General features: G+C 40.7%; 4 protein-coding genes across 5 annotated transcripts; 2 read left to right on the plus strand and 2 right to left on the minus strand.

The window, feature by feature from the left end:
* Positions 1 to 4,802: 4,802 nt before the first annotated feature.
* LOC124133473 lies at positions 4,803 to 17,078 on the plus strand. Of its 2 annotated transcripts, none has more exons than XM_046497908.2 (5): positions 4,803 to 4,970; positions 5,827 to 6,003; positions 13,749 to 13,859; positions 15,917 to 16,070; positions 16,341 to 17,078. In XM_046497908.2, exons 1-5 carry the CDS (start codon positions 4,848 to 4,850, stop codon positions 16,436 to 16,438), a joined length of 663 nt encoding a protein of 220 aa, XP_046353864.2. In that variant the 5' UTR covers positions 4,803 to 4,847; the 3' UTR covers positions 16,439 to 17,078. The 2 variants fall into 2 exon arrangements, with proteins under 2 accessions (XP_046353864.2, XP_046353863.2); XM_046497907.2 differs by having other exon boundaries at positions 4,816 to 4,970; positions 15,911 to 16,070.
* Positions 17,079 to 21,330: 4,252 nt separating this feature from the next.
* LOC124133472 (uncharacterized protein 6-like) lies at positions 21,331 to 27,640 on the plus strand. Its single transcript, XM_046497906.2, has 5 exons — positions 21,331 to 21,428; positions 22,460 to 22,624; positions 22,862 to 22,975; positions 23,444 to 23,591; positions 27,472 to 27,640. Exons 1-5 carry the CDS (start codon positions 21,357 to 21,359, stop codon positions 27,546 to 27,548), a joined length of 576 nt encoding a protein of 191 aa, XP_046353862.2. The 5' UTR covers positions 21,331 to 21,356; the 3' UTR covers positions 27,549 to 27,640.
* A 4,917-nt stretch (positions 27,641 to 32,557) lies between these two features.
* On the minus strand, positions 32,558 to 38,432 carry LOC124133471 (uncharacterized protein 6-like). The gene is made up of 5 exons (XM_046497905.2): positions 38,279 to 38,432; positions 35,179 to 35,346; positions 33,888 to 34,001; positions 33,180 to 33,336; positions 32,558 to 32,729 (listed from the first exon to the last, which is right to left on the minus strand). The coding sequence occupies exons 1-5, from the start codon at positions 38,348 to 38,350 to the stop codon at positions 32,611 to 32,613; spliced, it is 630 nt and encodes a 209-aa protein (XP_046353861.2). The 5' UTR covers positions 38,351 to 38,432; the 3' UTR covers positions 32,558 to 32,610.
* A 6,608-nt stretch (positions 38,433 to 45,040) lies between these two features.
* On the minus strand, positions 45,041 to 54,016 carry LOC124133470 (uncharacterized protein 6-like). Its single transcript, XM_046497904.2, has 5 exons — positions 53,899 to 54,016; positions 48,053 to 48,220; positions 46,999 to 47,112; positions 45,397 to 45,553; positions 45,041 to 45,195 (listed from the first exon to the last, which is right to left on the minus strand). The coding sequence occupies exons 1-5, from the start codon at positions 53,968 to 53,970 to the stop codon at positions 45,077 to 45,079; spliced, it is 630 nt and encodes a 209-aa protein (XP_046353860.2). The 5' UTR covers positions 53,971 to 54,016; the 3' UTR covers positions 45,041 to 45,076.
* Positions 54,017 to 71,508: the final 17,492 nt, after the last annotated feature.

Here is a 71,508-nt window from a genome sequence, read left to right on the forward strand (position 1 = left end):
GATGATCTGTTGTAACCAAACCTCTCGTTGATATTAATATAGCATGAAAACAAACAAACCCTCATCCCACGTCTCCAAAACCTCTTCATCCTTTCTGAGCCTTCTGTCCAACCCTTCCCTCCTCACCTGATACCACTGAGACACCAATAAGACACCAATCAGAAATAAATAAGACACCACTTAGACAACACTGAGACACCAATAAGATACCAATCAGAAAAAAATAAGACCCCACTAATACACCACTGAGACACTAATAAGAAAACCAATCAGAAATAAATAAGACACCACTAAGACAACACTGAGACACCAATAAGATACCAATCAGAAATAAATAAGACACCACTAAGACACCACTGAGACACCAATAAGAGACCAATCAGAAATAAATAAGACACCACTAAGACACCACTGAGACACCAATAAGATACCAATCAGAAATAAATAAGACACCACTAATACACCACTGATACACTAATGAGAAACCAATCAGAAATAAATAAGACACCACTAAGACACCACTGAGAAATCAATAAGATACCAATCAGAAATAAATAAGACACCACTAAGACACCACTAAGCCACCAATAAGATACCAATCAGAAATAAATAAGGCACCACTAAGATACCACTGAGACACCAATCAGATATAAATAAGACACCACTAATACACCACTGAGACACTAATAAGAAACCAATCAGAAATAAATAAGACACCACTAAGACAACACTGAGACACTAATAAGAAACCAATCAGAAATAAATAAGACACCACTGAGACACCATTGAGACACCAATAAGATACCAATCAGAAATAAATAAGACACCACTAATACACCACTGAGACACTAATAAAAGCCAATCAGAAATAAATAAGACACCACTAAGACACCACTGAGACACCAATAAGAGACCAATCAGAAATAAATAAGACACCACTAATACACCACTGAGACACTAATAAGAAACCAATCAGAAATAAATAAGACACCACTAAGACACCACCGAGACACCAATAAGAAACCAATCAGAAATAAATAAGACACCACTGAGACACCAATAAGATACCAATCAGAAATAAATAAGACACCACTAAGACACCAATAAGATACCAATCAGATCTAAATAAGACACCACTGAGACACCAATAAGATACCAATCAGAAATAAATAAGACACCACTAAGAAACCACTGAGACACCAATAAGAAACCAATCAGAAATAAATAAGACACCACTGAGACACCAATAAGATACCAATCAGAAATAAATAAGACACCACTGAGAAACCAATAAGAGACCAATAAGATACCAATCAGAAATAAATAAGGCACCACTAAGACACCAATAAGAAACCAATCAGAAATAAATAAGACACCACTGAGACACCAATAAGATACCAATCAGAAATAAATAAGACACCACTGAGACACCAATAAGAGACCAATAAGATACCAATCAGAAATAAATAAGACACCACTGAGACACCAATAAGAGACCAATAAGATACCAATCAGAAATAAATAAGACACCACTAAGACACCAATAAGAAACCAATCAGAAATAAATAAGACACCACTGAGACACCAATAAGAGACCAATAAGATACCAATCAGAAATAAATAAGACACCACTGAGACACCAAAAAGAGACCAATAAGATACCAATCAGAAATAAATAAGACACCACTAAGACACCAATAGAACGCCAATAAGACACCGCAAGGAAATAAATAAGACACCACTAAGACACCAATAAGAAGCATAGGTTTGTCAAAGCCAGCTAAATAGTGAATCCAGCATTGGTATATTTATTAGAATATGTAAATTTTACATATTTATGAATCTGATACATTTGTCGGAAAGATTTACCTTTCGTGTAAAACTGTGGTCGTCTGGTTGAAGGATACAGTTATTCCTGAGCGGTGATGCAGTTTCTTGAATGTGATTACGTTAATACACGACTCAGACGTTTTATCACGGAACTGTAATGCTCGCCAGCAATAAGCCACGCCATTTATGAAGTATGAATACAGGTTATCAATACTATTTCTATACTGCTGTAACTTCCCTGTCACTGGAAATATGGACCGGAATATAAACAATGCCTTTTATTCGTAAATGTCAATTGTTTAAATCCTCTCCTTTATACGCATCATGTAACGTTCACTGTAACACGTTGCTGAATAGCCTTGTTAGTACCGAGATGTTCTTTTCATCATATATTGTGTTTTTATTTCCTTCTTTTAATTTAGTAGCTTATGAGTGTTTCATGGTTTCATGTTTTTTCGTTTTGACAATGTCTGTCAGATTCATCACACATGCATTGAATCCCCATACATCCACGAAGACCCCTTCCAAACAGTGCATGCTCTGAGACGATAATTTGGTTGTACATTTGTTGCATATACCATAATAAAACAGTGAGTACCCGTGAAGATCCGGGTTAGAATTGGTGTTCAACTTGTCGAAAGGAGCGACTACAGGCTCCCTGACTTGGTTGATACAGGTCATTGTATGCCAGTTGCATAGATCGATGCTCATGATGTCAATCACTGGAATTACAGACCGCCATCATATAAATGGAATAATACTGAGTGCGGCGTTAACCAAGCAACCTACAAATGTATATATATAACAATAATCGGGTGACCGGTCTCGGATTATGAAAATGCACACATAGGTCCACACAGTTACAGGAAGTGGGGTGAAATTGCGTTTAACGTTGCATTTATGATTAGTTCACTTATTTAGCGATGTTTTTCTGTGTTTATGTTGTTTAACGCCGCAATCAGCAATCTTAATCTTGCAGCTATATGACGGTCGTCTGAAAATAATCGAGTCTGGACCAGACAATCCAGTTATTGGCACCATGAGCATCGACCCATGCAATTGGATACGATGACATGCATCAACTAAGTCAGCGAGCCCGACCAACCGATCCCGTTAGTCGCCTCTTTCGACAAGCATGGGTTGCTGAAGACCTATGCACATGTGTATATATGTATGTATGTATGTATGTATGTATGTGTGTGTGTGTGTGTGTGTGTGTGTGTGTGTGTGTTTGTGTGTGTCTGTGTGTGTGTGTCTGTGTGCCTGTGTGTCTGTGTCTGTGTCTGTGTCTACTAGTCCGGACTTATAAAGGTTTTATAGTTCTAGCTCATTGTGATACGTTACCGCAGTTTAACATGGATCCCCAACTCAGACACATATTTTGATTCCGAGAAGGCCAGTCCGTGTTGAATGTCATTAATGTCGAGCGCCAGGCTACAACTAGTAGCATTAACGTGTGTTTGGTATGACGCGGACGGGATCGAACCACGGACCTTCCACTCTCCGGGCAGACACTCTATGCATTAGACCACGGAGGCGGCCTCAAGCATGTATAGACGAGTACATACATGTACGTGACATTTCCCTATGATGTGATTAGAATCGATCAATCAACACTGATTTTAGTAGAGATTATTATGGGAGGAGTCTTACCACTTTTAATTATACATATTAATACTTTTAGACCTCCGTGTACCCACACTGTCATGATACACTTATAGTGTTCTCTAAAGTAGGTTTGACGTTTTAATCCCTATTCTGAAACGTGCGGCCCCTATTGCCAGTACATGACATGTCACAGACGAGTGGGTCATGTGCTTTGACGCACTGCACAGTTCAGAGACCCTCGAGCTACATGTTCTGTTTGTGATTGATGTTGAGAATGACGACGTGTTCTAATCAATCACGATCGAAAACAGGTACTACTGATACTACTGAACGAATGGAGCGACGTGTTGTCTATGGGCGACAGAAGTTCTTTTGTAATTCCCATGCATGACATGGTCAGAATAACTGAAGTAGCTTTTAGCAGCTCACCATTAAAAGTACATGCATATTACACGTGTTGGCATATTAACTACTATGAATTATGAACAGTTTTCGCGAACACCGGGCATCATCACTATTTGATAATGATTTATTAACAAATGCTTATGATAAAGTCAAATCGTACAATGGACTTTGCTTTTAGTAGAGATTTCTTATGATGATGGGATTTTGTGTGCCGCTTATTTATACAATATGTATATTGAAGGTTTTTCTGCGAGCGCCTGACAAAGTGTTTTGGTCTGTGTGAGAGAAATGCCTTAGATTCCAACAAAATGTATCTTTTTAACTTGGCTGATCCAAATCTCCACAGTGTATTTACATTCGAACATAAATTGTGAGGTGATTTAGTCATGAGGCTTTCACATATGTTTACAACAAAAGTACAAAATCTTGCTGGTGCATCAGTCAAGCACGTCCATCCACTTTTATGTGGTTATTAGTCACTGTGTAATTATTGAAATGCATTTCACCCCATGATCTAGTTTGTTTTAATTTATATCTGAGATGTTTCAGTACTATTCGTACAGTTGCGAGATTTAATGTTTCACTCACTTACTTCATATTACTATATACAGACAATAAATACATGGTGGACCTATCAATTTGAAAAGATAATGTCCTTTCTTTATTAAACAAATATCCACCATTTCCTTGCTTTGGATAAAACATTTCGACGAAGCACTTGTAAACTTGTAGCATTATGAATTAATTTAACAAGTGAGAAGAAATCATTGCCATTGCTCAAAGCATATGGGACAATTTATGTGAGACATGATGACAGATTTAACTGCGCCTGCGTCACAGCATATCCTCGTAATAATCACTCATGGAGAAAACGAGGTTGACAAACACACATTGTGACGTCAAGAGTGCCTTTGACCAATCTGTGTCAGTTCCGGCCAGACTTAATGACATAACTGCCCTCTGGTCATCGCAACAAACGCCATTGTCCAATCCGGGCGCTATAAATGTTCAAGGCAGGTTCAGTCGTGACTTCATCTCACACAACCATGAGGGTGACGGCAACACTGGCAGTCATGTTGGGGCTTGTGTTATGCAGCTGTATGGTTCAAGGTCAAACTCGGCAACAGGTAAAGATCTTTATGTTTTCAATAATTCGTCTTATGATTTTCCAATCCTTTATCTCGGAAATTACTCTTAGGAGTTCTCATTTTTTGAAACCTTGGAATGGGGATGTTTCAACAAGATAATTTTGCGCCAAATAAAGTAATTGTAAATCTCTACACACAAACATGCAGCCATTAAGGGGAGGAATAATACACCATCAGTACATTGCCGCGATATCGCTTCACTGCTGCTGACTGAGGCGACAAACAACAACACAACATATAAAAGGGTAGCGGAGTTTCCGAAGGACGATTGTGGCCTGATCTTAAAGTATCTCACCTAAAACATGAATGTCGAATTGTGATTGGCTTAGGCCCATTCTGTTGTTTTCAATGTACCCCAATAACACGTAAGGTGCATTTCTTATATTTCCCGCTCGGATTGCCGAACTGTGGTAACATACCAACCGCATTTGTATCTCGAACTGAGGATGTATTTACGAAATTTTAGAAATGAAATTATTAAATAAGTTTCTTTATTGCCATTGCTAATTTTCCAAAATGTTTAATTCTTACCGACTGAGATCATGGCATGCATACATAAGACATATATTAGGTGTGCAGTTAGAAAACTTCTTGGTCCTCTGGTTCCCCCGGTGACACAGGTTAATGTACCCTCAGTGTTAATTTAAGTTACTGGTGGACAACTTATAATATATGCCATTGGAATCATCTAGTCTAATGTAACTGTTGACACGATGCCCGGACATTTCTATTTTCACCACAAAGCATCCGTTGCAATGATGCTAATGTTAACATTGTAGATAAACATTTCACTAAAACATACAGCATTCAAAATTGAGTTGATTGTGTATTTCAGCGTCGCCGAGCAAAAGTTTTAAGAAGTAGATGGTCACGTGACATCGATACAAACGTAACCGTAAAGGAAGCGGCAGCCATTTTGAAGTCCAAAGAGAGAATATTTTTCCGATCCTCTGACAGACGGCTGACAGCTTTGAACATCACACGATCCTACTCCTACATCGACTACAGCAGCGTGAGTATATACACATCCTTATTTGGAAATAACTGATCATACTCTGATTTATCACGAGTTATATCACGGAACGTGAGCTTGATGTGAACATATCACGGCGCGTCAGCTTCATGTGAACAGTATTTCAGTTATACCACGGCACGTCAGCTTGACGTGTGATGTGAACAGTATTTCAGTTAGCTTTCACGTCAGCTTGATGTGTGGTGTAAACAGTATTTCAGTTATACCACGGCACGGCACGTCAGTTTGACGGGTGATGTGAACAGCATTTCAGTTATACCACGGCACGTCAGCTTGACGTGTGATGTGAACAGTATTTCAGTTATATTACGGCACGTCAGCTTGACATGTGATGTGAACAGTATTTCAGTTATATTACGGCACGTCAGCTTGACGTGTGGTGTAAACAGTATTTCAGTTATATTACGGCACGTCAGCTTGACGTGTGATGTGAACAGCATTTCAGTTATATTACGGCACGTCAGCTTGACGTGTGATGTGAACAGCATTTCAGTTATATTACGGCACGTCAGCTTGACGTGTGATGTGAACAGCATTTCAGTTATATTACGGCACGTCAGCTTGATGTATGATGTGAACAGTATTTCAGTTATATTACGGCACGTCAGCTTGATGTGTGGTGTGAACAGTATTTCAGTTATATCACGGCATGTGAGTTTGCTGTGAACAATATTTCAGCTATATTACGGCACGTCAGTTTGACGTGTGATGTGAACAGTATTTCATTTATATCACAGTGCGTCAGCTTGATGTGAAATTTTGACCTCTCTTTAGTCTGTACAAAGTTAGATCCTTACAATAACGGACACTACAGTATCCCAATCGGTACAACGCTTGTTCCGAACGATAAATAGCTCGATTTATCATCCAAAACTGGCTCCTACAGGAGATAACGCTTGGATGAGATCGAATGAAATTACATCACAATGCTTTGCAGACCATTGTGACATCACTGGTTACCATGACGTCACAATCAAATGACATCACTAATGGCTCAGCTACTGAAGCTGTTTGCAGTACTTTTCACACTGAAAACACTGCTAATTACTATCTACAAAATGAAAAAGTTGAAAGAATGATGTTGGATGATACATAAAATCTCACCCGAGTGTCTTTTGATATCAGATATATCAACACTCGTTGATAAAAGTGGCAAATATCCTCGGCAAGCCTCGGCATTTTTCCACTTTTATCAACTCGTGTTGATATATTTGATATCAAAAGACACTCGGGTGAGATTCTCTATATATTTGCGATGTTACCAATGATTTCGGCTTACCGATCTTCAAGTACTTTGCCCTCTACCAACACCCGAATAATTCAAAGGGCTACAATATCCACCACCAGTGAGCCATATTTAAAACAGTAACATTATGCGAAGCTAAAACAAAAATCTCTTTCTGTTCCCAAGTCATGACACTGAGTTTCGTAATATTAACTGCATATAAGTATTCTCTACATGTTTTTACTTCCCTCTATCACGACTGTCTGTTTATGTTTCATTTGCTCGTTACTACACAGGTCCTCGTAATACCCATTAGGACAGAACAAGGGCTGTTACGACGTAAATTGTAATAAAAAGGTAAATTGTAATACTTGCAGCAAATTGTAATAATTTTGACGTAAATTGTAATAACAACGTAAATTGTAATAAAATTTGACGTAAATTGTAATACGCAAATTGTAATAAAAATTGACATAAATTGTAATAATCTCAACTTGCGGTAAAATGTAATAACTTTTTACGTAAATTGTTATAACCTTATAAGTTTAGTGTCAAAGGCATTAAAAGACTAGAACCTATCCTTGTCAGGGTTGGTACAGGGTTTATCGTACAATCGTCATTAAAGTATGGGTTTTGGGGAGGATTGAGGTCGTTATCGTACATTGTTGTATAATTATATGTATATATAAACGCATTGGAATTTCATTTCTATGGTTGCCCAGAAGAGGATTAATTACTAGAATGAACTTAGTTTTCTTATTTATTTGAGAAATACTCCTTGTGTTTTGTACTTAATTGTAATTTATATATCCTATTGACGATTTTCATCATAATTGTTCATATTTAACCTAATGGAATCATATTTCAATTGGTAAAGTAGGTAGTAATATACACAATGGAATAATTATAACGTAACAAACTTACACAACTATATTGATGTATGAATGTGGAAAGTCTGACTTTTACTGACTGAAGCAAATTTATTTATTTTGCAACTGTATGTTTGTACAGATTTTATGCGGAGAGGGGTTTACTAAGTTGCAAGAACTTGTCCCCATTACAATTCTGATTTTGTGAATAAAATATGTTTAAACTAAACTAAACTAGCAAATGGATGGCATGTCATTCTGCAGTAGTCTGTGTGCAAGCTGATTTATACATGTTCATATACATAATATCAATTTATTATTATTCAAGTTTCAATTTTTTTAACGTTGCTCGGAGGATGTAAAGCAAATAATGACAATGTCCTGGGCGATGTACATGTAGATATGTGAACCCGCAAGGACTACCTTTATCAATTATTTTACGTGCAGCTTGTGTCATGTCTGTATTGTTAGAATGATACTCTAGCAACTGTACACATCGAAATTTATGACTGAAAGATCCACCCTCGGGTTAAAAATGATGGATTCGATAGGTAGGTCTATTCGACAAATAGGTTAATTGTTTTATCATCCAATACTAGCTTAGCTAGGAGTCCATTGCAATAACGTTGAGTGACGAGTTACCGAAGAGAGCTCTGTGCAACCGGACCCTGAAATTATGTCGATTTGCATTGGAGGTTTACTTAATTTGATAAGGAGCACATGACCGTTTCCTTGAAACAAACGAGACAATTCAATCGTATTTATACATTATATTTTGACGAAGAATTCAAATTTCAACAAATGAGTGTCAGATCTCCTGTGCAATGTCAAAGGAAAAAACCAGTCGTCAGCAAATGCAGCATAGATTTCCCATGCATGGGAAAGGAGAATACTGAATACATAAAATTATATACAATGTTTTTATTAATATCAAAAGAGGGGCGTGGATATTCTTTACCTACATTGCATATACTATTAGATATTGAGTACTCTCGATCTCTGTGAACTTCTCACAGATAAAGAAATAATAATAAATAAATGCAAACCATGTTAACTTATGCAATATTTGTAGCAATGTATGATTAACATATGGATCATTAATATAACATAAAATATTTCCTTTCATAGGAAGAAGTATATTTAATGAAATAAATGAATAAATGTAACTGTCTGGATTCCTTTCACATGTCATGAAGAACTAACAACAACTTACTGACAACTTTTGCTGGGATAAAAACTCCTTGCCCCAACAAGAAAAACAGAATCCATCATGATAACGGCACGAAATCATAATTCAAAGCATACACAAATAATATCCGGTATCTTCGGGCATGTCTTGTTGAGTTTCAAAGAGCATCAGAATGTATAATTAATTTGTTGCAATCAATTATTGCTGAAATATATCTATTTTGATCAAAATTGAAAGGATGGAAAATCTATAATGCAAAGGGTTTTGTCACTAACGTAAATATTCTCTTTGACCTTATACGAAGAGTATTCTAAGATCATTAAACTCGGCAATCGTTGGTGGATTGCGCAAAGCAACCTTGATACCAAATTTGGTACCTCACGTATAATGCGGTACATAATTTTCATAATTTTTCATAAGTTATCACTAATTTGTGACATATAGACGGACAAAAATTACCTCAGAGGATAATCTTCTCTGGGGGTTTAAGAGGATTAAAATAATTCCAGCTAACATCAAGCACTGTAATAAAATATTGAAATTATGGCATACCTTCTTAACAATGCAATGAAAAGAATAGTGACTAGCTAAGAAACCAAATTATATGTATGTGTGTATGTATGTATGTATGTATGTATGTATGTATGTATGTATGTATGTATGTATGTATGTATGTATGTATGTATGTATGTATGTATGTATGTATGTATGTATTAGTGGTGTAACGATACGGCGATACAGTATTGTATCCCGATGCACAGCCCACGATACGATGCATCGATTTGGAAAGCATGTATCGCGATACATACGATATTTTCATAACAGCAGTTATACCTACCGTATTTTCTTGAGTATAGTGCGCACTTTTTTCCTAAAAACACAGCTGTGTAGAAGGGGTTGCTCATTGTACACGAATTAATGAGTTTTGATGTTTTTCCCCCATGGAAAGACATTACCGTGAGCACGTAACCCCGGAAATACCATGTCAACAAATCCATACTGAAGTTCGCAAATTATTCATGTAATTACACTGTCTGGCTATAAAAAAAGTGTTCTTTGAATATCTGGACTCATGTTTGTAACTTATTTCATTAATTTTATTCAAAATTCCTTTTAATATTGTTATAATTAATTTCGGCGAAATCGTGTGTGAAGCGATCGGAAGATCGCACAACTCACCGTTATTAACAGCAACCCCCGGTCAGATTACCGCTATTGACGCCTTGAAAGGAATTTTAGTTGACAGAGAATGGATACATATATCATAAATGCCATACTTTGATTCGTCAAAAGTCAGATTTGTTTTTGTTGGACGATTATATGTCAACACATAATTCTCGCGATCACGCGATCACGTGCACGGGAGCCTTGACGGTGTCTGGTCAGACTGGTTCCATGTAAAAAATAATACCCGGCAATAGCGATCAGCTGCTTCGCTTAGGGTTATTATTATTTTAAATATGTTTAGTAAAAGCTGCATCTAAATTAACAATATATTGGAATATATTATTCCTGATAAAAAAATAGTTTTAGATACAACTTTTGCCGATCCTTGCATTAAAATACTGAAAAGTTCTATCATTGGGTGTGTCTTGCCCGAATCACCGGTAGATTCCAAGAAAACGTGTGTACATGTACAGCTGATTGCTGTGTCCGGCTTAGTTTACGAGAAAATACACAAGGTAATCTTAATCCCTGGATATAAAACAATGCCTAGCTGAACAAAAAATACAATTTAAACGGTAAATCAACATGTCTGGTGATTTTTTATCTCAAATTTCGAATTTGTACTAACGAAGTTTCTCATCACCCGTTCGTTTGCCGGACTTCGCTGAAGGGGTACGGTGTAATTTTTTTCTGCGCATAATATTCATATTTCTTTTTTTCCAAAATATTGAACCCGCTAGAGGGGCGTGCGCATTATACATCGGTGCGCACTATACTCAAGAAAATAGATGAAATACATGGGCGGATACAGCTTTTTTGAAAAGGGGGGGTGCACAATTAAGATCTATTTATTATTGTCTTTGGTGGTAATTTATACAGAAATAAAGATTTTTTTCTAAATAAAAAGGTGTGTGTGTGTTGGGGTGGGTGGGGGTGGGGTGTGTGTGCGCCCATGAAATACTTTAACAGTTTCAAAGCCAGTTTGTTGTTTCAGTAAAACATACTGTATTGCTGACAATTTACTATAACAGTAAATAAACACCTTATATCTTCTTCAACTGTACTTGTCACATATTTTAGATAGCAGAAAGACAGCAACTTGGCTTAGCTTGTACCAGTAAACACTGTATCGTGATACGTATCGTATCGCGACCCCTGTATCGGGATACGTATCGTATCGCGACCCTCCCGTATCGTTACACCTCTAGTATGTATGTATGTATGTATGTATGTATGTATGTATGTATGTATGTATGTATGTATGTATGTATGTATGTATGTATGTATGTATGTATGTGTGTATGTATGTATGTATGTATGCCAGTAAATACGACCGCTATATGTCATTGGTATCAGATCTATGACTGCACTTCTACATATAGTTCCAAGTGAAAGATGAGTGACACTACTTTGTGAGAGGTCCCACAAAAATGCTGATACGAGCAATTAAAGGTTATTCAAAATGTAGCAAATGAACAAAGTAAGATACGAGATCGTATTTTAAAAGATAAAATAGAAACACAAACCTGTAGATATACTCCGAACAGTTGGAGTACATATATATACAAAGGTACAAAACTGTTTAGAAAAGGTTGGTACAGCATTTATCGTACAATCGTCATTAAATATGACTTAGTGTGGGGTGTGAGAACTTTTTGAAACTTGATATATAGAACATTGTTGTTTATATATATGGAGTGTTATTTCTGTAGGTTAAGTACGTTGTTATCAACACAATGTATTAATATATAAAAATATTTGTTTGGGATGCTTTCCTTGCATTTAAAGTGTGTTAGCAGTAGTTGAAAATAGCGATTCAGCATGAAACCAAATTTGAAATGGGGTGAAACAGTTGTTACATAGTGTATGAAATACCCTCTGAAGACATATATTGCAGTCTCAAATTTAGAAGTTTTAACTCAATATCAGAAAAAAAAGTGATAAGGGTAGGCAATTAGAACAATCGGAGCAAAATATAATTTGACTTTTTGGTAAGTCACCAGTCATTTCATTGGTATTTTAAGAGAGTATGTTATTACAGTGCTTGACGTTAGCCTAAATTACTTTAATCCTCTTAATCTTTCAGAGGAGGTTATGTTTTCAGGGGATTATTGTACGTATATATTTCGTATCAAGGTTTCTTGGCGCAATCCACCAACGATTGTCGAGTTTTATGATCTTCAAGTACGTTTCAAGGTCAAAGAGAAAATTTACTTTAGTGGCAATCATATTTTCATTATTCATTTTCAATTCCTTTCCATTTGGATACAAGCAGATATATTTCAGCAATTGATTGCAAGAAATTTAAGATAATTCGTATACTCTTTGCAACTGTACAAGAGTTATCCGAAGATACCGGATGTTATTTGTGTATGCACGGGATCTGTCAACTCATTTGTTGTGTTTGAATTCTTCGTCAAAATATAAATATGATTAAATTCCCTCGTTTGTTTCAAGAAAAGGATCATGTACTCCTTATCAACTCGTATAGCGTTTCCACTGAAAATCGACACACTGGTTGATCAGCCTGTGTTTGTACACTTCGTCATCACTCGTTCAGTCGTGTCGAACTGGTCAACGTACTGTTGAAGCAAGTCATGCAAAAAACATCTTGAATAGCCTTATAAGAGAATTGAACAATATGTCTCAATTAAGTTATTTGTCGAATATACGGTTGTGTAACCCATCATTTTGAACCCGAGGATGGATCTTTCAGTCATTTAAATTTATCGATGTTGACACCACCCTTTAATGACGATTGTACGATAAAGGCTATACCAACCATCCCTAACTTAACAGTTTTGTACGTTTGTCATCATACACAGTATTACTCGAATTGTACATGTGAAACGCAAGCTCAACTGACAAAGATCATTTCTAGTCAATTGGCGTCTTGGACACTACGGTAGTAAGGTTATTACAATTTACGTAAGAATTTATTACATTTTACCGCAAGTAGAGATTATTACAATTTACGTCAATTTTTATTACAATTTGCGTATTACAATTTACGTCAAATATCATTACAATTTACGTTGTTATTACAATTTACGTCAAAATTATTACAATTTGCTGCAAGTGTTACAATTTACCTTTTTATTACAATTTACGTCGTAACAAGGGCATATCTACCTGTTAAGTCCCACCTCCTTCAGTCTACGGCTACTGGATGACGTGGTACCCCTTTTGGCAGGAACGCTGTTTGTACCCAAATGTTGCTTGTGTTCCACCTAAAACGTTGGTAACATGGAAATGACAATTCTATTTGCTACAGGACATGGTGGTGACTAAAGCCTACGTGTCAGGGAGCCGGAAGTGCATCGTCCTCCCAGGAAATATCACCGAGGACTTCAATACCACCATGACTGACATACTGGCCAGGAAGGTGAGTTGTGTGTTGAGGGGCGGGGTGAGGGATGGGGTTGTGTGTCTGGGGGTGGGGGGTGTGGGGGTGAGGATGCAGATGTAGGGACATCTTGATGCAAGATAGGACTGAGGATGCAGATGTAGGGACATCTTGATGCAAGATAGGACTGAGGATGCAGATGTAGGGACATCTTGATGCAAGATAGGACTGAGGATGCAGATGTAGGGACATCTTGATGCAAGATAGGACTGAGGATGCAGATGTAGGGACATCTTGATGCAAGATATGACTGAGGATGCAGATGTAGGGACATCTTGATGCAAGATAGGACTGAGGATGGAGGTGTAGGGACATCTTGATGCAAGATAGGACTGAGGATGCAGATGTAGGGACATCTTGATGCAAGATAGGACTGAGGATGCAGATGTAGGGACATCTTGATGCAAGATAGGACTGAGGATGCAGATGTAGGGACATCTTGATGCAAGATAGGACTGAGGATGCAGATGTAGGGACATCTTGATGCAAGATAGGACTGAGGATGCAGATGTAGGGACATCTTGATGCAAGATAGGACTGAGGATGCAGATGTAGGGACATCTTGATGCAAGATAGGACAGAGGATGCAGATGTAGGGACATCTTGATGCAAGATATGACTGAGGATGCAGATGTAGGGACATCTTGATGCAAGATAGGACTGAGGATGGAGGTGTAGGGACATCTTGATGCAAGATATGACTGAGGATGCAGATGTAGGGACATCTTGATGCAAGATAGGACTGAGGATGCAGATGTAGGGACATCTTGATGCAAGATAGGACTGAGGATGCAGATGTAGGGACATCTTGATGCAAGATAGGACTGTGGATGCAGATGTAGGGACATCTTGATGCACGATAGGACTGAGGATGGAGGTGTTGAACCATCCATGTCCGTGTGATCTTATTTGTTGTATGAGCTATTAATGTTATCGTCCATACCAACATGGTTTAGAAATGTTGTTTTCTTATTTGAAAGCCGGATTGGTAAACAAGCAAACACTTATTTATATAAATACCGCTCCTGGAAAACAGATCATCATAAGTACCTGTGGGGGTCGTTAAAAGAGCCCACACATTCGTTAAAAGTATGGCTATGTCGCGTCATTCTGTATACAACACAGCCCTGACAAGACAAACCTGTGTCTTAAAAAATAAGAAGACATTAATGCAACGATGAAACACAACACGCAAAATCACAGATTCCGCGAGCAAATCCTCGTTTTAGGCATATCTTATACACTTAGTAATTATATGACCTGCTTTCTCCCGGCAACGGGAAGAAGTCGCTGAAGTTAATTTACATGTAGTATGTGACTGGGTGAATCAACAAGTGGACTTTTAAAAAAAAAAATTAATTTTTTTTTATATTTTTTTTTTTTTTTGGGGGGGTGGGGGGGTGGGGGGGTGGGGGGGATTGGTTGGGGGCCGAATGTCAAGTTAAAGCAGATCTGATGGATTTCAGCAATTACGACAATGGCAAAAGCCAAACAAGGGAAACGACATGAACAACATGGACCAAGGAAATGATTAGTTAGAAATTGTCATAAAAGCGTGATTGATCGTTAATCAAGTGACGCATCAATTAAAATCAACTATGTTAAGTGGTTCACACAGTGAAACCTCTTTAAACACGCAATAAATCATGAGGAGTTACCCGTTCTTTCGAGACAAACGGAGTACTCACAAAAAGCATAGAACTGAGAATGATTCTATCGCAGGAATTTTGCATTAAATATTGTATGGGTTTTGTGGTAATGATGTTTCACATTTTTGCGAACACCTGGTGTCATCACTGATTCTCATATGGATTCAATGGAATCTGTTTCGGGAAACTGATCGAAACTGCTTGTACTCTGAACTGTCTGTCTGTTGAGAAAGTGGACACTTGACGACCGAATCCGATACAATTAGCTTAGACATTGGTGCATTTCATTACAGACATGTTTTACTCTACATATTCCTGCGCCATTGGTGTCTGGAACGCCTACTTAATCTCACAGGCACTTATTTCACCTTTTTTTCTCAGAAACAGAGGTTGAATGAGACAGTTGAAATTGGCCAGTTTGCGATGACGTCAGACATTGCCATGACCCCTCCGGAGAGAGAAGCCTTTCAGACTGCCAGTCCTTATCTTGCTAGGAAATGTCGCAACATGGATATCCTCAACGCAACAGCACCTGCGACGGGTGAGTGTGTGCCCAACGAGTAGTGTTAGGATATCCGATATTTCTAAAAACAATTAGCATCTGCCAAAACTGTACTAAGAATATGTTGTAAACGAAAACTGTTACTTAATGTTTCTATTTTTTCGTATAGTAAATGTTCTCATCATACATTCAATGCTCTAAAATCTAAAATATTGATATTTAAAACATACATCGGATGTATAAACACTATAATGGTGACATCGTCATTTCTCTGCCCAAATACAACACGAGTATGTTTTTGCGTTTCAGATATGACAGACATCCTGGATAAATTTCCATTGACTTTACTAACTGTCGGAGGAAGCGTCACCATCTACGTCAGTTCCACTTTACATGCCTTGTCATGAAGATGACAGAGGGTCACATTCACCTGTGAACTGTGTGTGTATGATATGTGATGCGTTGTGGTAATACTGTTAAAACAGGCCTAGTTTTAGAATTTGACCTCATGGTCGATGTTTCAGTTACAAAGGATGAGCAGCGTATAAAGATTGTGTTCACGTTATACCTGAAATGAACGTGAATATATTTGCATAAAGCTTATGATCACGTTTGCGATGTCGATGAATTTGGTGATCTTTCGGTGGTAATTTATATTCATATAAGCGGCCTTGAGAAGCATTGAGACAATCGAGGTTTCGAGACGTACAGAACAGAAAAGATGTCAGATCTACATCTGTCTACGAGACACAATGTCAGTGGCTAGTGGTGTTACTAGTACACAGGTTGTTTGAAACAGTTTGTACTTTGAAATGTGAAGGGCACTGTATAAAAATCACACTGAAACTGTCCAATTCTTAAGTATAAAAGTAATCGGACTGAAAACTGGTTGTTTTTTCCTTCAATCGAGTGGAGTGTTTTAGGTCATGACCATCAGCAGAAGCCGATTGTAACGCACTTTTAAGCTAAAACCAGCAAGTTTTTGAACCAAGGAGACATACTCTCTTCATGTCTATACTGTCCTCTACTGACCAAATCACCATGGGTCAAAAACTTGCTCGTGTTCAAATAAAAAGATAACACTTACTCAATGACTCTTACAAGAGGTTTGCAGATTCATATGTGCTTTACGTGTGCAATTGGTGTTGTTATAAATCCAAAAGATGCAAATGTTGAAGAGAAAAACCTATTCACATTCGTCTGAACACCTCTGAAACATTTCACATCCACTTCTTGACCGTTTGTTCATTTCGTACACAAGGCATGTCAAACCACGTCCTTTCCATCATTTTAATGTACAGTTTACATGTTGATACTTACACTGTAGATTGTGAGATGCAAATAAAGACTAAAACAAAATTGCTTTCTGTTGCTTACCCTTCTATGCCGACAGATCAATGTCACCCCTTATCAATAGACTTGATGATGGTTCAGACTTTTTTGTATCAAGATAATAAAAAAACATCTCCGCCAGAGAAGTATCAGTCTCGATTATCTACCGAGGCGAAAAGGCAAAATTGTGGAAACAATTACATGAATGGATCACTGAAAATCAGTGATGACACCAGGTGTTCGCGAAAATAGCAATAAGTCAGGTCCTGGAACACAGGGACCTGTGCATAATCCCTGAAATCTGGGTAAGTATTTTCTGACGAATATCGAATGTTGGAAACAGTTGTTGTGGTACTTAAACATACTTGAGTCATGTTGTTATTGTATTCAGGGTCGGTGTGCCTTGTGTAACGGCATGTGAGCATATCGTGTGATAGGAAGCCTAGTTACACAATTGACAACTCCGTGACGCGTCACACGTGAATTATGACCTTGAGGCACAAGCATGTTTGTCACGTGGAGGGTAACGTGTTCCATTGTTCCCAGCGACTACACAAAATTGTAACAATATTATATCATGTCATACTGTCTGAGGAAAGCATAACGTATGCACATCGGAGACGTTTCAGTCACCATAACGTAACGTTACTATGTTGACAGATCATAGATCTTACCAGTGACATTTACATTTAATGTCAGAGTCGAGAAGGGTATTGTGTAATATAAGCTTTCCTAGACTGAATGTTAGTTTGATATATGTGTGACTTGTATCTTTGCATCATCATATTATTTGCTACGGGAGGTACAGCTTGTCTATCTTTATTATTGTATGTACAGTTTACTTTCATTAATTGTCCCTGAAGGTAGAGTTGGTCAAATAGGTTTTGCCTGATCACCGATCCCTTTCCTTTTTGGAAATAAATAATGTTAAAATCAAGTATCAGCTGTGTCATGAAAAAGGGGACCGTATTCGACGTAATAAGCGCCCTGCTCTAATAAGCGCCCACGGCCATATTTGCTAATATATTGGGCAGTGAACAATCCCAATTAGCACCCCTTCCGATTGGTCAATGTACAAAAGACTTATTTATTCGCGTATACTGCGCACTCGTGTGTTATATGCAACGTTAATTATGGGCAATTAAATTCTGGAAAAATATATCTGTCGTATATAAACATTTCAGGCTGTCAGCATAAACCACGAAATTTATCTTTCAACTCTGTTTTTTTCACCAAAATATTATTCTAATAAGAGCCCCCCATTTTTAATTTTGAGAGCCCCCTGGGCGCTTATTACGTCGAATACGGTATTTGTGATATAGCTGTCCAGCCAAGATTACGTCTACCGTGACAAGAGTCACACATTTATACCTATAGTGAGGTCGCTGGACGAGGAATACAGGCTACCTTGTCCAAACAGGGATGTTCTGGACAGACTATTTATATTACTGGACAACATGGAATTTTCCACACGGCAGTCGCATAAGAAAGACATCCGCGTCCGGAGCTGGGAACTGTAAACGTGAAGTTGCTGCATGGTCAGAGAGTTATAAGTGACGGGAGATGGTATTCCTGGGCCGAAGTTCAGTGCACAGTAAGAGTGAAGGCCTTGTTTGTTTCATCCACGAAGTAAACCCTGGGCGCCAGGTCCAAAGGGTAAAACCCTGCTTAAATGCTGAGGTGGTTGTCAGGGAGGGCCAAGAACCTCGGGAGACAGAGAATCAGCAGCACATAGCGAGAATGTCCCGCGTGAGACCGGAGTTGTGAGCCAGAGCCATTTGTACCTGTCAAATAAACCCGCCTCTCCAGGAAACAGGTCATTTCAGCGACAGTGACAATCTCATTAAATTCAAATATTTTACTCTGACACGACACCCCCTGCGTGAAAATCTGAGGACACTTCCACAGAAATATCGTCACGTGATCCCTTAGCGGACTTTGACCGTCAAGTTTAAATGAAACGGGGATGCGTAGGTTTTTAGACTAAGTTTTCATTTCTTAACTACCCCCATTCGGAAATTAACCAGCTTAGGAAAGGAAACCCGCACGCAACACAACATTGACCTTTTGAGTGTAGATGCCATTGTGCTCAGAAACGACAGGGTGTATGTACACATCCACAAGAATACATATGCGCGGCATTTTATTTCGCATTCGGGTTTTCCCTCTATACAGAAATCAGATGTGCTTGTCTAAATGCTCCGCTCACTCGTACAAAGAAGTTTGGGGCCTCGATGCTGATGGGCTGATCAGAAAGTTCACGTGACTAGACCTCCTATTGAGGTGTCCCAAGATCTTCACACAGATAGGTATTGTATGGAAGTTTCAAATCTTTGATAAGATTAGTTACAATATATTGACATTATTACTTAGTATACTTAAGTTACAAGACGAAGAAGTGAGATAAAATATTGAATAGTTCAAGAAAGGAAAGCTCAGAGAATAAAATGAGCTGTTCAATATACAGAGAACATCTTGATGGCATATCTGTATGACGGATCGTTTGGTGGAATCTGCGAGCACGGCTATGGTGCTGACAAACCTACAATCATTATCTTGGTGAATATGGGGCTAGTGCTAAACATTAGCAGATCCTGGAACGACAATGCGATGCAATTCTGCAGGGTGGATTGCAACACCTTAATCCATTGTGCAACCGCTGGCCTCTGAAACGCAATATTTGTCATTTGAAAAATAGATTAAAACGCGGATATTATGTGATTGCTAAAGGAAATCTCAAGTCGTGTCACATTTCACACTCCGCGAACCTTCAGCGATTACTTAAAGAAACATATTATTACAGTAATTTTATTCTTAATACGACCACAAAATCTATAGTTTTGAGAAATAATCGATAATCAATAAACAAGTACAAAGTGAAAAATGTGATGTCATTACCGAGGGTATAGTCTATCATACGTGATTATGTGCCATGTAGTAGGTTATGGTTGTAAGACGCGTACATAAACATATGCTTGATTTTAATGCTAATTTGCATATTCGGAGACATGTGCTCATGGGAGCTGTATAATTATCGCACACATCTTTTTTGACCCCGGTAAAGTAGTTTAGATTAGGAACACTGCTCATTGTATATATATATATATGCGGACGTGTGTGCGGGTGTGTTGGGGAAATGTGCCTATATATTTTCACACATTTCTTACATTATTCGTTGCATCGTGGGCTTCTCGTATGTTTTGTTTGTTTTTTGTTTGTTCAAATTTTAACTCACACGTAGTGTGAAAATCATCTGTGTTAACTCACTCACTCAATCAAAAACTAACGCAAAAAAATCTAGTCCCTTGTCACAACAAGTGCTATGCCCCTTGGTCAATAGTCCGCATCGAAACAGCATCCCTTAATATCATGGCCATTGCTGTAAAACTCCCTTGTCACTACGGTGAGGTGAGGTGAGGTGAAATGGGGTTTAACGTCGCGTCCAAGATTATTGCACTTATATAGCGACGTGCACGTACGTGTGTGTGTTTGTGTGGCTGCTTGTACTAGTCCGGACTGATGCCGATTATAGTGCTAGCTCACTGAGATACCATGCCGCAGTTTAACACGAATACCCCACTCAGACACAGTATACTGACTCCAAGCCGACCAGTCCTTGTTTTAGCCCCTAAATGCCGAGCGCCAGACAGGGTAACAACAAGTACTATCTTTTAACGTCTTTTGGTATGACGCAGCCGGGGATCGAACCCCGGACCTTCCGCTCTGCGGGCGGACGCTCTACCACTAGACCACGGAGGCGGTTGTCACTACAGAATACATGCAAACGCTGATGCCTCTCCCAATGTTCTTTCAACCTGACGCTTATATCACAAGTTGTGAATATCATTATTTGGAACGACTAAAAAGGTATAAGAATATTCATCAGGTCACCGTTAGGTCAAAATTTGAATACATAGCAGTACATATAGGACTGACAGTGGGTGAATGTTTTATACAGAGAACCAGCATCAGGGAGTTCGGACATTTTGAAAAATGAATTCTCTTCTTCTTGCTACAGCTCTTGCTTGCCTGGGTCATGTTGTTTTGGCTCAAACAAGTCCTGCGGTGAGTTAATATATTTGCGTAATTTGATATTATGTAAAACATGTTCCATGGCATGATTGGCAGCAAATATTTAGGTTCAGTCATTAGAATGTTATAAAACTCAAACTATTTATATTTCAGAAAATACTGTAATTATACAAAAACTGGTGTTGTATCTGACCACGGTGGACCTACAAGGACAATTAATGAAAGTTTCATCGTCATGTGCGTTACCGGGTCACTGGATGTTCTAGTCCATCACTTGATTGTCACGATTGTTTACATGCAACCGTCGCATTGCAGTAGCATCACTGCTGTGGGAGTCAGGCAACAAGCACAATTGCTGTTTCATGCACACTGTGTGTGGCGGATGCTTCCAGTATGGAAGGACATCAAGGATTTTCAATCATATAATTTTCACCGCGAAACTGTTTCAGCGTATAATCAAGACTGGTTATTCTCTGCCATTGACGTTTTGTACGTACAGTAAACTACGGTTATAACGAACACGCTTATAAAGAACTAACGGATATAACGAACTAACTTTTTAGTCCCGACTATATGCTGTAGTTATGCTGTATATATGCTTATAACCAATTACGGTCATAACGAACTAAAATTAGTAGTCCCGTTGAGTTCGTTATAACCGTAGTTTACTGTATATCTGTCCCTTGTGGGGACACGGGTGGCCCAGTTGTCAAAGGCAACGCAATTCGCTGTGTTGAGTTGCGTTCCTTGACCACGCCAGAAACCTATGATTCTGGGTTCGGTTCCCGATTCGCCCAGATTATGTATCTAGGTTTGTCAATACCATACCCGTGCTCGTGGGTTTCACCAACGTGGAAACCAGCATCACTTCGGACTTTTCTCCCACATGAAGTTAATGGGCGTGATATAATTGGAATACGGTTCAAGGCGGTGATTAGCCTCACTCACTCACTCACTCACGCAACGAGGTCAGAACATCTAAGCCATCGTTATCTTGGCGTTGAAAGTAACCTGGCGTTTAAAATAATAAATAAACTACATATTTCATTTTTTGCCTATTTCAGGCGAGCATAAAGGCCTCATGGACTCGGGTCGTGACTCCAACCGTAACAGCAAAGGAAAGAGCCGTTATAGACGACGCTGCCCAGACCATCAAATTCGTCGCTCCATCCAGGGCTCTGGCATCTGTCGGTCTGAAAAGCAACGCCGAGTATATTGAATACAACACGGTACGTGATTCGGGTATACTATGAGATGTATACAAAAGCGAATGTGTTTCATCGGAAGAGGATTCCATATTGTTTAATGTCTATTTGATATGGACATATGTAGTAGACTGTGCTATATTATTGTCAGATGTACATATCACGGATGTTGATCTCAGTAAGCGACAACGTATCATAAACACACACTATTTACATCTTACTGGGAAGGTGATCGATAACTGGACTGCTCGTTACTTTCAGGAAATGTTTGCTGTGAAACTTTTCGATCGGCCGGTTAAGACTTGTTTCATTTTCAACGGTACCAACGTGCTTGATACATTCTCCGCCACAAGTGCTGACTTGCAAGCCCGAGTTGTAAGTTTTCAGTCATTACCGGTTCTGTTTGTTTTTTTCTCAAATATTCAATTGGCAAGAATGATACATGTAACAAATGTCATATTTGGGATAACACTTTCTGAGTTAAGTACAGATTCCTTTTGGGTTGAGTCCCGTCCGGGATTCGAACCAACACCGCCAGAGTGAGGCAACTAATCGCCAGCACACAGAGTCAACGATCTAACCCACTCAGCCACCGAGGCCTCTACAAAATTGAAACTGGTAGTCTAGATCACGTACTTTGTGTACCCCTCTGACAAGTGTATGATAAATACAAGAATGGTACATTTTACAAATATAAACATGATATTATGTCGGGATCATTGTGGGATTCTATTGGCACGCCCGCCCGCCCGCACACACTCGCTGTTTGAATCCCAGCTTGTTGTAAATGAAAAACAATGATAATTGTAGATAGAATAACTGTGACATATTTTTTAATTATAGCAAGTGAATCCAGTGATGGAGAAGCAGTTTATGACCCTGACAACGCCAATGGACGCAGCAAGTCAGGCCACCTTGATCACGGCCAATCCATTCATCGCAACAGAATGTGCAGCTGACACCTACATTGACACGACAGAGTTGTCTGCAGGTGAAGCAATGTTGCAACGTGTCTTGTCTGCGTGAACAAGCGCCCTAACTCAATTTACATCCTTATAATTAAGTTGTCGTTGTGTGCATTGAAATCCCTGCATTCTGATTAACTGAATTGGTCACGTGTTATTGCATTCATTTCCCAATGAATGTAAACATTTAAGCCACGCCCACCGAGGCGCACTACTTTTATTACTGCGGAATGTCGGGGAATCCCAATATTACAGTTGAGGGAATTTCCTTTCTGCTTACGTGTATCGCCATGCACAGGACATTTAGCGACTTTCATGCATATTCATTGTCCAAACTACCCTTTGAAACCGAAGGCCGAGAATGAATGAAACAGCAAACGAACAGGCTCGCTCGCCTGTTTTTTTTCCGCTCACCCCGTTCAACTTTCATGTCTTCGGGTTTCATTTCTGACCAGCATTTTTCCTACTGTGTTTTACCGTAATCAGGGAAGTAATGTTTGAATGTGGCGGTAACTGACCATGTTATTTGAAACAGCCGCCTTCTCCCGGACATATTTCTTCTGGTTCTGACAGTCTGACTGTTGCAGTTCTTCTCGCCTCTTGCCATAATTGACAGGGCCAATGAACATTGTTTTGATCCTACTTTCCGTTGATTGGCTACTGACAGTGTAGGCGTGTCAAGTTGTGTGCATAAATTAAACGATCCCCTGATTCATGTCACGCCAAAGTGTATATTCCTACACCTGGAATGTTTATCAATCTCGTCATTTTTGTCTGTTTTGATATATACAACTGTTTATGGTTAAACTATTGTAGATAAAACATGTTATACGTTGTCGAATTTAATTATAAGCATTGACTGTATTTATTTCGGTTCAGTTCATTGAGGTATGAATCGAAAAACCGATGTGCGGATTCTTACAAATGTTTGCACATCGGTTTTTCGATTCATACCTCAATGAACCGAAAATAATACACAGTCAATCCTTAAATGATTATTCTTCGGCTATTAATTTTACAGTTGGTGTCTAAAGTATAACCTTTAAAAACGTAGGGAGTACTCCATCATCCCGAGGCAAGAGAGTTAACTGACTTTAAAGTCCAGGTTCCACACTTGCCGAACTAGACTGGTATTATGGAGTTATATTTTGGCTGGACTATCGAGTCTGTGCATAGTCCAATCAAAATTGCGAAATGAAATCGATATCCGGTTCGTAAACTGACGTGCAGATTTCGATCGATTGCAGGATTTGCAAAGCATGTGTACTGCCAACTCGGCGTCAACAGATATTTCCCGAATCCTTTCAAGCTTTTAATCAAGGTTCTCTCGTGATTTGATGCACTTCGCGAAGTAAGACCCGTTTTATCACTTTTAATCTTGATTTTCGATAGGATCGTCTTGACTGGGCGCCTCCATTTTCTTTGAAGCAAATGCAAGTGATATGCGAGGTGGAATTTGATTGGTCAATAGTGGGGTTATCGGAGGGAAATAACTCGTAATAGCCACTGGTGGCGCTAAGTTCGGCAAGGATGGAAACTGGACTTTAAGAGTCAGTTGACGCAGTTGCCTCGGAAAGATGGGGGTAACTTAATATTTCTAAATTGTGAGACACATTATTTTCTAGTAATAGTTGCATGATAAGAATAAACGAAGTGGGACCAGGTAGTGAAGTATGACAGTAGATGGTATGACTGCCAACGATCTTGAAAGACGATATAGGTAAGATGGGAAATTTCAAAGTTGACGTTTTTGGATCAGTAGTGCGTAATACCGCCAAGATTTGTCAAAGATTCATTCAATCGACGAGGCATACTGCCTCAACGTCTCCCAATGGAAATTTGGAAGTCTGTCTCATTCCTTTGCAACCCTTCGCCAAGTTCAGCTGACATGATCACCAGTTGACGTTGACGCACACGTCTCCTTATCGAGTCCTAGACGTGTTCAGTGGGGGACCATCTGGGCTCATTACTGGACATGGCTTTCTAGGGATGTTGTGCTGCTGGAGGTGAGCCTTGACGATTCGTGCACGGTGGGCATGGACGTTGACGTCCTGAAAGACAAAACGTCGACCCACACGTCTTGCAAACTGGACAACAAATGGTGTCAGTATATTTTCCCGATAGTACTGTCCAGTGACCATTCCTTGCACGATATGAAGTGGAAGTGAATCGGAATTCATTTGAAAAGATGACACATGGCCAGCGACGATTACCCCAGTTTCGACGTGTAAACCATTGCCGTCTGTAGGCAATATGACGATTTGTAAGGGGCGACACAACACGTGGTCATCGAGCATGGAGACGAGCTGCATGTAGACGATTTCTAAGCGTGTGACCCGTAATTCGTACTCGAGTAGCGTGAAGAACGTTTGCAGAAATTTGATTCACCGTTTGAGCTCGATTTCGAAAAGCCTGGACCGCCTCTGTGGCCTGGTGTTAGAACGTCCGCCCGGAGAGCGGAAGGTCTGGTGTTCGATCCTTGGCCGAGTCGTACTAAAAGACGTTAAAAGATGGTACATGTTGTTACCCTGCCTGGCGCTAGGCATACAGCGGGTAAAACAAGGACTGGTTGGCTCGGAGTCAGTATACTGTGTCTGAGTGAGTTATTCATGATAAACTGTGGCATGGTATCTCAGTGGGCAAGCACTATACAATCGGCATTAGTCCGGACTAGTACAAGCAGCCGCACCCCAACACCCACGTACACGCACATCGCTATATAAGTGCAACAATTTTAAACGCGATGTTAAACACCATTTCACGTCACCTCACCTCGCAGAGCCTGGTTTTGGACCAATCGATAACATTGTCGTCAACATGGGACACCCTGAACGTGGTTGATCGTCGACATTTATGGTATGTTGATACCTTTTCCATGGTCCGCTATTCCCAGACTGTGAAACATTGAACGTATTGGCCACAGCACGCTGACGTCTGTCTGTTTCAAGCAAGTTAATTGCACGTAGGCGCTCTGCGCGTTGCAGACACCGCATCGCCAGTTCAAACACAAACAAAGAATGAAAATCAAGTAAATCACAAGTGTATGATAGGCAGAATTAATAACATTCACAGAAATAATAGCCCAAAGAGATAAATCGACCTTCCTTGAAAGTGTCAAAATCACGAATGACACTCTTCTCACGTGTGTGGCGCTAAGTACTGCGTGAGGCATGTGCAAACTATCGGATGTGTTTTGGTGTGATGTTTTAAATTCATAAACGTTCTTGCATTGGATGTTTGTCGTCAACACGTATCCTTGTTCTTATACTTGGTATAAACATTTATATTTCTTTATCCCCTACTTTTTATAAAGATATTTTTTTATAATAACCATTTGATACTATTAAGCTTAAGTATAAGGCACACGGTGTGGTCTTATGTTTAAGTCTTGGTCTTAAAAGATGAGATTCGTGAAGATCCGGGGTAGAATAGTTCTTCAGCAACCCATGCTTGCCATAAAAGGCGACTATGCTTGTCGTAAGAGGCGACTAACGTGATCGGGTATCAGGCTCGCTGACTTGGCTGATGCATGTCATCGTATCCCAATTGCGTGGATCGATGCTCATGATATCAATCACTGAATTGTCTGGTCCAGACTCGATTATTTACAGACCGCCGTCATATAGCTAGAATATTGCTGAGTGCGGCGTTAAACAACAAACAAACAAACATTTCTTAATAGATGCCTTTGTATATTATTTGATGACTTGATGTCATTTTATTACAAACTGTATTGAATACGTGCATACTATTTGATGAAGACAATTTCAATTAGAAGATAGTGTTTAGGACTCAATGTGATCATAATACTAATTGTCTTGAATGCATGTTTCCTACATGCTGATAATGCTCTTGACAGCATGCATACTATTTGTATACGAAAATCTTTTTATAATGGTGTTCCAGGGTCCACTGCTCCCGCTAACAGTGAAGTTGTGACGTTCCCGACGCTGTGGGGCAAACTAACGCTGTACATCCTGTAGGCAGCTGGTTCCGCCCTCATCTGCCTCGTGGTTTTGGAAAATATCCCTTCATGATGTGTACTAATGAACATAATAAAATATCTGAGTACGTTTTCGTGCTCAGCTTCAGCATGAAATACCTACGATGTCAAGTACGCTTTGGACCGTGCTCAACGCTGAGTTCGATATCAACAATGGCAGCTCACCTGCGTCAGACTCGACACACCACTTCCTTTTATTTCTGCAAACAAAAGTTGTTCTCGTTGGACCACCTCCTGGACAAGACACACTTCCTCCGCCTGTGACCAACCCTTACATCGCCTTCTTGACTCGGGCATGCTCTACGTTGCCATTGGAAATAATCAGACGACAACAGTCGGGTTGTTTTCCTACCTTTCTCGACGGAAGAGTTCAAAATTGCCGCTTGTGTCATAAACAAAGAGTACTTTGAGCATGCTCAAGCCGAGCGTGAGTTGTGCTCAGCTGAGTACAGACTCAAGATGTTTTATAACCTCTGCTTGAGTCCAAAACTCAACTGAGTACGAACATGAGCACGAGCATGAATTTGAGCATGAAACTGAGTTGAGCACGAATTGTTTTATAACCTCGGGGCCAGGTCTTCAACGTGACGTGATTTACCTTGGCTAAGCCATCGCGCAATGTCTTTGAATATCTTGAATTTGATTGGTCATGTCACAGTAACACTCTTCTACGTGAATTCTATATAATGTAGATACATATAATGTAGATTAAATAATGTAGATACATATAATGTAGATATAAATAATGTATATATCAATAATTTAGATTCACATAATGTAGATACACATAATGTAGATACATATATCATAGACACACATAATGTAGATACACATAACTCTAGATACACATAATGTAGATACACATAATGTAGATATGAAGAATGTTGATACACATAATGTAGATATAAATAATGTAGATACACATAATTTAGATACACATAATGTAGATACATATATTATAGATACATATATTATAGATACACATAATTTAGATACACATTATGTAGATATAAATAATGTAGATACACATAATGTAGATACATATATTATAGATACATATATTATAGATACACATAATTTAGATACACATTATGTAGATATAAATAATGTAGATACACATAATTTAGATACACATAATGTAGATACACATAATGTAGATACACATAATGTAGATACACATAATGTAGATATGAATAATGTAGATACACATAATGTAGATACACATAATGTAGATATGAATAATGTAGATACACATAATGTAGATATAAATAATGTAGATACACATAATTTAGATACACATAATGTAGATACATATATTATAGATACATATATTATAGATACACATAATTTAGATACACATTATGTAGATATAAATAATGTAGATACACATAATTTAGATACACATAATGTAGATACACTTAATGTAGATATGAATAATGTAGATACACATAATTTAGAGACATATAATGTAGATGCACATAAAGTTGTGAAAAATACTTCTCAGAAAGGAATATCATAAGTGAGCCAGCACAACTTGGGCTATGTTCCCCTGTATGGGTAATTTCTACCGATAAGGATAAGTATGGATAATTTCTACTGCTATGGATAAGTATGGATAGTTTCTACCGATCGATATGGATAAGTATGGATAATTTCTACCGATAAGGATAAGTATGGATAATTTCTACCGCTATGGATAAGTATGGATAATTTCTACCGCTATAGATAAGTATGGATAATTTCTACCGCTATGGATAAGTATGATATTTTCTACCTATAAGGATAAAGTAATGCTAATTTCTACCTATAAGGATAAAGTATGGATAATTTCTACCGATATGGATAAGTATGGATAATTTCTAACTAAAGGATAAAGTATGGAGACGTTCTACCGATATGGAGAAGTATGGATAATTTCTACCGATGAAGGAATCCAGTTTTGTTCAAAGTCACACTCAAATACACTCGGCACAGGGATAAGTTACAACATTTAGGTGGCAGCCTGAAGGTGAAGAGTACACCATTTCCAAGGCATACCGCCAAGGGCGCTCTCAAAAATTGGTTTATGCTGACGGCTTGAATTTTTTTATATACGACAGATATATTTTTCCAGAATTTAATTGCCCATAATTACGGGTGCAAATAACTCACGAGTGCGTATTATACACGAATAAATACGTCTTGTGTACATTGATCAATCGGAAGGGGTGCTAATGGGATTGTTCACTAGCCAATATATCAGCAAATATTGCTGTGGGCTCTTTTTTGAGCGGGGCGCATATTACGTCGAATACGGTAGTAGTGTCAAAGTTATGTTTCCTATTTTAATGATCTTCACAGCAACATAACATCAATGCACTGAAAACTTAAAGGGAAATGAAGGTAGTTCTGAGTTAATGTGCTTCTAAAATCGCATAATAAAACAAATAATACATAATAACGGATATATTTTAGTTTAGTTTTAGAAATCTTTCGATATGACTAGCACTTTAAACCACTGGATTGGTAATTAAATTTATCATGTGTGACGCCAAGACCATTCTTCTGTGACATGTGAAGACGTTTGATGAAAGTTCTACTGATAACTGAAACCAGTTTCAATACACAGCCCAAGCATAATCACCACATGCACCAGCTTTGACCAATCCATCCCCATGTCGCCCAACCTCACTGCATACAACGTGATAACAAAGCTTCATTTAATCCGTACACAGAGAGATATTGCTGGGTCCAGCAAAAGTACCACTAAATGCCTGTCTCAAAAATAAGCCATTATACTGAACTCAATCAAAAAAGGTCTTTTTTATATTCGCAATAAATATTTGAGTCAAGTGGAATCAATACAATGTGGAATCCCATAAACTCACAGGATTTGCTGGACCACTTTTGCAAAATCAGCACAAAACAGGTTCAATTCTGTGAACCCTTTTGATTCTTCAACTGCGCCCACCTATAATTCCACATGACAAACTTAAGAGAAATCTTCCTACCTTAACCCATGGGACATGGGGTAATATTTTTTAATTTGACGTTAACACGATATACGGCTTTTCCATTGGACGAGAGGTCGGTCACATGACCGCGAAATTGACGTTCATAAGTGTATGAACGGCACAATTTGGCGTTCATACGACTTTTTCACAAGACCGTGTTCTTGAAATGACGTAAACACTGACGTACTACCTACACATTCTTTGGGGAACCCCGAGGAAGTCCCTAGCTCAAATACTAACAGAAGCGCTCTTTCTGACCATTTGGACCCTTTAGTCTTGAACTCAGCGTTTTAATATACATTGAGAAACGTCAGAGAGTTTAAATGCATGATCCTTCTATGAATTTACCTTAGTGTCTATTTGACACATTATAATCACTTTTCAATGATCGGCCCATTTGTTTAATGATGACGAAAGCATGTAACCGCCACAGGTTCATAAACCACTCGAAATCTCTTCCGTCACGTTTATCGTGTCGACCACTTTGACATCTTGTACTTGATGTACATGTTTTACGTAATGCATTGTCATTCTGACTGATTTATTGACGTAGCTCTTGACAGACCTTTCTCATCAAATGGTGATACTATTTGAATAATGTGTTGTGTCAAATGTTTCTGAAGAGCAATGTGTGCATACATCCGCTAATGTCACCTCTCTATTTGGGGAACTATATTATTCCTCGATAAAACTGGTTGTTGTATGGCTGTCAGTGTAAACATGAAGTCACACGCACTAAATAAAATTGTGCATGGATCCAGGCCTATATCCTTTGAGGTAACAACATGTGATACAAAATGATAAGAATTGACTTTCACTTTGTGTGAGTCATTTCCTAACTAAGAGTCGTGACCAAAGATACAGTTGCAGATCTATCTTCAGAGTGAGTGAGTGAGTATGGTTTTACGCCGCTTTTAGCAATATTCCAGCAATATCACGGCGGGGGACACCAGAAATGGGCTTCACACATTGTACCCATGTCGGGAATCGAACCCGTGTCTTCGGCGTGACGAGCGAACGCTTTAACCACTAGGCTACCCGACCGCCCCTCTATCTTCAGAGGTTCAGGACAGTTTGTCAAAATTGAAAGCAAATGCCATCTGAAGGTTACTGAGAAAACAATATGTGATATGCTGGATTTCCTCATAAATAAAATCTATCTATGTATCTATGTACCTAGGTAAGACATTTAAGCTAAAGGTAGGCATCCCCATGGACACCAAGGGTACTCCCCTTCTTGCTGATCTGTTTTTTTCTCTATGATATGAATCGGCATTTCTGCTCTGATTGGCAAAGTTAAACCAAGGTGATGAGGCCAAGAAGTTTAACTTAAGCTGCAAGTATAACGATGATCTGATACCGTTCAGTTACTTTCAAGGTGCCAATTCCCTTCCATTGATTTACCAACCAGACCTAGAAATAAAGGAGACCAGTGAGACGGCATCGTGTTTCATATTTAGATCTATGCTGATAGATTGAGGATGATAAAAATCTATCCACAAGGCTGTATGACGAGAGGGATTACCCCAACTTTCCAACGGTCAACTTTCCCTTTATGTCAAACAGTATTCGACCATCTCCGGCCCTTGGTGTCCACATGTCACAACTTTTGGGGTGCAATGGAGCATGCTCTTTCTACTAAGATTTCAAAGAGCGTCATACGACTCTCGATCAAAGGTTGTTTGATCAAGGTTACAAGGTTTGTTCACTAGAGTGAGTAGTAGCGAGAATATTCAATCCTGGACAAGCAGTCAAACACTTTGATTTGTTTTGTTGTCTGGTTTAAAATCAAAGTAATGGAGTTACAAGTTTGTTGTTATGGTTGATGCATTACTCAGTCACTCAGTCACTCATCTCACGGTCACCCAGTCACTCATCTCACGCCTCTCTTATTCCTCTAAGTGCCTTTGTACTGGATATACTTTGTCAAATGTAAAACAAATTGGCTCAGGGACTGCCTCGTATCACATAAAGGTACAAAAGAAATACACAGAGCTGAGCGATCACATTTCTTTATTCTGAAGACATACACGATGATGTGGACAGCTTTTAAGGAGGGGTGGCAGTGGTGGTTGTCACAAGACCAGTTGACCGAAGGATGTAGAGATGCACAGTCCCCCACGAGGTGAAAAAAGTGAACTTATCACTTGCAGCTGGGGGAGGGGCTCCTGAAAAATGGACATCATCATCAACATTCATCATTATCATTAAACAGCTTCATCAACAACAACATCGTCATCGACAATCATCATTAACATTGAACCTCTTCATCAACAACATCCTAATTAACAATCATCATTATCATTAAACATATCCATCAACAACAACAACATCGTCACCAACAATCATTATAGTCAATAAACACCACCATCAGCAACAATCATCATTATCATTAAACACCAACAAAAGTAAATAAAAGTTAGTAAATCGACAATAAGCCCCTACAATTATCCACATCATCATCTTTTCAAGTATTCATCAACATCATAAGGAATCAGTAGCAGCCACAAATTCATCTGCACGAATCTCAACCATCACACGTGAATATCTTGACGCACTTACAAAATCGATGACAGGAAAATAAAGTATACAAAATAAATAAGACAATACACTATTACCTGCGGCCATTTCGGTGGTCGCCACGTAGTTGTTTCTTCTGTCGGAACACTTCTTTTGAATGAAGGGATGTTTCAAATTGAAGGCACTTTGACTGGTTGCGTTCATGACAGATCCAGCTGTATGGTAGCTTTTCTCCACAGTCGTGTTTAACAATGTCTGAAATTATGAAAGTAGTAAAGATTATATACCACAATAATGTTCGTTAAGACAGTTCACTTATCTGTCGTCAGAAGCAAGGCTTAAATGTGTCTGCTGTAGATAACATGCTGTTGTGACGAACACAACATTATAAAAAAAACTTTTTAAGTCAGGAAATACTTGTCAGTGAGTGTTACAGGTAACGTCGCGCTATATTTCAGCCATACAACAGAGGCCTGAAAATAAACTAGACCATACAATACGAAGACCCGCAATGAAACCTTGACATTGAACATCAACACCCGTTCCATCACGAGTGAGTGAGTGACTGAGTGAGTGAGTGAGTGAGTTATGGGTAACATATTTCAGATGGGAGTGGGGGGCTTCTTTCTGTAGCATAAAAAAACATCGAACTAAATCATGTTTGCAAAAACAACTGACTAATGTTTCACCCTCACACCTGTTTTATTTTAAACGCAACCCATTTTCCAAACAGCTGCTACTCTACACAATCTGCCCCACCCAAACACTTTTCCACCAAGCTGTATCCGAGTGTGGCCATTACTTACAAGCGCCTGCAAAGCGGTGCTTGTTGCACTGAAGGTACCGATAAGGGCAGGGACGACGTCGAGAAGGAAGCACGTTCTACCAACATCCCTTTGAAGCTTTGCTGCCACCTTAGCCTGAAAATAAATAACAAAAAGAAGATGGTTTACCTACAGATTAGGTATTGGGAGAGACGTGTCACATTCAATGAGTGAACATATAGTTGTGACCGTGACAGTATATTCCAGCAACATTAATAATCGAGTGAAACGATACACAACGAACTAAATAACAATTTATCTTCACTGGTTGGCTCATACCACAAGAATTGAACTGGGGATACTCTTCACGAAATCAGGACACGCTGCGCCCTCTGATCCAAATTCAGTATAGCAAATAATTTGTTCCTAATCTTTAAGTGATCTACTGACCGTATTGTCAGTTCGTGGTGTTATACTGCAGTGTAATTTATTGTTAATCAGTGTGCAATTTTACTATATTGATTCTGCTGAGATTCAGCAGAAGTTCATAGCATTATGTTTTGACAATAATTGGTTGTCTGGAATGTGGCACTATTTAATGTAAGCAGTGGTGTGGAAGTTACTATATTTAGACGCTTTTTGGAGTTAGATGTAACCTAGAATGTTCTAGAACAGCTGGAGTAATCCAACATTGTACAGAACCTTCCAGGAGGTTTTAGACAATATTATGGGGCACGAGCATGTCTCTATCATCTGACATTACATGTCATATTACATCAAGACCAGCTGTTGTCTGAAGATAGTATTTATACCCTGGATATCTATTTTGTAAGCTTGACCACTGTTGCTACTAGCCGAATATTACTATCACTGAATTTCTTCTTTCACCACTACTATCGTATTTAATGGTGCCATTGTTAATCTACTGCCATTGATTTTTGTACTTCCACTCTATTGTGTACGGCATTTGTAGTAATTTGTATTGATTTGTAAACCTATTTAATTTTAATATACAATTATATGTCATTTCCTTATTGTTTGTTGGTTTTACATTGAATACTTATACGCATAGATTTCTGTGTTAGCGTATTGTTTTAATTTTGAATTCGACACGTAACAGTTGAAGTAAAAAAAAAAAGGAATCAACAAAAATTCTTTTGGAAAAACGTCAAAGGCTTGATTCCCTTTCCTTACTGTTTCACATTGAAGTTTAGAATCAAATAAGATGAGCTAAAAGAATCGTCGGTAAGAATACAAACAACAACAAAAACTGTTATGTATTTAATCTTATTTCACTTCTTTGAATTTTTGGTAATTAAAACCAACGCCTTACACTGCTGTAATCTGTGTAGGTGCGGCTCCTAGCGATGCCAGTTCCGACCAGCTCCCTGCTTCTGGAGCTAAAGCTGATGCCGGAGTCAGCATTCCATATGTACGCACTCTGGGTGACATTAAGCGTGTCGCTCACTACCCGCAACCACTTCGCCCTTATGGCACCTTCCTGAAACAAGGTTATTTTACGTAAGTGTTAGTTTACACCGTTGGCATCAGTTTATTTCTCCGAATAACCACCAACGGTGCTACAAGAGTTTACCACCCAAAACTGACTCCCACAGAAGATGGCGTTTGGGTGAGATCAAGTGATATCTACATTGTAGATATCGCTGCAATGAAATGGCATCACAATGCTTTGGAGACCATTGTGACGTCATGGGTTACCACTAATGGCTCTGGTACTGAAGCTGTTAGCAGTACTTGTTACACTTAAGACACTGCTTATTAATGTCCACAAACTGTAAAAGTTGAAAGAGTGATGTTTGATGATAAATTAAATCTCACCCTCGTGTCTTTTGATATCAAGTATATCAACACTCGTTGATAAAAGTGGAAAATCGCCTTGGCAAGCCTCAGGGCTTTTTCCACTTTTAACACTCTCTCTATACAACATATACTATGTATTCAATGAGGATGAAGATAGTAACATGCTTTAATGAGTGAGTGAGTTACACGTCACATCGGCATTATTTCAGCCATACACCGACCAATAAGTGATGTAGCCACTTCAACATAATTAATGTATATAAATGTACAATTAATCTGGACAGATGTTTCAGAGTGGATATAGATTTAGGTGATAATGTTTCACGTAATTTACACGTTTGGACAGATATAACAATTCTTTGAGATATAAACAGCCATACCCACAGCAGTCTGTATATAGTTGTGTCTGTGACAGGCAAGCTAAACACGCCGTCACGAAGACATGCTCATTATATTAATCACTGGATTGTCTGGTCCAGACTCGATTATTTACAGACCGCCGTCATATAGCTGGAATATTGCTGAGTGCGGCGTTAAACAACAAACCAAAAAAATCCTTCAGTATACGACCGCCTCCGTGGTCTAGTGGTAGAGCATCCGCCCAGAGAGCGGCAGGTCCGGCGTTCAATCCCCGACCGCGACATACCAAACAACGTTAAAAAATGGTACTTGTTGTTACCCTGTCTGGCCCTCGGCATTAAGGGGCTAAAACAACGACTGGTCGGTCAGTAAACTGTGTCTGAGTGGAGTATTCATGTTAAACTGCGGCATGGTATCTAGAGGTGTAACGATACGGGAGGGTCGCGATACGATACGTATCCCGATACAGGGGTCGCGATACGATACGTATCACGATACAGTGTTTACTGGTACAAGCTAAGCCAAGTTGCTGTCTTTCTGCTATCTAAAATATGTGACAAGTACAGTTGAAGAAGATATAAGGTGTTTATTTACTGTTATAGTAAATTGTCAGCAATACAGTATGTTTTACTGAAACAACAAACTGGCTTTGAAACTGTTAAAGTATTTCATGGGCGCACACACACCCCACCCCCACCCACCCCAACACACACACACCTTTCTATTTAGAAAAAAATCTTTATTTCTGTATAAATTACCACCAAAGACAATAATAAATAGATCTTAATTGTGCACCCCCCCTTTTCAAAAAAGCTGTATCCGCCCATGTATTTCATCTATTTTCTTGAGTATAGTGCGCACCGATGTATAATGCGCACGCCCCTCTAGCGGGTTCAATATTTTGGAAAAAAAGAAATATGAATATTATGCGCAGAAAAAAATTACACCGTACCCCTTCAGCGAAGTCCGGCAAACGAACGGGTGATGAGAAACTTCGTTAGTACAAATTCGAAATTTGAGATAAAAAATCACCAGACATGTTGATTTACCGTTTAAATTGTATTTTTTGTTCAGCTAGGCATTGTTTTATATCCAGGGATTAAGATTACCTTGTGTATTTTCTCGTAAACTAAGCCGGACACAGCAATCAGCTGTACATGTACACACGTTTTCTTGGAATCTACCGGTGATTCGGGCAAGACACACCCAATGATATAACTTTACAGTATTTTAATGCAAGGATCGGCAAAAGTTGTATCTAAAACTATTTTTTTATCAGGAATAATATATTCCAATATATTGTTAATTTAGATGCAGCTTTTACTAAACATATTTAAAATAATAATAACCCTAAGCGAAGCAGCTGATCGCTATTGCCGGGTATTATTTTTTACATGGAACCAGTCTGACCAGACACCGTTAAGGCTCCCGTGCACGTGATCGCGTGATCGCGAGAATTATGTGTTGACATATAATCGTCCAACAAAAACAAATCTGACTTTTAACGAATCAAAGTATGGCATTTATGATATATGTATCCATTCTCTGTCAACTAAAATTCCTTTCAAGGCGTCAATAGCGGTAATCTGACCGGGGGTTGCTGTTAATAACGGTGAGTTGTGCGATCTTCCGATCGCTTCACACACGATTTCGCCGAAATTAATTATAACAATATTAAAAGGAATTTTGAATAAAATTAATGAAATAAGTTACAAACATGAGTCCAGATATTCAAAGAACACTTTTTTTATAGCCAGACAGTGTAATTACATGAATAATTTGCGAACTTCAGTATGGATTTGTTGACATGGTATTTCCGGGGTTACGTGCTCACGGTAATGTCTTTCCATGGGGGAAAAACATCAAAACTCATTAATTCGTGTACAATGAGCAACCCCTTCTACACAGCTGTGTTTTTTAGGAAAAAAGTGCGCACTATACTCAAGAAAATACGGTAGGTATAACTGCTGTTATGAAAATACATGCGATATATGCTTTCCAAATCGATGCATCGTATCGTGGGCTGTGCATCGGGATACAATACTGTATCGCCGTATCGTTACACCACTAATGGTATCTCAGTGAGCTAGCACTATAAATCGACATCAGCTCGGACTAGTACAAGCAGCCACACACACGTGCATGCATGTCGCTATATAATTGCAATAATCTTGGACACGTCGTTAAACCCCATTTCACCACACCTCATCTCCTTCAGTATACTCTGCATTATCTTGCACGCTAAGACTTACCAGTCCCGCCCACTGTGTACAGCCATTTGCCACCAGACACACGAATACCGCGAGGCAGGGAACGTAACTCATGATGTCAAAGCGTTTTTCCAACCGGTAGATAAACTCAGAACTTCTCAAGTGGTTGTCGATGACAACTGATGTGACACAACATGGACTGCTCTTTTATAGTGTTTAAATGCGTCACTGATTTAATCCTTGCCATGAATGTCATTGGAAATGTGACAGACAAGAGCAACTAAAACCACAAGAATTTCATTTGAAATAATTCCTATGTTTTATTTTTTAACGACAACTGGTCTATATTTTGACCTACAGGACATAGCACGGCTCATAGATTCAGCGTAGGTTGGTGAACAAACTTATGCTAAACATAACGGAACCCTAAATCTTGCTGACAAATGATGTGTGCCAGATGTTTGCACACGTGACCGGGATGTTGAATACATAAATAAACGTATTTCATAAGATTCACTTGGAAACATCAGTAACATAAAGTAATACATGATTCATCTCATGCAACTTATGAAACGTATATATTTTCAAACTTTTGGCAGCTTGATAACATTAATATAAATTTCAGTAATTGATGACATAATACACCATATGTATAACAATTCAAACAGATCAGTAATTACGAACAACTTTATACGATCTAGCGGCCCAGGCGTTTATAAAAATACACAGTTCGATGCTCAGAGTTGCGTCCCTTGGGCATGCAAGAAACCTATGATCATGAGTTCGATTCCCGGTCGCGCTTGATTATGTTTCCAGGTTTGTCAGCACCGTATCGTGTGTCCGTCAGTCAAGTCCTAAATCACCGACATTAGCAATGCAAATGAATACTGTTCAAAGAGGCGTTAATTCTTATTCACTAATTTACACGGAGACGTACTGATTCCATGGTCCCATATTTGCTGGATCAGACATTGTTACATTATTAATGAATGTACAATATCAATTAATATAAGATCATGTGGGCCAAATGACTGTGCGGGTTGACCAGATTGTAGTCTGACATTAATCACATCAAACCAGGGAAGCTTTCAGTCGTTTTCACGCGAATTGGGATAAACACTCAACATGTCTTGCTGAAGTTAAACATTAAAATGAAAAAAGAAAAGAAAAAAGCTTCATGTATGAAGTGTTCAATTATAAGGAAGCCTAATGGTGCCCCTTTGTTGGCATAATTTTATTTTTCCTAAATCTAAATTTAAACTTAAACTAAACTTCTATTATTTTCCCGAAATTTCGAGTTCTTTCTCGTGTCTTCGAGTTTTTCTCGTCACTTCGATTATTTTCTCGTAATTTCGATTTTCGTCTCTCGTTTAATACAATACTACGAACAAGTAATTGACATGTAAATAGAATAAACACATATGGCTTTACACTTGCAAACTTAAGAAATCTTCATTGAGACTGTACTCTAATGTTCTAAATATTGTCAGTCATGAAAAAATTACATTAAAAATGTCACGAATACAATATATACTAAAAACTCGATATGATCTACTTGTCTCAGAATGGCGAGCGTGACACTGACCAAAGCGGAAGTGAGGAGTGTCACGTGGTCTCAAAGCCGAATATAGGACTATAGGACATCTCTTCTCTCCGCAACTCCCACGTGCAGTCGCTGTTTTCTTATCTGCGGGCCAATGTTACTAATTAAGTTAGTAGAATTTGCTGAACTATTGTCTTAGTGCATGAAATCACAAACATTGCTTTTGTATACATCTTTCACGCTTCCGAACAATACGGAAAGATAGATCTAGACAATTGAAAATGGGTTCGCTCGTATTCCGTCTAAAGTATAAAAAGTCCGTCGAATGATTTTTCTGACGGTGCAATGTTTTTCCTACCACATAGACGTTCACGCTTGGCATTTTATATGCGTTTTTATTAGACCAGACCATGTCAGACAACAAATAAACTAGCATGATCCGCCGAATCCGACAGTTTGGCAAAAAAGGTACACTGCTTCAACTGATGTACTGTAACAGTGACTCTTACTCAGAGAAATGCTAGAATAATATAACAATATTACATCACATAATCCGAAATTAAACGACGACCTTCGAAAGTTACTTACACAAAACATATTTCCGATTACCTATGTGAAATTGAAAAAGAAAAAGATGTTTATAATATATGAATAAGTTCATATTCATGAAATTTCATATTTTTAGCCAGGCTTGATTTGAAATGGCTTTTGAGGTAAACAAAATGTGTTTTTATTTCAGTTATTTTAACCTGATGTTTCCGAAATACATAAACGTCCATCTGATGCAGCAACTGCATTTTATAGGACATTAATGTCCATCAGCCATGGCAACTGCGTTTTGTGTTCGTATATGTCCCTCTGGCACAGCAACTGCGTTTTATCTAGGAACAAACATGTTGGATGTCACAGATCAGCTGTAAGGACGTCCACATCAGGTCACGTTATGTAGCTTTCATGCGAAAACGAAACTATTAATTAAAGACCAAAATCTTACACGAGTGCAGATTATTCGCCGTACTTCGTGGTACTTGACTCAGACTTTAGACGTTAGATTATTCAAATGTAATATAATGCACGTCGTTAGAAACCTGTCCAAAATCCACAACAGTTTTAGTTTCAAGACAGTTTTTGTAATTAATTAGTTCTTACAGATTATCTTAAAGGGTTTGGTTAATGTACGAGCGTATGATCAAGCGGATATATTTAAAGTTCTGTGCTGCGTATTTGTGATTACATTACTTGGAGGCTATTTGTTAATCCGCCTCATACAAAGAACATAAGTAAGAATGTAAGTAGTGCTTAACCCAGTGGATACAATTTGGACATATACAGACTGTAAAAGAAACGTCCCCCCAAGTAGCATTGCATGAACAGTTGTCATTTAAATATCTGGGTAAGTTTTGTCAAAGTTTCTAAAATTTAACATTACCTTGTCCGGAAAAATGAAATTTGACGTAAAAAAAAGCAGATGACAATAAGACCGATCCCCCAAACGCATCACGGCAACGGCCATGGTAACCCGATGCACGTGAGTTCCCTGCAAATTGAAATGCACATGTGTTCCCCCATTTCTTGCCCTATAAAAATCCACCCAGCTCGGAAAACATTTATTCGTTATTGAATTGCTACCACATGCCAAGATTGACAAGAAATCGACACCAAGCCCTTGGACGATTGTAAGCTGGACAAACCGCCCGGCAAGTAGTCAATGCATTTCAAGTCCCTGTAAGGACCATACACAGGCTCCAGCAACGGTACCAGACCACCAACACAACAGATGACCGACCACGAAGTGGAAGACCAAGGGTCACCACCCGACGCCAGGATCGTCAGATTGTGCGACAGCATCTTCAAGATCGCTTTGTTACTGCTGCGGAAACTGCTCGACAGAACAGGGGACACACCAGCGACACATTATTGCGGACTCCGTGCGTCGACGATTGATGAGCAGACACCTTCACTGTCACAGGCCAAATCCGAGGACTCATTCTGACACCACGTCATCGCCGGGACCGTCTTCAGTGTGCATCACAGCACCAGCATTAGTTCCACCAGCAGTGGAGAAGAGTCCTCTTCTCAAACGAGAGCCGTTACTGTATCGCAACAGCAGATGGCAGAGAGAGAGAGAGAGAGAGTCTCGCGACGCCGTGGGGAATGTTATTCGGGTTCTTGTGTTGTTGAGGGAGACTCGTGGGGTGGTCCGAGCATCATGGTGTGGGGTGGAATTGGTCTTGCACAGAGGGTCGGCTCTGAGGTCTTCCAGAACATCGGTCCAGGGAGAGGCAATGGCGTCACAGCAGCTCGGTACATTGATCATACACGCCATACCTCATTTGGCACGTCGCATGATAACGCCCGTGCCCACCCTAAGAGAGCAACAAGAGACTTCATCAAGCAGAATGGCATCAGAACCATGCCCTCAGCGTTTTAAATCCCATTGAGCAACTCTGGGACGAGATTCAAAGACGGCTGAATGACGTCCGACCAAGGCCGACAACTGCAGCTGAACTGCGTCAGGAGTTCCCCAGAGTGTGGGCTCAAGTCCCTATGGCCTTCATCAACCGCCTCATCCATTCCATTTATCGACGTTGCACGGCAGTCATCAATGCACATTGCGGACACACGAGATACTGACTTGTGATGCCATTTTCTCAGAGACCAGTGTTGTGTTTCACTTAAAGACCATTTGACACTTTAATTTCAACCTTGATGATCAGTTTTGCCGAGTTGCATCTTTTTAATATGTCTCAAAGTATGTTTACACTGTTTGGACAAATAAGGTTTCTTATGTATCTATCCATGGTGACGTTTCTTTTGCGGTTCAGTATATATGTCCTTACACAACACGCAATTGCTGTGCCAGAAGGGGGCATATATGTCAGGTTAAAATTATGTTAGTAAAGACCATCCTGATCACCCCAAGCCTTTATTAAATGCTCAGGTACTCGTCTCACGTCACTCAGGTACTCGTCTCACGTCACTCAGGTACTCGTCTCACGTCACTAAGTCACTCGTCTCACGTCACTCAGGTACTCTTCTCACGGCACTCAGGTACTCGTCTCACGCCACTAAGTCACTCGTCTCACGCCACAGCCTCACTCATCTTACACGTTTCGGTCATTCATCTGATATCATTCAGTCACTCGTCTCATGTCACTCAGGTACTCTTCTCACGTCACTCAGGTACTCTTCTCACGGCACTCAGGTACTCGTCTCACGTCGCTCAGGTACTCGTCTCACGTCACTAAGTCACTCGTCTCACGTCACAGCCTCACTCATCTTACACGTTTCGGTCATTCATCTGATATCATTCAGTCACTCGTCTCACTTCACTCAGGTACTCTTCTCACGGCACTCAGGTACTCGTCTGACGTCACTCAGGTACTCGTCTCACGTCACTCAGTCACTCGTCTCACGTCACAGCCTCACTCATCTTACACGTTTCGGTCATTCATCTCATATCATTCAGTCACTCGTCTCACGTCACTCAGTCACTCGTCGCACGTCACTCAGTCACTCGTCTCAATTCACACGTCTCACATCACTCAGTCACTCGTCGCACGTCACACGTCTCACGTCACTCGGTCACCCGTCTCACGTCACTCAGTCACTCGTCGCACGTCACTCAGTCACTCGTCTCACGTCACCCGTCTCACATCACTCAGTCACTCGTCGCACGTCACTCAGTCACTCGTCTCACGTCACACGTCTCACGTCACTCAGTCACTCGTCTCACGTCACTCGGTCACTCGTCTCACGTCACTCGGTCACCCGTCTCACGTCACACGTCTCACATCACTCAGTCACTTGTCTCACCTTATTCAGTCATTTATCTCCCATCACACAGTGCCAGTTCACAGGGTCACTGATCTCACCTAACTAAGTCATTCATCACTCCCTACAAACCTTCATCTTACATCACACACCTATGATTCGGTCGGGTTAAAATCGATTGTTTGTTGTTTAACACCGCATACGAGGGCATACATCAACCAAGTCACCGAGACTTACCACCCGGTCCCCGTCAGTCGCCTATTTACGACAAGCATCGGTTGCTGAAGACTTATTCTAACCAGGGTCTTCAAAGGTTCTTCAACGATCCATGTTTGTCGTAAGAGGCGACTAACGGGATCGGATGGTCAGTTTCGCTGATTTCGTTGGTGCATGTCATCTGATCCCAGTTGTGTGGATCGATACTCACGATATCAATCACTAGATTGTCTGGCCCCGACTCGATTATTTACAGACCGCCGTCATTTCGATGGAATATTGCTGGGTGTGGCGTTAAAAAACAAACAAACAAAAACATCACACACCTCGCATCACACAGTCACTCATCTCATATCACTCAGTCACTCATCTCACGCCACTTACTCGTCCAACAGCATTTGTATTGGACATTGCAAGTTGTGTGAATTGTGGGTGCTACCGGTAGGGCAGGACATACTTCTCCTTTTTCACCTTGATTTTCAATGAACTATTCATATAATGTTCAAATCAGTTTTGCCTTTTACACCCGACAGAATCTGTTTCTTCGAATAATCGCATATTCCCGAGGCAAGTGTGTTAACTGACTCTAAAAGTCCAGTTTCCACCCTTGTCGAACTAGGCTGGAATTCCAGGGTTACAGTGTGACTGGACTAACGAGTCTATGCATGGTCCAATCAAAATAGCGTAACGAAGTAGACATCCTTTCCGTAAAACTCATGTATTTCAACGGGCAGATTTCGTCGTCGACAAATATTTTCCAAATCTTTTCATATTTTAAATCAAACTGCTCGAGTGATTTCTTGCACTTCGCGAGGATAGATACGTTTTATTGCAATATAGATCTTGACTATCAATCAGATCGTCTTTACTTACTTAAATTAGGAATTTAACGTGCACTTTCCGACACATGCGTATTTCGCGCACAGATCGTTTTTACTGGGCACCGCCATTTTATATGAAGCAAATACAAGTGATATGAGTGGTGGAAACTGATTGGTCAATAGGAGGAACGTACATGTAGAGGGGACTTAACTCGTAACAGCCATTGCTACTGCTGCGATCGAGCCACGAAATTCCAGCCTTTTTCCGCAAGCGTAGAAACTGGACTTGTATAGTCAGTTAACTCCCTTGCCTCGGGAAGATGAATAATCGAGATTGGTTAACATCTGGCGTTTACGTTATATGTTGTCAAATGCACAACACATCGACTCGGGCACTGCCTCCTATCAAAGAATGGTACAAAATAAATACATCTGTGCGATCATGTTACTTTATTCTGGAGAGATACAAGATGATGTGGACAACTTTTAAGGAGGGGTGGCAGTGGTGGTTGTCACAAGACCAGTTGACCGAAGGATGTAGAGATGCACAGTCCCCCACGAGGTGAGATAAGTGAACTTATCACTTGCAGCTGGGGGAGGGGCTCCTGGAACATCGTCAATAATCATCATCATCATCATTAAATCTCATCAACAAAAACAACATCATTAAATACAAATCAGTAAATCAACATAATTAACAACTACAACAGTCTACATCATCATAGTTTCAAACTATTCAAAAGCACCTATTCACAGAACAATACAATATAACACAAAAGTACATAAATAAAACACAGCACTCGTACCTGCCGCCATTTCGGTGGTCGCCACGTAGTTGTAGCCTGAGCGGGAACACTGCTTTTGAATGAAGGGATGTTTCAAATCGAAAGCACTTTGACTGGCTGCGTCCATGATAGCTCCAGCTGTTTGGTAGCTTTTCTCCACAGTCGTGTTTAACACTGTCTGAAGTCATAATAAAACGAATAGCTTATATTCCAAATTCATGTCGAAGACAGATGACGTATTCTTTCAATATTTTCAGGCTTTTGAAAAAAAATAGATTTGTGAGAAATCGTTTCAGAAAATATTTTTTCTCCCGATATGGAAACACGTTATTGTCGTCAAAATCAAGACAGACTATATGTAGTTGTTACGAACACAGCATTATAAAACAGTTTCTGTTCTGAAATACCCAACAGTGAGTGTTTTGATTGCTTGTTGTTTAACGCCGCACTATATTCCAGATATATGACAGTGGTCTGAAAATAATCAAGTCTGGACCAGACATTCCAGTGATGGATATTAGGAGCAACGATCAACGATGTCGGGTGTGAAGACACGCAAACAACCAAGTCACCGAAGCCATTGCGACCAGCATATGTTGCTGGGGACCAATCCTTACTTGTGAGTTTTAGGCAGTTAGGAGTATCGTTATTGCCGCAATATCATAGCGAGGCCTTCACACATTATACCCGAGCCGAGAATCGAACCTGGATCTGTTACAGTAGTATGACGAGCGAAATATGTACCCCTGAACACTTGAATAACAAAATTGGGTGTCCTCAACGAGTCTTGGAAGGCAGGAGAGACTAGGGATTTGTATTGGGGTAGGGGTGTGCGCGGGGGCGTTTCGGATACCCCCTCTCTTATTGAGTGAGTGAGTGAGCAGTGTTTTACGCCGCTTTTGGCAATATTCCAGCAATATCATGACGGGGGACACCAGGAATGGGCTTCACACATTGCACCGATGAGGGTACTCTCTTTTTGTAGTATTGTTAAGCATAAAAGAACATTCTTTTATCATCCAAAACTGGCTGCCACAGGAGATATCGCTTGGATGAGATCAAGCAATATCTACACTGTAGATATCCCTGCAATGAAATTACATCACAATGCTTTGCAGACCATTGTGACGTCACTGTTACCATGACGTCACAATCAAATGACATCACCTATGGCTCTGCTACTGAAGTTGTTAGCAGTACTTTTTACACTGAAGCCGCTGCTAATTACTGTCTACAAATTTAAAAAGTTGAAAGAATCATGTTGGATGATAAATGAAATCTCACCCTCATGTCTTTTGATATCAACACTCGTTGATAAAAGTGGCAAAAATTTCCACTTTTATCAACTTGTGTTGATATATTTGATATCAAAAGACATGAGGGTGAGATTCTTTATTTGTTCAACAAAACCTAATTAATTGACAAACGTTTTCCATTCACAAACATTTATATTAAATTGGGCTCACCCCCCACTCCCACCCCCACCCCCATCCCCCACCCTCTCCCTCCACACACACACACACACACACACACACACACACACACACACTTTCCAAACTGCTGTGCAGACCCACTCTCTCCCCCACCCCACCCAAGCTGTATCTGAGTGTGCCCATTACTTACGAGTGCCTGCAAAGCGGTGCTTGTTGCACTGAAGGTACCGATGAGGGCGGGTGAGACGTCGAGGAGGAAGCACGTTTTACCAACATCCCTTCGAAGCTTTGTTGCGATCTTCGCCTGAAAGTAAATAATATATGGGTTATTTACCATTTATCTATTGGGAGAGATGTGTCACATTCGGTGAGTGAACATGTGGATGTGAACGTGACAGTTTATTCCAACTTCATCGTGGAGATTGGTCAATAATCGAGAACAGGTAAGTGAGGTGAAGTGAGGTGAGGTGAAATTGGGCTAAATGGCCGCGTGCAAGATTCTTGCACTTATATAGCGACGTGTGTGTGTTCGTGCGTGCGTGCGTGCGTGCGTGATTGTACTAGTCCGGACTAATGCTAATTTTATAGTGCTAGCCCACAGAGATATACCATGCCGCAGTTCAATATGAACACCCCACTTAGACACAGTATACAGTACACATTATACCGACTCCGAACCGACAAGTACTTGTTTTAGCGCCTAAATGCCGAGCGCAAGGTACGGTAACAGCAAGTACCATCATTAGACATCTTTTGGTAAGACGCGGCCGGGCATCGAACCCCGGACCTCTCGCTATCAGGACAATCTTGTGTGAGCCAGACACACGAGAAACGAGACAAGATACACAACGTCGGCGTACGGCGACATACAATCTGCCAGGTCACACAATGCGACCATTCCTCATTAACCGGCTCACATGACAAGAACTGGATACTGGGCATTCTTCCACGGAATCGGGGCAAAGTTTTGAAGAAATTAACGCTGCGCTCTCGGCTCCAAATTAAATTTAGCAAACATTTTTTTCTCTTTAAGTGGTCAACTAAAATTATTGTTGGTTGTGGGAAATGAAGAAAAATAGAATTAAAGAAAACTGTTTCAGAAAAAAAGTCAAAGGGTTGATTCCCTTTCCTCTTTTGTTAAGTTTGGAATTATAGAAACTAGTCAAAGCTAAGAACAAATTACTTTTAGCATCTAAATCTTATTCCACATATTTGATAGTGTGGTAATGAAAACACCGCCCTACCATGTTGAATTCCGTGTGGGAGCGGCTCCTCGTTATACCAGCTGCGTTCAACTCCTTGCTCTTCGAGCTGTAGCTCATGCCAAAGTCCGCTTCCCAGATGTACGCTTTGTCGGTGACATTAAGGGTGGGGTTCACTACCCGCAACCACTCCACCTTTATGGACCCCTCCTGAAACAAGCGTTCTTTATGTTATTTAACGCTGCTGTGAAAATAAAACTTAATATAGTCCTGTACTTATTAATATGCATTCTCTAAGCGCCCATGTAGGCTTGGATGAGCTATTTACAGTATGCTTGCCTCGATAGATAAGTCTTCAGTTGCGATTTGAGAGATTGTAGTGAAGAAGATATTTTATGTCCTGAAGCAACTTGTTCCACTCCACAGTTGCCTGATCGGAAAAAGAACGCTTATCATATCGAACAGCTGTTGTCTTGTGATCTGAGTCATCTGGCAGGATTGTATCAATCATGATGGACAGATATTGTGGTGCATACCAACATTGATTGGTGGGTGTGGCAGAGGATCATGAAATTGATTCTGATTTGCTTGTTTGTTTGTTGTTTAACGCCGCACTCAGCAATATTCCAGCATATATACGACATATTTATATTTCCCGCAGAAGCCATTACTGTGATTAGTTGTATGTACTGCTGACAAAAAATAAGGTTGGTTGGTTTGTTGTTTTACGCTACACTCAGCAACATTTCAGCTGTATGGTGGCGGTCTGTAAATAATTGAGTCTGGGCCTGACAATCCAGTATTTGATTACATGAGCATCGATCAACGCAATTGGGATCGATGACATGCATTAACCAAGCCAGCGAGCCTGACCAACCGATCCCGTTAGTCGCCTCTTACGACAAGAATAGTCGCCTTTTACGGCAATCATGGGTTGCTGAAGACCTATTCTGACCCGGATCTTCACAAGTCATCACATTCTGAACTCCACAGGCAACCAGTGCAAGCTCTAAGGGACTGAGGTCACATACTTAGTGCTTGGGGTGAGGGACACAATTCTGAATGTGTTGGAACTTTGTTATAACAAATTTGGGCATTCCGACGAGGAGGCTGTTACATTAGGATACGTGACAAAACAAGTGCTTTTGGTAATGATGTTTCTGATGTTGAGGTAACAAACTTTGCAAAGTTTATCAACTTGGTTTTCTTGTGTCAACTCTCTGTCAAGGGCGACTTCAAGATTGTTTACAGAGCCTGAGACATCAATTGTTGGTGACCCCCATCATTGATGGATGTTATTCCGGATTGAGGGGGCACGGGTGGCCCAGTCGTCTAAGGCGTCTAAGTCGTTCGCTGTGCGGAGTTGCGTCCCTTGGGCATGCCAGAAACCTAGGATTGTGGGTTCGAATCCCGGTTCGCCCCGATTATGTTTCTAGGCTTGTCAGCACCATACCCGTGCTCGTGGATGTCACCGAAGTGGTAAACGTCTGAGACCTGCATCACTCCGGGCTTTCCTCCCACATTAAGCTGACACGCCGCGATATAACTGGAATACTGTTAAAAGCGGCGTTGAACCCAACTCACTCACTATTCAGGATCGATCAAGTTTTGAACGAGTGTCAGTAAGGATCCCAGAAGTTTTCTCTTTGTTGAGATTCAGCTTATTTGCTTGTGTCAGGGAACTGATAATCACCAGTGCAACTGAGCTAAGCACACGCTTCAAACTGCCTCCGAGACAGTATGTCAATGAACAAACAAATTGGCGAATTGTGGGTACGATAGTGTGGGGTGTGGGGTGATGGTAGGGGGTAAGGGGTGGGACGTCAATATCAATATTGCCCGAATGTTTGGCCAATCAGTAAGTGTACCTTCGCGACTGTGGGATCAGTACCGTCAAACGGGTGGGGGTGCAATGAGACCTGGGCATGGCATGCCCAAAAACAACATCTAGACAAGATCGTCGCTTTACATAAATTTCACTACACAAGAGATTTAAATCTGCTCCTGTTATCATTAAAAAATTCCGTACAATAACAGGAAGGCGAATTTCAACATCTACCGTTAAAAAACGGCTCAATGCAGCCCGCCTGAAAGCAAGGCGTCCTGTGAAGGATGTGACCCCAACAGCTTACCATAGACGGCAAAGATTGGGGTGGACTTGGCAATACCAGGGACGGGCTGTGTGCCGGTGGCAGTACATCATGTTAACAGACGAATCAAGGTTTTGCCTTCGACTCACTGATGGTAGAAAAATTTGTTGGCGATGTAGCGGCGAGCGGGAATCATACTGAAAGAGTATTTGCCTGACTACTATTATAAAACAATTTCTCATTTCGGCGTAAGGGGCCACAATTTCTAAAGACAATAATTCTAGTTAAATTTACTTTCATTCCTGCATCATTACAAAAGTGTTCCAAAACATTTACCTTCTTTTGGAGTAAATCACAAGTGTCAGAAACAGCAGAAATATCACCAGCAAACATTAGTGCACATAAGTTTGCGAAGAATTGATTTATGAAAATTCCTTGTCCCCCACCTTTTTCCATTTTCTTATAAAGCTCATTAATAAATATGACAAACATCTGTGAACTCAAGATGCAGCCGTGGCGGGTACCAGTAGAACAATTCAAACAAGCTGAGAGTCCACATTTGGTTCTATCATTGGTTAAATGAGAATACATTGAAGCATTTATATTATTAAACTTGCCAGAGATACCAGCATTATGTTAGGAGAACAGCATGTCTCAGTGTGTCAAATGCCTTAGTAAAATCAATAAAGAGGCATGTAACAAATGTTATATTTGGAATAACACTTTCTTAGTAAAGTACAGATTCTCGTACTTTTTCGGGTTGAGTCCCGTCCGGGATTCGAACCCACACTTGCCAGAGTGAGGCACCTTATCGCCAGCACACATAGTCAGCGATCTAACCCACTCAGCCACCGAGGCTTCCAAAAAAATGAAAGTCCGACAATTGGTAGTCTAGATCACGTACTTTGAGTACCCCTCTGACAAGTGTAAATTGGCACGGCTCCCATGGCCGTGACATTGTGTATTCAATAAAGAGGCAGTAAAATGTCCCCCGTTTCTAAAGCAGTACTTCTGGTTGAAAGCCTGTAAAGTAAACATGTGATCTGCAGTGGAGTAAGCAGCTCTGAAACCAGCCTGAGCCTCACTTATTATATTATATTTTTCACACCAAATGTGAAACCTTTTATTCAAAATGGAAGTAAATAGTTTGAAGAGAATCTCAATCAGTGATATACCCCTGTACCGTTTTACTGACAGATTTAAATAAAGGCATACAATATTTTTACCCCCGCAATTTGGGTTGGTTGGTTGGTTGGTTTGTTGTTTTACGCCGCACTCAGCAATATTCCAGCTATACGACGGCGGTCTGTAAATAATCGAGACTGAACCAGACAATCCAGTGATTGATATCATGAGCATCGATTCACGCAATTTGGATCGATGACATGTATCAACCAAGTCAACGAGCCTGCATTTTGGGAAGTGCCAACCGTTAAGAATGTTATTTAACATAAATGTAAGCGGCTGGATAAGCATATGCAGCGAGTCCATCTGGTCCTGGAGTTTATTGTTAGGTAAGTTTTTGAGGCTACATAAAATTTCTTGTTCTGTAATTGGACAGCTGAGTATGCATGTGTCCTCTGCTTAAACAATACAACAGTGCATGTCCTAGTCTGTAGGGCTATATGTGCTTAGAAGATTGCCAATGTGTGTTACCCACAGTCCATCTATGATAGCGTCAGAAACACCTTGCGAAACTCTATTTTCTTTGAGAATATTTCCATCCTTTTGCATCTACTAGTCTTTGTGTTTGTTTGATGTCTGAATAAGGATTGTCCGAGCCTTGGCCTACACATGTAGTAGCCTCCCGTGTTGTGTTGTGTTGTGTTGTGTTGTTGCCTCCGGCTTCCGGTGCCAACAGCGACCACCGTCCATTTGTTGACATCAGATTCGATTGTAACTCTGAACCGTCCGGTGCTTTGGGGCAGTAGTGCCATGGTGTGGGGCGGTATCACACATGACAGGCGAACTGATGTGGTAATTGTGAATGGACAGTTAACAGGCGAAGCATTGACTACATTGTGCGTTCTTTCGTTGTTCCATTCGTTAGAAATATCGGCAGAAATTTTGAACTGCAAGATGACAATGCAAGACCACATCATCGTCACCGTTTATCTCAAACGAAAAGGCATTCAGACATTACACTGGTCCGCTAATCCCCTGACATGTCCCCAATAGAGCATCTGTGGGATGTTCTATGGCGGAGTGGTGGCTTTGAGGCAGCCTAGTGGTTAAAGCGTTCGCTCGTCACGCCGAAGACCCGGGTTCGATTCCCCACATGGGATGTCCCCCACCGCGAGATTGCTGGCATATTGTATGGCATATTGCGGCGTAAATAAATACTCACTCACTATGACAGAGAGCGTACGCCAGAGAAACAGCACCCCCAACGTGGAAAGTGTGAGGTAGTTCTTCAGGCGGAATGGTGGGGAATACCAACCACATGCAAGTTAACCAACAGTATGCCATCGAGGTGTCGTGCATGTATCGCCCAACATGGTGGACACACCAGATATTAATCTACACGCCAGAAGACATTTATCGTCATTACACCTTCATTGTCATGTCATCGCTTCCCTTATTTTTTGTGATCCGGGGTAGAATAGGTCTTCAGCAACCCATGCTTGCCCTAAAAGGCGACTATGCTTGTCGTAAGAGGCGACTAACAGGATCGGGTGGTCAGACTCGCTGACTTGGTTGAAGCGTGGCATCGATCCCAATTGCGTGAATCGATGCTCATGATATCAATCACTGGATTGTCTGGTCCAGACTCGATTATTTACAGACCGCCGTCATATAGCTGGGATATTGCTTAGTGCGGCGTAAAACAACAAACCAATCAACCATCCTTATTTTTTATCAGCAGTATACAACTAATCAGAGTAATGGCTTCTACAGGAAATATAAATATGTTCTTTGGTCAATAAAGACTCCAAAGAGTTCTGGTTCAATTTTCAAATGTTTTCTGCAGAAGTGTGTATGTCAAAAGGGATGTATTTAAAGTTGGAGAAACTGAGGACGTCCTGAAAGTTACATAACATACTCGTAATTGCCGGCTCGTGAAAAAAAATAATCTCGCGCTTGTAGTTGCTGTCCGAAACCTGTACCAGTTATTGTATGTATCTGGAATCCTTATTCAGTGCTCACTTTCTATGAACCTTTTTAGGTACTTGGAGGTAAGGCTATTAAAAGATATGTTTATGGTTTCAAACATATGTCAGTCGGAGATGATGAGGTGGAACTCTTTTGGCCTATAATGCCCAGTTGTGACAATCCTTAAAATATTCGATGAATTACGAAAAAATGGGTATACCGTATTGTTTCTTGTAACAAAACACAACTATCCATACACATATCCCTTATCTACCGTCTTTATTGTCATGTATCTGAATATTCACTGATGACATGGATCTCATTTAATAATATCTATATACGTTACAACATATATCCGCTGAAACGTTAGTACAAGAAAACGTTTTGCCATATGGTCACAAGTACTTAGTCACATGATACGTTAACAAAAGCAGGGGAAACAACTAAGAGAATAATCAAATAACTATTGACATGGACTTGTTACAAATCATGTCATCAGATAAACTATTTTGGTTTCTGTATTTAGATATAGCTGGGCAATCAAAGACAAATGTCTTTTTAAGAAAACCTATACAGAACACGCATTCAAAAATGGCTATTTAAACTGGGAATATACTTTTAAGAGTGCTTATATGTTTTTCAAGGTATGTAATGTTAATGTTAATTATTTCCGGTAACAATATTATGTACCATGTTCAGACTTACCAGTCCCGCAAACTGTGTCCAACCATTTGCCACCAGACACACGAATACCGCGAGGCAGGTGAAGTAACTCATGATGTCCAAGTTTCTTGCGAACCAGTAGAGAAACTTCTTCGGTGGTTACCAATGTCAACTGATGCGACTGAAACACGACCTGCTCTTTTATACTGTTGAAATGCGCAATTGCATTGGTCATCGCCATGACAGTGTGACAGAAAAGGACAAATAAAGCCAATAAGAATACCACGTCAATCCTATGTAGTATGTTTTAACGACTGAAGCCGACGACGGGTCTATATTTTGACCTACAGGAAACAGCACGGCTTAAAAAGTCAATGGTTGGTGCACAATCGTGTGCTGTACTAAGCGATGCAGTACTATTATTCCAAAACGACACATGTAAATATACAGTACTTTATACCATCAGGCGGCACAGGTGTCTAAAAATACCCGCAATTCGGTGTGAACAGTTGTTTCCTTGGTCGTGCAAGAACCCTATGATCGTGGGTTTGAAATGCGGTTCACCGTGATTATATTTCGAGGTTTGTCAGCACTTTATCCATGCTCATGTGTTCACAAAGCTGTAAACGTCTGAGTCCAGAGTCACTGCTGGCTGTCATTCGACGTTAAGAAACCCAAATGCTACACTGTTCAAAGAGGCGTTAAACCATAAACCCTCACTTATACGAGCGGATACGAAGTTCGAACCCACGCACTGTTATATGCTTTTAATTATGCAAAAGTAGCTGTGATCACATACATAATAATGTTCAAAAGTGCGTTGAGTCAAACTCACTCACTTATTCCCATCGGATAATCCATGGTCCCAAATTGGCTGGACCAAGCACTGTAATATATATACTTTCAATTAGATTGGAGTCGTTTTCATGCCAATTTGGATCAATAAACAAGTCACGCCTCAACTTGATTTATTACGGTAAAAATGTGAAATGAGAGAGAAGCTAAAATCCTCATTTTTGAAGTTTTCAATCAACAATCATTGTTTAGTTTGTGTCTCTATCACATCTCAATTCCTCAATTTGTGTTGACATATGCGTTCCGAATGATTCTTACAAATAAACTACAAGGGGTGTCACGATAAATCGAAATACCGATATATTGCTGTAGGTAATTACTCAAAGTCAATAAATCGATTGTTAATTCAGTTAGGAATAGCGATAGTTTCGATTGTATTTACCATATGAATAAAATACATGCGATGTTAAAATTTGTTTTTCTTTTGATCATGAGTGGTAGTAATTTACACATGGTAATGTGGAAGTTTCTTTTTCTTAAATTATTAGGGTAAAGAAAAAACAAATCAGTCATATCTCAAACTTTACTTATTATTTGTTGTTATGGTTATCATATTCAAAGGAAACTTCAGTTCTAAGGTTTAATTCAACTTTAAAATCCATCTAAAATGATACACTGAAAAATATCGATATTTATCGCAATAGTTGCTAGCAATATCAACAGTTATCACAATAGTTTCTTTCAAGAACAATAGTTATGGCAATAGTGATTTCCAGACCAATAGTCATACCTGTAAACTACCCTGTAGATATCTATTCTAAAGATTTGTGAATGTGAAGAATGCTTTAGTATTACCCGGACCTTTGAGCAAGAGAAGTTAGGACATCCTATGTTTCATTCATTCACAAATCTGGGGGCACAGGTGGCCTGGTCATGCAGTGGCACCGCATCCAGAATGATATTTCCCTTAAACGTAACTGCCAATGCCGCTTTTCAAACACGCCGGCTGTGACGGATCAACTATAAGGATGCTCACATGAGGACAAGTCAGGTCACTTTCATGTGGAGGACAACACTGTATATATTCAAGTCCAAAATCCCTAACATTACTGTTGAGTATTCGCCGTACTTGGTGTTGACACTGGCTGAAGACGTCTGATTCGTCAAATGTAATACATTGTATAATGCACAACCTGTCCAAACACCAAGTTGAACGTCTTTTGTGTCAGTAGCTCTTGGCAGTTTTAGCTTCATTGATGCAATAATAGTAAGGTGTATTTCTTATAGATCATCTTGGTGTTTGGTGTGTTTGGTTAGCGTATGTTCAAACAGAATTAGTTACCGTTTTGTGTTTTGTTTATTCGTGCTTAGATCATTTGTAGGACTATTTGTTCACCAACCTCGCAACAAACAACAAAAGTGAGAGTGTAAATGGATCTGAACCCCCTGGACGCCATTTTGACATGTACGAAGTTGTTTTGAGTGAGTGAGTGAGTTGGGTTTAACGCCGCTTTTAACAGTATTTAAGTTATATCACGACGTGTCAGCTTAATGTGGGAGGAAAGCCCGAAGTGATGCAGGTCTCGGACGTTTACCACTTCGGTGAAACCCACGAGCACGGTTCATGGTGCTGACAAACCTAGCAACATAATCGGGGCGAACCGGGATTCGAACCCACAATCATAGGTTTCTGGCTTGCCGAAGGGACGCAACTCTGAAATACCAGGTGAGAATAATTGTAATAAAAACATTCCGTTCTCCCTAGGCCCATATCGAATGAAAAAATATATGTAATTTCATGGATATGATTTCATTCATTATATATAAACATGTATTTAATTAATATTATTTTCCGACATGATATTAAAGTGGTAACCTAATAGTTTAAAATTATGTGCAAAATGGAGTGATATACATCTTAACCAATTCTTTATCAATGATTTCGTTGACTAGTTTCGAGGTAGATACTTCATTTTCACCATGTCAACCGTAAAGGAACACGTTTTCATACTGTGTTATCATTTTCGCATTATGGAGATTTACAGACTGACGAGACGTACTAATGAACCATTGCGCACGGTGAACGAATTAGCTGCCCGGGCGGTTTGAATTAATTCGCATATTCAATAGGTTTGCAAAACTATTAGAGACTAGCAATTAATGAAGTGAATGCCTTACAATATGAACATAGTCAAGAAGGTATATGATTGAACTTTTAGTGTGAAATTTGACTGTTGTGGGTTTAACCCTTTTTTGCCGTCGTTTAATTTTTACAGATATGCAGTTTTCACGTCATTCTCAAATACTCTCAGCACAGCGATGTTTGATTTGAATTCTAGCAATTGGTTAGTAAGTAAGAAAATGTACAACTTAATTGATACAAACTTCTGCTTTGTTGCATAAAACGACGTTTTGATGTTGATTCCTACACCGTTACCAAGCTGAAATGAGAACAACAAAGTGAGACGTGTATATGCATGACAGGTGATAAACAGGGTTAACAGTGACAAGGAAGGGTATTCGATAACAAGTAGCATAGAGATAATTGGATGAAGCCAAATGTACAGTAAGAATGACAAATAACACACAGGTAAAGCAGCACCCGGTCATGAAGCCAGATGTACAGTAAAGATGACAAATAGCACACGGGTAATGCACTACCCAGGTCATGAAGCCAGACGTATAGTAAGGGTGACAAATAGCACACAGGTAAAGCAGCACCCGGTCATGAAGCCAGATGTACAGTAAAGATGACAAATAGCACACGGGTAATGTACTACCCAGGTCATGAAGCCAGACGTACAGTAAGGGTGATAAATAGCACACAGGTAATGCAGCACCCGGATCATGAAGCCAGATGTACAGTAAAGACGACAAATAGCACACGGGTAATGTACTACCCAGGTCATGAAGCCAGACGTATAGTAAGGGTGACAAATAGCACACAGGTAAAGCAGCACCCGGTCATGAAGCCAGATGTACAGTAAAGATGACAAATAGCACACGGGTAATGTACTACCCAGGTCATGAAGCCAGACGTACAGTAAGGGTGACAAATAACACACAGGTAAAGCAGCACCCGGGTCATGAAGCCAGACGGAGAGTAAGAATGACAAATAGCACACAGGTAATGCAGCACCCGGGTCATGAAGCCAGACGTACAGTAAGAATGACAAATAGCACACAGGTAAAGCAGCACCCGGATCATGAAGCCAGATGTACAGTAAAGACTACAAATAGCACGCAGGTAAAGCAGCACCCGGATCATGAAGCCAGATGTACAGTAAGGATGACAAATAGCACACAGGTAAAGCAGCACCCGGATCATAAAGCCAGATGTACAGTAAGGATGACAAATAACACACAGGTAAAGCAGCACCCGGATCATGAAGCCAGATGTACAGTAAGGATGACAAATAGCACACAGGTAAAGCAGCACCAGGTCATGAAGCCAGATGTACAGTAATGATGACAAATAGCACACAGGTAAAGCAGCACCCGGATCATAAAGCCAGATGTACAGTAAGGATGACAAATAGCACACAGGTAAAGCAGCACCAGGTCATGAAGCCAGATGTACAGTAAGGATGACAAATAGCACACAGGTAAAGCAGCACCCGGATTATGAAGCCAGATGTACAGTAAGGATGACAAATAGCACACAGGTAAAGCAGCACCCGGATCATAAAGCCAGATGTACAGTAAGGATGACAAATAGCACACAGGTAAAGCAGCACCAGGTCATGAAGCCAGATGTACAGTAAGGATGACAAATAGCACACAGGTAATGCAGCACCAGGTCATGAAGCCAGATGTACAGTAAGGATGACAAATAGCACACAGGTAAAGCAGCACCAGGTCATGAAGCACACAGGTAATGCAGCACCAGGTCATGAAGCCAGACGGAGAGTAAGGATAACAAATAGCACACAGGTAAAGCAGCACCCGGGTCATGAAGCCAGACGTAGAGTAAGGATGACAAATAGCACACAGGTAAAGCAGCAGCTGGTCATGAAGCCAGATGTACAGTAAGGATGACAAATATCACACAGGTAAAGCAGCACCAGGTCATGAAGCCAGATGTACAGTAAGGATGACAAAGAGCACACAGGTAAAGCAGCACCAGGTCATGAAGCACACAGGTAATGCAGCACCAGGTCATGAAGCCAGACGTACAGTAAGGATGACAAATAGCACACAGGTAAAGCAGCACCCGGGTCATGAAGCCAGACGTACAGTAAGGATGACAAATAGCACACAGGTAAAGCAGCACCAGGTCATGAAGCAAGATGTACAGTAAGGATGACAAATAGCACACAGGTAACGAAGCACACGGGTAATGAAGCCAGATGTACAGTAAGGATGACAAATAGCACACAGGTAAAGCAGCACACGGGTCATGAAACCAGATGTACAGAAAGGATGACAAAGAGCACACAGGTAAAGCAGCACCAGGTCATGAAGCACACAGGTAAAGCAGCACCAGGTCATGAAGCCAGACGTACAGTAAGGATGACAAATAGCACACAGGTAAAGCAGCACCCGGGTCATGAAGCCAGACGTACAGTAAGGATGACAAATAGCACACAGGTAAAGCAGCACCAGGTGATGAAGCCAGATGTACAGTAAGGATGACAAATAGCACACAGGTAACGAAGCACACGGGTAATGAAGCCAGATGTACAGTAAGGATGACAAATAGCACACAGGTAATGCAGCACCCGGGTCATGAAGCCAGACGTACAGTAAGAATGACAAATAGTACACAGGTAAAGCAGCACCCGGATCATGAAGCCAGATGTACAGTAAAGACGACAAATAGCACGCAGGTAAAGCAGCACCCGGATCATGAAGCCAGATGTACACTAAGGTTGACAAATAGCACACAGGTAAAGCAGCACCCGGATCATAAAGCCAGATGTACAGTAAGGATGACAAATAACACACAGGTAAAGCAGCACCCGGATCATAAAGCCAGATGTACAGTAAGGATGACAAATAGCACACAGGTAAAGCAGCACCAGGTCATGAAGCCAGATGTACAGTAAGGATGACAAATAGCACACAGGTAACGAAGCACACGGGTAATGAAGCCAGATGTACAGTAAGGATGACAAATAGCACACAGGTAAAGCAGCACACGGGTAATGAAGCCAGACGTACAGTGAGGATGACAAATAGCACACGGGTAATGAAGCACACGGGTAATGAAGCCAGACGTACAGTGAGGATGACAAATAGCACACAGGTAAAGCAGCACCCGGATCATAAAGCCAGATGTACAGTAAGGATGACAAATAGCACACAGGTAAAGCAGCACCAGGTCATGAAGCCAGATGTACAGTAATGATGACAAATAGCACACAGGTAAAGCAGCACCCGGATCATAAAGCCAGATGTACAGTAAGGATGACAAATAGCACACAGGTAAAGCAGCACCAGGTCATGAAGCCAGATGTACAGTAAGGATGACAAATAGCACACAGGTAAAGCAGCACCCGGATTATGAAGCCAGATGTACAGTAAGGATGACAAATAGCACACAGGTAAAGCAGCACCCGGATCATAAAGCCAGATGTACAGTAAGGATGACAAATAGCACACAGGTAAAGCAGCACCAGGTCATGAAGCCAGATGTACAGTAAGAATGACAAATAGCACACAGGTAATGCAGCACCAGGTCATGAAGCCAGATGTACAGTAAGGATGACAAATAGCACACAGGTAAAGCAGCACCAGGTCATGAAGCACACAGGTAATGCAGCACCAGGTCATGAAGCCAGACGTACAGTAAGGATGACAAATAGCACACAGGTAAAGCAGCACCCGGGTCATGAAGCCAGACGTAGAGTAAGGATGACAAATAGCACACAGGTAAAGCAGCAGCTGGTCATGAAGCCAGATGTACAGTAAGGATGACAAATATCACACAGGTAAAGCAGCACCAGGTCATGAAGCCAGATGTACAGTAAGGATGACAAATATCACACAGGTAAAGCAGCACCAGGTCATGAAGCACACAGGTAATGCAGCACCAGGTCATGAAGCCAGACGTACAGTAAGGATGACAAATAGCACACAGGTAAAGCAGCACCCGGGTCATGAAGCCAGCCGTACAGTTAGGATGACAAATAGCACACAGGTAAAGCAGCACCAGGTCATGAAGCCAGATGTACAGTAAGGATGACAAATAGCACACAGGTAACGAAGCACACGGGTAATGAAGCCAGATGTACAGTAAGGATGACAAATAGCACACAGGTAAAGCAGCACACGGGTCATGAAACCAGATGTACAGTAAGGATGACAAAGAGCACACAGGTAAAGCAGCACCAGGTCATGAAGCACACAGGTAAAGCAGCACCAGGTCATGAAGCCAGACGTACAGTAAGGATGACAAATAGCACACAGGTAAAGGAGCACCCGGGTCATGAAGCCAGACGTACAGTAAGGATGACAAATAGCACACAGGTAAAGCAGCACCAGGTCATGAAGCCAGATGTACAGTAAGGATGACAAATAGCACACAGGTAACGAAGCACACGGGTAATGAAGCCAGACGTACAGTGAGGATGACAAATAGCACACGGGTAATGAAGCACACGGGTAATGAAGCCAGACGTACAGTGAGGATGACAAATAGCACACAGGTAAAGCAGCACCCGGATCATAAAGCCAGATGTACAGTAAGGATGACAAATAGCACACAGGTAAAGCAGCACCAGGTCATGAAGCCAGATGTACAGTAATGATGACAAATAGCACACAGGTAAAGCAGCACCCGGATCATAAAGCCAGATGTACAGTAAGGATGACAAATAGCACACAGGTAAAGCAGCACCAGGTCATGAAGCCAGATGTACAGTAAGGATGACAAATAGCACACAGGTAAAGCAGCACCCGGATTATGAAGCCAGATGTACAGTAAGGATGACAAATAGCACACAGGTAAAGCAGCACCCGGATCATAAAGCCAGATGTACAGTAAAGACGACAAATAGCACGCAGGTAAAGCAGCACCCGGATCATGAAGCCAGATGTACACTAAGGTTGACAAATAGCACACAGGTAAAGCAGCACCCGGATCATAAAGCCAGATGTACAGTAAGGATGACAAATAACACACAGGTAAAGCAGCACCCGGATCATAAAGCCAGATGTACAGTAAGGATGACAAATAGCACACAGGTAAAGCAGCACCAGGTCATGAAGCCAGATGTACAGTAAGGATGACAAATAGCACACAGGTAACGAAGCACACGGGTAATGAAGCCAGATGTACAGTAAGGATGACAAATAGCACACAGGTAAAGCAGCACACGGGTAATGAAGCCAGACGTACAGTGAGGATGACAAATAGCACACGGGTAATGAAGCACACGGGTAATGAAGCCAGACGTACAGTGAGGATGACAAATAGCACACAGGTAAAGCAGCACCCGGATCATAAAGCCAGATGTACAGTAAGGATGACAAATAGCACACAGGTAAAGCAGCACCAGGTCATGAAGCCAGATGTACAGTAATGATGACAAATAGCACACAGGTAAAGCAGCACCCGGATCATAAAGCCAGATGTACAGTAAGGATGACAAATAGCACACAGGTAAAGCAGCACCAGGTCATGAAGCCAGATGTACAGTAAGGATGACAAATAGCACACAGGTAAAGCAGCACCCGGATTATGAAGCCAGATGTACAGTAAGGATGACAAATAGCACACAGGTAAAGCAGCACCCGGATCATAAAGCCAGATGTACAGTAAGGATGACAAATAGCACACAGGTAAAGCAGCACCAGGTCATGAAGCCAGATGTACAGTAAGAATGACAAATAGCACACAGGTAATGCAGCACCAGGTCATGAAGCCAGATGTACAGTAAGGATGACAAATAGCACACAGGTAAAGCAGCACCAGGTCATGAAGCACACAGGTAATGCAGCACCAGGTCATGAAGCCAGACGTACAGTAAGGATGACAAATAGCACACAGGTAAAGCAGCACCCGGGTCATGAAGCCAGACGTAGAGTAAGGATGACAAATAGCACACAGGTAAAGCAGCAGCTGGTCATGAAGCCAGATGTACAGTAAGGATGACAAATATCACACAGGTAAAGCAGCACCAGGTCATGAAGCCAGATGTACAGTAAGGATGACAAATATCACACAGGTAAAGCAGCACCAGGTCATGAAGCACACAGGTAATGCAGCACCAGGTCATGAAGCCAGACGTACAGTAAGGATGACAAATAGCACACAGGTAAAGCAGCACCCGGGTCATGAAGCCAGCCGTACAGTTAGGATGACAAATAGCACACAGGTAAAGCAGCACCAGGTCATGAAGCCAGATGTACAGTAAGGATGACAAATAGCACACAGGTAACGAAGCACACGGGTAATGAAGCCAGATGTACAGTAAGGATGACAAATAGCACACAGGTAAAGCAGCACACGGGTCATGAAACCAGATGTACAGTAAGGATGACAAAGAGCACACAGGTAAAGCAGCACCAGGTCATGAAGCACACAGGTAAAGCAGCACCAGGTCATGAAGCCAGACGTACAGTAAGGATGACAAATAGCACACAGGTAAAGGAGCACCCGGGTCATGAAGCCAGACGTACAGTAAGGATGACAAATAGCACACAGGTAAAGCAGCACCAGGTCATGAAGCCAGATGTACAGTAAGGATGACAAATAGCACACAGGTAACGAAGCACACGGGTAATGAAGCCAGATGTACAGTAAGGATGACAAATAGCACACAGGTAAAGCAGCACACGGGTAATGAAGCCAGACGTACAGTGAGGATGACAAATAGCACACGGGTAATGAAGCACACGGGTAATGAAGCCAGACGTACAGTGAGGATGACAAATAGCACACAGGTAAAGCAGCACCCGGGTCATGAAGCCAGACGTACAGTAAGGATGACAAATAGCACACAGGTAAAGCAGCACCAGGTCATGAAGCCAGATGTACAGTAAGGATAACAAATAGCACACAGGTAATGCAGCACCGGGTCATGAAGCCAGACGTACAGTGAGGATGACAAATAGCACACTGGTAAAGCAGCACCTGGTCATGAGGCCAGACGTACAGTAAGGATAACAAATAGCACACAGGTAATGCAGCACCTGGTCATGAGGCCAGACGTACAGTGAGGATGACAAATAGCACACAGGTAATGCAGCACCTGGTCATGAGGCCAGATGTACAGTAAGGATGACAAATAGCACACAGGTAATGCAGCACACGGGTCATGAAGCCAGATGTACAGTAGAGATGACAAATAGCACACAGGTAATGCAGCACCCGGGTCATGAAGCCAGACGGAGAGTAAGAATGACAAATAGCACACAGGTAATGCAGCACACGGGTCATGAAGCCAGATGTACAGTAAAGATGACAAATAGCACACAGGTAATGCAGCACCCGGGTCATGAAGCCAGACGGAGAGTAAGAATGACAAATAGCACACGGGTAATGCAGCACACGGGTCATGAAGCCAGATGTACAGTAAAGATGACAAATAGCACACAGGTAGTGCAGCACGCGGGTCATGAAGCCAGATGTACAGTAAGGATGACAAATAGCACACAGGTAATGCAGCACACGGGTCATGAAGCCAGACGTACAGTAAGGATAACAAAGAGCACACAGGTAATGCAGGACCTGGTCATGAAGCCAGACGGAGAGTAAGGATAACAAATAGCACACAGGTAATGCAGCACACGGGTTATGAAGCCAGACGTACAGTGAGGATGACAAATAGCACACAGGTAAAGCAGCACCAGGTCATGACGCACACAGGTAATGCAGCACCAGGTCATGAAGCCAGATGTACAGTAAGGATGACAAATAGCACACAGGTAAAGCAGCACCAGGTCATGAAGCCAGATGTACAGTAAGGATGACAAATAGCACACAGGTAATGCAGCACACGGGTCATGAAGCCAGACGTACAGTAAGGATGACATATAGCACACAGGTAAAGCAGCACCAGGTCATGAAGCCAGATGTACAGTAAGGATGACAAATAGCACACAGGTAAAGCAGCACACGGGTCATGAAGCCAGACGTACAGTAAGAATGACAAATAGCACACAGGTAATGCAGCACCAGGTCATGAAGCCAAATGTACAGTAAGAATGACAAATAGCACACAGGTAATGCAGCACCCGGGTCATGAAGCCAGATGTACAGTAAAGATGACAAATAGCACACAGGTAAAGCATCACCTGGTCATGAAGCCAGATGTACAGTAAGGATAACAAAGAGAACACAGGTAAAGCAGCACACAGGTCATGAAGCCAGACGTACAGTAAGGATGACAAATAGCACACAGGTAATGCAGCACACGGGTCATGAAGCCAGATGTACAGTAGAGATGACAACTAGCACACAGGTAATGCAGCACCCGGGTCATGAAGCCAGACGGAGAGTAAGAATGACAAATAGCACACAGGTAATGCAGCACCAGGGTCATGAAGCCAGATGTACAGTAAAGATGACAAATAGCACACAGGTAATGCAGCACCCGGGTCATGAAGCCAGACGGAGAGTAAGAATGACAAATAGCACACGGGTAATGCAGCACACGGGTCATGAAGCCAGATGTACAGTAAAGATGACAAATAGCACCAGGTAGTGCAGCACGCGGGTCATGAAGCCAGATGTACAGTAAGGATGACAAATAGCACACAGGTAATGCAGCACACGGGTCATGAAGCCAGACGTACAGTAAGAATGACAAATTGCACACAGGTAATGCAGCACCAGGTCATGAAGCCAAATGTACAGTAAGAATGACAAATAGCACACAGGTAATGCATCACACGGGTCATGAAGCCAGATGTACAGTAAGGATGACAAATAGCACACAGGTAAAGCATCACCTGGTCATGAAGCCAGATGTACAGTAAGGATAACTAAGAGCACACAGGTAAAGCAGCACACAGGTCATGAAGCCAGATGTACAGTAGAGATGACAAATAGCACACAGGTAATGCAGCACCCGGGTCATGAAGCCAGACGGAGAGTAAGAATGACAAATAGCACACAGGTAATGCAGCACCAGGGTCATGAAGCCAGATGTACAGTAAAGATGACAAATAGCACACAGGTAATGCAGCACCCGGGTCATGAAGCCAGACGGAGAGTAAGAATGACAAATAGCACACGGGTAATGCAGCACACGGGTCATGAAGCCAGATGTACAGTAAAGATGACAAATAGCACACAGGTAGTGCAGCACGCGGGTCATGAAGCCAGATGTACAGTAAGGATGACAAATAGCACACAGGTAATGCAGCACACGGGTCATGAAGCCAGACGTACAGTAAGGATAACAAAGAGCACACAGGTAATGCAGGACCTGGTCATGAAGCCAGACGGAGAGTAAGGATAACAAATAGCACACAGGTAATGCAGCACACGGGTTATGAAGCCAGACGTACAGTGAGGATGACAAATAGCACACAGGTAAAGCAGCACCAGGTCATGACGCACACAGGTAATGCAGCACCAGGTCATGAAGCCAGATGTACAGTAAGGATGACAAATAGCACACAGGTAAAGCAGCACCAGGTCATGAAGCCAGATGTACAGTAAGGATGACAAATAGCACACAGGTAATGCAGCACACGGGTCATGAAGCCAGACGTACAGTAAGGATGACATATAGCACACAGGTAAAGCAGCACCAGGTCATGAAGCCAGATGTACAGTAAGGATGACAAATAGCACACAGGTAAAGCAGCACACGGGTCATGAAGCCAGACGTACAGTAAGAATGACAAATAGCACACAGGTAATGCAGCACCAGGTCATGAAGCCAAATGTACAGTAAGAATGACAAATAGCACACAGGTAATGCAGCACCCGGGTCATGAAGCCAGATGTACAGTAAAGATGACAAATAGCACACAGGTAAAGCATCACCTGGTCATGAAGCCAGATGTACAGTAAGGATAACAAAGAGAACACAGGTAAAGCAGCACACAGGTCATGAAGCCAGACGTACAGTAAGGATGACAAATAGCACACAGGTAATGCAGCACACGGGTCATGAAGCCAGATGTACAGTAGAGATGACAACTAGCACACAGGTAATGCAGCACCCGGGTCATGAAGCCAGACGGAGAGTAAGAATGACAAATAGCACACAGGTAATGCAGCACCAGGGTCATGAAGCCAGATGTACAGTAAAGATGACAAATAGCACACAGGTAATGCAGCACCCGGGTCATGAAGCCAGACGGAGAGTAAGAATGACAAATAGCACACGGGTAATGCAGCACACGGGTCATGAAGCCAGATGTACAGTAAAGATGACAAATAGCACCAGGTAGTGCAGCACGCGGGTCATGAAGCCAGATGTACAGTAAGGATGACAAATAGCACACAGGTAATGCAGCACACGGGTCATGAAGCCAGACGTACAGTAAGAATGACAAATTGCACACAGGTAATGCAGCACCAGGTCATGAAGCCAAATGTACAGTAAGAATGACAAATAGCACACAGGTAATGCATCACACGGGTCATGAAGCCAGATGTACAGTAAGGATGACAAATAGCACACAGGTAAAGCATCACCTGGTCATGAAGCCAGATGTACAGTAAGGATAACTAAGAGCACACAGGTAAAGCAGCACACAGGTCATGAAGCCAGATGTACAGTAGAGATGACAAATAGCACACAGGTAATGCAGCACCCGGGTCATGAAGCCAGACGGAGAGTAAGAATGACAAATAGCACACAGGTAATGCAGCACCAGGGTCATGAAGCCAGATGTACAGTAAAGATGACAAATAGCACACAGGTAATGCATCACACGGGTCATGAAGCCAGATGTACAGTAAGGATGACAAATAGCACACAGGTAAAGCATCACCTGGTCATGAAGCCAGATGTACAGTAAGGATAACTAAGAGCACACAGGTAAAGCAGCACACAGGTCATGAAGCCAGACGTACAGTAAGGATGACAAATAGCACACAGGTAATGCAGCACCCGGGTCATGAAGCCAGATGTACAGTAGAGATGACAAATAGCACACAGGTAAAGCAGCACCCGGGTCATGAAGCCAGACGTACAGTAAGGATGACAAATAGCACACAGGTAAAGCAGCACCCGGGTCACGACGCCTGACGTACAGTAAGGATGACAAATAGCAGAAGTTGTTATCTAAAAAACTGTGCGTTTTCATATTCTATTATGGCAGCCAGAAATGGAGAGAAGACTAGTTACCACAAACAAACAACATTAATCAAAGAACGTGCCAGTGTGTGTGTGTGGTGTGTGTGTGTGTGTGTGTGTGTGTGTGTGTGTGTGTGTGTGTGTGTGTGTGTGTGTGTGTGTGTGTGTGTGTGTGTGTGTGTGTGTGTGTGTGTGTGTGTGTGTGTGTGTGTGTGTGTGTGTGTGTGTGTGTGTGAATTAACCTTTTGGCTTTATTCTCAAAACTGAAGACATATCCATTCTTCTTTTGTACTGGTTTCCAAAGCTGCACAAAAAAGGTATATTTTTGGGTCCCAGCAAATGTGACACCAAATCAAAGATTAGCCATAATCCTTAATCCAGTTAGGAAGGACTTTCTTTATTTTGACAGAAAGTATTTGAGTAATGAGGAATTAATACCATGAGGATTCGCAAAAACGCAAAGGTTTCAAACGCACGTTCAAATTTCTCAAATAATTGATTTCCCAGCTTTGTCGACCGATATCCCACATGACAAACTTTCGGGAAAAACTTCATTTGTTACTAAAAGTGGTGACCAAAGATATATATGATTCAGAGTGACAAAACACCATCCACAAGACTGTATGACAAGAGGGATCACATCAACTTTCCAACTGTCAACTTTCCCTTTATATTGAGCAATATTTCTGCAGCTCCAGGCCTTGGTGTCTAGGTTTCACAACGTTTGAGGTACAATCGTGCATGCTCTTCCTACCAAGATTTCAAATATCGTCATACGACTCTTGTTCAGAAGTTGTTTGATACGGGTTATAATGCAACATTCAAGGACTTAGTACAGCTTTCAATACGTTTTATGGTAGACATGTGAAGGACATATCCATATCTGACGCATCAGTGACAAGAAAGTTGTCCGATGAAATTCCCTGTTTTGACTTTAACCATATATTCCAGGGTTTCTTCATGTGAAAAATTTACTTGCCTTTGCATGTATTTGTGGCGGATGCACTCAATGGCAGTTTGTGTGAATGTGCATTTCTCCATTTGTTCCCTAGGATGTTTCGTAGCGATGGTATGCCATCATGGACACTCTGATGCTTTTTAAAGTCTATAGAAATCACGAGAACCTGTCGATTCTAAGTTTGTTTGTTATTGTTGATATATATTACAGCTAAAATGGATAGAATTATCATTCAACCGCCCGCATGTTCTCAGAAATGAGCGGGCCACTGTAACTCGACAATGCCCTCATAGTGCTTGACGACGGGTCACTGTCACTCCCGTTGTTAGGTGACGTCATAGGATAGTGACAGGTTTGTTCTATGACGTTTCCATATTTGTAAAAGTAGGTCAGTGACATTCGTGTTGATTGCAGAAAATGTTTCAAAACCGATATTGTTGTTTGTTTTTATTTGATAACAAATTCCCTAAAATAACGGTAACGCTATTTTTCAGGGCATTATCATTTGCAGAAGCCCTCGGTCTTTTCAACTGCCCTCCTTCATCGGGCAGTTAATAGAAGACCTCGGGCTTCTGCAAATGATAATGCCCTGAAAAATAGCGTTAGCCTTAGAATATCTCAAGAGATTAAAACTTTTTATAGTGAAAACGACTTATAATTTACATGTACGGATACTTGTCATGGCTGAAAGAGATTATCATGTACAGTTTGCTTAAAAAGTGCAATGAAGGTTGCTTGGTTTCCTGTCACTGATTAATCCGAGCAAAGGCAAATCCAAATCAAAACAGAATATGTTTTATTTCTGTTGCCCATATATTGCGGCCTTCACTCACCCAAAGATTTCAACATAATATACCCTGCAAATATTTCCATTTTTCCACCAAATTTCTGCAGTACATCAATCTTTCGACACAAATTGACCCCAATCCATATGGAAGCGAACAGTTCATTTTTGGCATTACGTTTGTATGTCGGCAACACTCTTTCAGATATTTACGATTTTATCATTCTCGCATTTCTTCTTTTGGAGAGTACTTTGCATTATTGTGCTAACCTACTGTTTGCTAATTGTAGTAGTCTGTACCATTAGTTAATTGCGTTTGTTATTTTTACAAATGCTATTTGTCATCCTTACTCTACGTCTGGCTTCGTGACCTTTCCTAATGCCAGTGAAACAACATTATTACAAGTTGATGTTCAAACCTTCAACCAAGACGTACAAAGTCTAATATGCAATAGTATTACAATTTCTGATGCCCCATATTTCAGAACCATAACATAGATGAGGCGTTACCATACAATCAAATATCTTGAATATATCTGGACAACTGGTATTACCAATTCTTTTTTGGAAATTATTTCCAGACAATATTCCAAGCAGGAATAAGTCACAGGAATATACACACAGAGACAGATAGTGTTTTCTATAGGAGTACCATCATAAAACTACTTTTTATACCTTTCAATCATTTCAATTTCAATATTCCTATATTTGGAAATATATGTTTATAAGTGCATATGTGATTTCATTAGGGTCATAAGTATTAAATATGAAAAAAGTCCAGATATTCGTGATTTTCAAAACTCAGTTATCCACACAAGATCTTTCGCCATTCAACTTTCGATGCAAACATACACGCAGGGGAGGTAAATCATGACGTACAAGGATTTTGCTTGCCAGTAGATAATCTCAGAAGTTCTCAAGTTGGTGTCATGTTAACTATTGTGATAAAAGGCCTGCTGTTGTAAACAGTTCAAATGTGTCATTTCTTTAATCCCAACCTTGTATGTCATTTTGGGTGTGACAGACAAGAGCAACGTAAAACAATATGCATAACAAATCATTCCCATTTATTATTTTGAAACGACTTTAGCCGACAACAGATCTATATTTCGACCTTCAGAAAATAGCGTCTCACATAAAGTCAAGGTAAGATTGGTGGAAAACGTGTGCTATACATCATGGGACCTAAATACTGCTGACAAATGATGTGTTCCAGATGTTTGCAAATGTGGCTGGGAAGTTGAATACATTTACGTATCTTAAAAGATCCACGTGGAAACGTAAATATCATTAAAAAGAGTCTAACAAACTATGCGTAAGATATCATTATCTTCAGTGACATTTTAAATTTCTTACGAAAAAGTAATTGATAGGTAAACATATTAAAGCAATATTGTTTTACACTTGCAAACTCAACAAACCTCCCATCTTCGCTGAATTCATGCTCTGAAATATGAAAATATACATTAACAACGTTACAAGGTCAATATATACCTGACCGTCCGACTCATAATCGTCTCTTTGTTTTCCCAAGATGGCGAGCGTGACACTAACCAAGGTGGAAGCGAAGAATGCCACGTGGTCAAGCCACTGAAACTGAATTGTAAACCAATAGTAAGTGTGTTCCACAATCTGATTGGTCAGCCGACCTCGTCGATTATCATTAGATTCCGACAAATCTACATAAGCCTCTTAACTGTGTATGAATTTATAAACGGTACTATTTCTCAAGACAAGCCAAAATGTCTCAAGAAGTCTTTACCCAGCCAGAGTTCAGTTTGTGAACCTATGAGGAAGTTTTCGATTTTGACATGGATGATGACATGGAAGAATTCCTGAATGATGATTTCATGAGTAATTGATGCCTCTATAATGTGTATGGTTACATTAAAAATATAACGCTCCGTTCA

Source organism: Haliotis rufescens, unplaced genomic scaffold (assembly GCF_023055435.1).
Source record: "Haliotis rufescens isolate VD_foot unplaced genomic scaffold, xgHalRufe1.0.p SCAF_21, whole genome shotgun sequence".
Classification (NCBI taxonomy): domain Eukaryota; kingdom Metazoa; phylum Mollusca; class Gastropoda; order Lepetellida; family Haliotidae; genus Haliotis; species Haliotis rufescens.

Coding starts and splice junctions, on each gene's coding strand:
- LOC124133472 (XM_046497906.2), top strand. CDS start 21,357: ATGAATTCTCTTCTTCTTGCTACAGCTCTTGCTTGCCTGGGTCATGTT. Junction 21,429..22,459: donor TGGCTCAAACAAGTCCTGCG/GTGAGTTAATAT, acceptor TGCCTATTTCAG/GCGAGCATAAAGGCCTCATG. Junction 22,976..23,443: donor CTGACTTGCAAGCCCGAGTT/GTAAGTTTTCAG, acceptor TTTTAATTATAG/CAAGTGAATCCAGTGATGGA.
- LOC124133470 (XM_046497904.2), bottom strand. CDS start 53,970: ATGAGTTACTTCACCTGCCTCGCGGTATTCGTGTGTCTGGTGGCAAAT. Junction 48,221..53,898: donor GGACACAGTTTGCGGGACTG/GTAAGTCTGAAC, acceptor CGCTTGTTTCAG/GAGGGGTCCATAAAGGTGGA. Junction 47,113..48,052: donor CCCACACGGAATTCAACATG/GTAGGGCGGTGT, acceptor ATTTACTTTCAG/GCGAAGATCGCAACAAAGCT.
- LOC124133471 (XM_046497905.2), bottom strand. CDS start 38,350: ATGAGTTACGTTCCCTGCCTCGCGGTATTCGTGTGTCTGGTGGCAAAT. Junction 34,002..35,178: donor CCTACACAGATTACAGCAGT/GTAAGGCGTTGG, acceptor ATTTATTTTCAG/GCTAAGGTGGCAGCAAAGCT. Junction 33,337..33,887: donor GCACCGCTTTGCAGGCGCTT/GTAAGTAATGGC, acceptor TCATAATTTCAG/ACATTGTTAAACACGACTGT.
- LOC124133473 (XM_046497907.2), top strand. CDS start 4,848: ATGTTCAAGGCAGGTTCAGTCGTGACTTCATCTCACACAACCATGAGG. Junction 13,860..15,910: donor CTGACATACTGGCCAGGAAG/GTGAGTTGTGTG, acceptor TTTTTTTCTCAG/AAACAGAGGTTGAATGAGAC. Junction 16,071..16,340: donor CGCAACAGCACCTGCGACGG/GTGAGTGTGTGC, acceptor TTTGCGTTTCAG/ATATGACAGACATCCTGGAT.